Source organism: Taudactylus pleione, unplaced genomic scaffold (assembly GCF_031769625.1).
Source record: "Taudactylus pleione unplaced genomic scaffold, aTauple2 ptg001452l, whole genome shotgun sequence".
Classification (NCBI taxonomy): Eukaryota; Metazoa; Chordata; class Amphibia; order Anura; family Myobatrachidae; genus Taudactylus; species Taudactylus pleione.
This window is the reverse complement of record NW_028285850.1, coordinates 35040-107128: the sequence shown is the minus strand read 5'-3', so window position 1 is coordinate 107128 and position 72089 is coordinate 35040. Positions and strand designations below refer to the sequence as shown.

General features: G+C 51.6%; 1 protein-coding gene across 1 annotated transcript; it reads right to left on the bottom strand.

Annotated features, from left to right (window-relative positions):
• Positions 1-11916: 11916 nt before the first annotated feature.
• On the bottom strand, positions 11917-42152 carry EFNA1 (ephrin A1). Its single transcript, XM_088463792.1, has 5 exons — positions 41977-42152; positions 17010-17305; positions 16138-16203; positions 12866-12916; positions 11917-12635 (listed from the first exon to the last, which is right to left on the bottom strand). The coding sequence occupies exons 1-5, from the start codon at positions 42066-42068 to the stop codon at positions 12514-12516; spliced, it is 627 nt and encodes a 208-aa protein (XP_088319918.1). The 5' UTR covers positions 42069-42152; the 3' UTR covers positions 11917-12513.
• Between the last annotated feature and the right edge of the window lie 29937 nt (positions 42153-72089).

Here is a 72089-nt window from a genome sequence, read left to right as displayed (position 1 = left end):
GTGTCTGTGTGATCATGTACAGCTACATGCGTGTGACAGCCTCATCCTCCATGTGTGTCTGTGTGTGATCATGTACAGCTACATGCGTGTGACAGCCTCATCCTCCATGTGTGTCTGTGTGTGATCATGTACAGCTACATGTGTGTCTGTGTGATCATGTACAGCTACATGTGTGTCTGTGTGTGATCATGTATAGCTAGATGTGTGTGACAGCCTCATCCTCCATGTGTGTCTGTGTGTGATCATGTACAGCTACATGTGTGTCTGTGTGTGATCATGTACAGCTACATGTGTGTGACAGCCTCATCCTCCATGTGTGTCTGTGTGTGATCATGTACAGCTACATGTGTGTGACAGCCTCATCCTCCATATGTGTCTGTGTGTAATCATGTACAGCTACATGTGTGTCTGTGTGTGATCATGTACAGCTACATGTGTGTCTGTGTGTGATCATGTACAGCTACATGTGTGTCTGTGTGTGATCATGTACAGCTACATGTGTGTGCCAGCCTCATCCTCCATGTGTGTCTGTGTGTGATCATGTACAGCTACATGGGTGTCTGTGTGATCATGTACAGCTACATGTGTGTCTGTGTGATCATGTACAGCTACATGTGTGTGACAGCCTCATCCTCCATATGTGTCTGTGTGTGATCATGTACAGCTACATGTGTGTCTGTGTGATCATGTACAGCTACATGTGTGTGACAGCCTCATCCTCCATATGTGTCTGTGTGTGATCATGTACAGCTACATGTGTGTCTGTGTGTGATCATGTACAGCTACATGTGTGTCTGTGTGTGATCTGTACAGCTACATGTGTGTGACAGCCTCATCCTCCATATGTGTCTGTGTGTGATCATGTACAGCTACATGTGTCTGTGTGTGATCATGTACAGCTACATGCGTGTGACAGCCTCATCCTCCATGTGTGTCTGTGTGTGATCTTGTACAGCTACATGTGTGTGTGATCATGTACAGCTACATGTGTGTGACAGCCTCATCCTCCATGTGTGTCTGTGTGTGATCATGTACAGCTACGTGTGTCTGTGTGTGATCATGTACAGCTACATGTGTGTGACAGCCTCATCCTCCATGTGTGTCTGTGTGTGATCATGTACAGCTACATGCGTGTGACAGCCTCATCCTCCATGTGTGTCTGTGTGTGATCATGTACAGCTACATGCGTGTGACAGCCTCATCCTCCATGTGTGTCTGTGTGTGATCATGTACAGCTACATGCGTGTGACAGCCTCATCCTCCATGTGTGTCTGTGTGTGATCATGTACAGCTACATGCGTGTGACAGCCTCATCCTCCATGTGTGTCTGTGTGTGATCATGTACAGCTACATGCGTGTGACAGCCTCATCCTCCATGTGTCTGTGTGTGATCATGTACAGCTACATGCGTGTGACAGCCTCATCCTCCATGTGTGTCTGTGTGTGATCATGTACAGCTACATGCGTGTGACAGCCTCATCCTCCATGTGTGTCTGTGTGTGATCATGTACAGCTACATGCGTGTGACAGCCTCATCCTCCATGTGTGTCTGTGTGTGATCATGTACAGCTACATGTGTGTGTGTGTGATCATGTACAGCTACATGTGTGTGACAGCCTCATCCTCCATGTGTGTCTGTGTGTGATCATGTACAGCTACATGGTTGTGACAGCCTCATCCTCCATGTGTGTCTGTGTGTGATCATGTACAGCTACATGTGTGTGACAGCCTCATCCTCCATGTGTGTCTGTGTGTGATCATGTACAGCTACATGTGTGTCTGTGTGTGATCATGTACAGCTGCATGTGTGTCTGTGTGTGATCATGTACAGCTACATGTGTGTGACAGCCTCATCCTCCATGTGTGTCTGTGTGTGATCATGTACAGCTACATGTGTGTGACAGCCTCATCCTCCATGTGTGTCTGTGTGTGATCATGTACAGCTACATGTGTGTGCCAGCCTCATCCTCCATGTGTGTCTGTGTGTGATCATGTACAGCTACATGTGTGTCTGTGTGTGATCAAGTACAGCTACATGTGTGTCTGTGTGTGATCATGTACAGCTACATGTGTGTGACAGCCTCATCCTCCATGTGTGTCTGTGTGTGATCATGTACAGCTACATGCGTGTGACAGCCTCATCCTCCATGTGTGTCTGTGTGTGATCATGTACAGCTACATGCGTGTCTGTGTGATCATGTACAGCTACATGTGTGTCTGTGTGTGATCATGTACAGCTACATGTGTGTGACAGCCTCATCCTCCATGTGTGTCTGTGTGTGATCATGTACAGCTACATGTGTGTCTGTGTGTGATCATGTACAGCTACATGGGTGTCTGTGTGTGATCATGTACAGCTACATGCGTGTGACAGCCTCATCCTCCATGTGTGTCTGTGTGTGATCATGTACAGCTACATGCGTGTGACAGCCTCATCCTCCATGTGTCTGTGTGTGATCATGTTCAGCTACATGCGTGTGACAGCCTCATCCTCCATGTGTGTCTGTGTGTGATCATGTACAGCCTCATCCTCCATGTGTGTCTGTGTGTGATCATGTACAGCTACATGCGTGTGACAGCCTCATCCTCCATGTGTGTCTGTGTGTGATCATGTACAGCTACATGTGTGTCTGTGTGTGATCATGTACAGCTACATGTGTGTGACAGCCTCATCCTCCATGTGTGTCTGTGTGATCATGTATAGCTACATGTGTGTCTGTGTGTGATCCTGTATAGCTAGATGTGTGTGACAGCCTCACCCTCCATGTGTGTCTGTGTGTGATCATGTACAGCTACATGTGTGTCTGTGTGTGATCATGTACAGCTACATGTGTGTGACAGCCTCATCCTACATGTGTGTCTGTGTGATCATGTACAGCTACATGTGTGTCTGTGTGTGATCATGTACAGCTACATGTGTGTGCCAGCCTCATCCTCCATGTGTGTCTGTGTGTGATCATGTACAGCTACATGTGCGTTTGACAGCCTCATCCTCCATGTGTGTCTGTGTGTGATCATGTACAGCTACATGGGTGTCTGTGTGTGATCATGTACAGCTACATGTGTGTCTGATCATGTACAGCTACATGGTTGTGACAGCCTCATCCTCCATGTGTGTCTGTGTGTGATCATGTACAGCTACATGTGTGTGACAGCCTCATCCTCCATGTGTGTCTGTGTGTGATCATGTACAGCTACATGCGTGTGACAGCCTCATTCTCCATGTGTGTCTGTGTGTGATCATGTACAGCTACATGTGTGTCTGTGTGTGATCATGTACAGCTACATGCGTGTGACAGCCTCATCCTCTATGTGTGTCTGTGTGTGATCATGTACAGCTACATGTGTGTCTGTGTGATCATGTACAGCTACATGTGTGTGACAGCCTCATCCTCCATGTGTGTCTGTGTGTGATCATGTACAGCTACATGTGTGTCTGTGTGTGATCATGTACAGCTACATGTGTGTCTGTGTGTGATCATGTACAGCTACATGTGTGTGACAGCCTCATCCTCCATGTGTGTCTGTGTGTGATCATGTACAGCTACATGTGTGTGCCAGCCTCATCCTCCATGTGTGTCTGTGTGTGATCATGTACAGCTACACGTGTGTCTGTGTGTGATCATGTACAGCTACATGTGTGTCTGTGTGTGATCATGTACAGCTACATGCGTGTGACAGCCTCATCCTCCATGTGTGTCTGTGTGTGATCATGTACAGCTACATGCGTGTGACAGCCTCATCCTCCATATGTGTCTGTGTGTAATCATGTACAGCTACATGTGTCTGTGTGTGATCATGTACAGCTACATGTGTCTGTGTGTGATCATGTACAGCTACATGTGTGTCTGTGTGTGATCATGTACAGCTACATGTGTGTCTGTGTGTGATCATGTACAGCTACATGTGTGTGACAGCCTCATCCTCCATGTGTGTCTGTGTGTGATCATGTACAGCTACATGTGTGTGTGTGTGATCATGTACAGCTACATGTGTGTGACAGCCTCATCCTCCATGTGTGTCTGTGTGTGATCATGTACAGCTACATGGTTGTGACAGCCTCATCCTCCATGTGTGTCTGTGTGTGATCATGTACAGCTACATGTGTGTGACAGCCTCATCCTCCATGTGTGTCTGTGTGTGATCATGTACAGCTACATGTGTGTCTGTGTGTGATCATGTACAGCTGCATGTGTGTCTGTGTGTGATCATGTACAGCTACATGTGTGTGACAGCCTCATCCTCCATGTGTGTCTGTGTGTGATCATGTACAGCTACATGTGTGTGACAGCCTCATCCTCCATGTGTGTCTGTGTGTGATCATGTACAGCTACATGTGTGTGCCAGCCTCATCCTCCATGTGTGTCTGTGTGTGATCATGTACAGCTACATGTGTGTCTGTGTGTGATCATGTACAGCTACATGTGTGTCTGTGTGTGATCATGTACAGCTACATGTGTGTGACAGCCTCATCCTCCATGTGTGTCTGTGTGTGATCATGTACAGCTACATGCGTGTGACAGCCTCATCCTCCATGTGTGTCTGTGTGTGATCATGTACAGCTACATGCGTGTCTGTGTGATCATGTACAGCTACATGTGTGTCTGTGTGTGATCATGTACAGCTACATGTGTGTGACAGCCTCATCCTCCATGTGTGTCTGTGTGTGATCATGTACAGCTACATGTGTGTCTGTGTGTGATCATGTACAGCTACATGGGTGTCTGTGTGTGATCATGTACAGCTACATGTGTGTCTGTGTGTGATCATGTACAGCTACATGTGTGTCTGATCATGTACAGCTACATGGTTGTGACAGCCTCATCCTCCATGTGTGTCTGTGTGTGATCATGTACAGCTACATGCGTGTGACAGCCTCATTCTCCATGTGTGTCTGTGTGTGATCATGTACAGCTACATGTGTGTCTGTGTGTGATCATGTACAGCTACATGCGTGTGACAGCCTCATCCTCTATGTGTGTCTGTGTGTGATCATGTACAGCTACATGTGTGTCTGTGTGATCATGTACAGCTACATGTGTGTGACAGCCTCATCCTCCATGTGTGTCTGTGTGTGATCATGTACAGCTACATGTGTGTCTGTGTGTGATCATGTACAGCTACATGTGTGTCTGTGTGTGATCATGTACAGCTACATGTGTGTGACAGCCTCATCCTCCATGTGTGTCTGTGTGATCATGTATAGCTACATGTGTGTCTGTGTGTGATCCTGTATAGCTAGATGTGTGTGACAGCCTCACCCTCCATGTGTGTCTGTGTGTGATCATGTACAGCTACATGTGTGTCTGTGTGTGATCATGTACAGCTACATGCGTGTGACAGCCTCATCCTCCATGTGTGTCTGTGTGTGATCATGTACAGCTACATGTGTGTGACAGCCTCATCCTACATGTGTGTCTGTGTGATCATGTACAGCTACATGTGTGTCTGTGTGTGATCATGTACAGCTACATGTGTGTGACAGCCTCATCCTCCATGTGTGTCTGTGTGTGATCATGTACAGCTACATGTGTGTGCCAGCCTCATCCTCCATGTGTGTCTGTGTGATCATGTACAGCTACATGTGTGTCTGTGTGATCATGTACAGCTACATGTGTGTGACAGCCTCATCCTCCATGTGTGTCTGTGTGTGATCATGTACAGCTACATGTGTGTCTGTGTGATCATGTACAGCTACATGTGTGTCTGTGTGATCATGTACAGCTACATGTGTGTCTGTGTGTGATCATGTACAGCTACATGTGTGTGACAGCCTCATCCTCCATGTGTGTCTGTGTGTGATCATGTACAGCTACATGTGTGTCTGTGTGTGATCATGTACAGCTACATGTGTGTCTGTGTGTGATCATGTACAGCTACATGCGTGTGACAGCCTCATCCTCCATGTGTGTCTGTGTGTGATCATGTACAGCTACATGCGTGTGACAGCCTCATCCTCCATGTGTCTGTGTGTGATCATGTACAGCTACATGCGTGTGACAGCCTCATCCTCCATGTGTGTCTGTGTGTGATCATGTACAGCTACATGCGTGTGACAGCCTCATCCTCCATGTGTGTCTGTGTGTGATCATGTACAGCTACATGTGTGTGACAGCCTCATCCTCCATGTGTGTCTGTGTGATCATGTATAGCTACATGTGTGTCTGTGTGATCATGTATAGCTACATGTGTGTCTGTGTGTGATCCTGTATAGCTAGATGTGTGTGACAGCCTCATCCTCCATGTGTGTCTGTGTGTGATCATGTACAGCTACATGTGTGTCTGTGTGTGATCATGTACAGCTACATGTGTGTGACAGCCTCATCCTCCATGTGTGTCTGTGTGATCATGTATAGCTACATGTGTGTCTGTGTGTGATCATGTACAGCTACATGCGTGTGACAGCCTCATCCTCCATGTGTGTCTGTGTGTGATCATGTACAGCTACATGTGTGTGCCAGCCTCATCCTCCATGTGTGTCTGTGTGTGATCATGTACAGCTACATGTGTGTCTGTGTGTGATCATGTACAGCTACATGTGTGTGACAGCCTCATCCTCCATGTGTGTCTGTGTGTGATCATGTACAGCTACATGTGTCTGTGTGTGATCATGTACAGCTACATGTGTGTCTGATCATGTACAGCTACATGTGTGTGACAGCCTCATACTCCATGTGTGTCTGTGTGTGATCATGTACAGCTACATGTGCGTGTGACAGCCTCATCCTCCATGTGTGTCTGTGTGTGATCATGTACAGCTACATGCGTGTGACAGCCTCATCCTCCATGTGTGTCTGTGTGTGATCATGTACAGCTACATGTGTGTCTGTGTGTGATCATGTACAGCTACATGTGTGTGACAGCCTCATCCTCCATGTGTGTCTGTGTGTGATCATGTACAGCTACATGTGTGTGCCAGCCTCATCCTACATGTGTGTCTGTGTGATCATGTACAGCTACATGTGTGTCTGTGTGATCATGTACAGCTACATGTGTGTGACAGCCTCATCCTCCATGTGTGTCTGTGTGTGATCATGTACAGCTACATGTGTGTCTGTGTGATCATGTACAGCTACATGTGTGTCTGTGTGATCATGTACAGCTACATGTGTGACAGCCTCATCCTCCATGTGTCTGTGTATGATCATGTACAGCTACATGTGTGTCTGTGTGTGATCATGTACAGCTACATGTGTGTCTGTGTGTGACAGCCTCATCCTCCATATGTTTCTGTGTGTGATCATGTACAGCTACATGTGTGTGACAGCCTCATCCTCCATTGTGTCTGTGTGTGATCATGTACAGCTACATGCGTGTGACAGCCTCATCCTCCATGTGTGTCTGTGTGTGATCATGTACAGCTACATGTGTGTGACAGCCTCATCCTCCATGTGTGTCTGTGTGTGATCATGTACAGCTACATGTGTGTCTGTGTGATCATGTACAGCTACATGTGTGTCTGTGTGATCATGTACAGCTACATGTGTGACAGCCTCATCCTCCATGTGTCTGTGTATGATCATGTACAGCTACATGTGTGTGACAGCCTCATCCTCCATGTGTGTCTGTGTGTGATCATGTACAGCTACATGCGTGTGACAGCCTCATCCTCCATGTGGGTCTGTGTGTGATCATGTACAGCTACATGCGTGTGACAGCCTCATCCTCCATGTGTGTCTGTGTGTGATCTTGTACAGCTACATGTGTGTGTGATCATGTACAGCTAGATGTGTGTAACAGCCTCATCCTCCATGTGTGTCTGTGTGTGATCATGTACAGCTACATGTGTGTGACAGCCTCATCTTCCATGTGTGTCTGTGTGTGATCATGTACAGCTACATGGTTGTGACAGCCTCATCCTCCATGTGTGTGTGATCATGTACAGCTACATGGTTGTGACAGCCTCATCCTCCATGTGTGTCTGATCATGTACAGCTACATGTGTGTCTGTGTGTGATCATGTACAGCTACATGTGTGTCTGTGTGTGATCATGTACAGCTACATGTGTGTCTGTATGATCATGTACAGCTACATGTGTGTGACAGCCTCATCCTCCATGTGTGTCTGTGTATGATCATGTACAGCTACATGTGTGTGCCAGCCTCATCCTCCATGTGTGTCTGTGTGTGATCATGTACAGCTACACGTGTGTCTGTGTGATCATGTACAGCTACATGTGTGTCTGTGTGATCATGTACAGCTACATGTGTGACAGCCTCATCCTCCATGTGTCTGTGTATGATCATGTACAGCTACATGTGTGTGACAGCCTCATCCTCCATGTGTGTCTGTGTGTGATCATGTACAGCTACATGTGTGTCTGTGTGATCATGTACAGCTACATGTGTGACAGCCTCATCCTCCATGTGTCTGTGTATGATCATGTACAGCTACATGTGTGTGACAGCCTCATCCTCCATGTGTGTCTGTGTGTGATCATGTACAGCTACATGCGTGTGACAGCCTCATCCTCCATGTGTGTCTGTGTGTGATCATGTACAGCTACATGCGTGTGACAGCCTCATCCTCCATGTGTGTCTGTGTGTGATCATGTACAGCTAAATGCGTGTGACAGCCTCATCCTCCATATATGGAGAGAGCGCGTGTGAGGAAAGGAGGTAGAAGAGCGCGTGAGGAGCGCAGAGGGAGGGAGGGAAGAGAGCACGTGAGGAGCGCAGAGGGAGGGAGGGAAGAGAGCACGTGAGGAGCGCAGAGGGAGGGAGGGAAGAGAGCACGTGAGGAGCGCAGAGGGAGGGAGGGAAGAGAGCGCGTAAGGAGCGCGGAGGGAGGGAAGAGAGCGCGTAAGGAGCGCGGAGGGAGGGAAGAGAGCGCGTAAGGAGCGCGGAGGGAGGGAAGAGAGCGCGTAAGGAGCGCGGAGGGAGGGAGGGAAGAGAGCGCGTGAGGAGCGCAGAGGGAGGGAGGGAAGAGAGCGCGTGAGGAGCGCAGAGGGAGGGAAGAGAGCGCGTGAGGAGCGCAGAGGGAGGGAGGGAAGAGAGCGCGTGAGGAGCGCAGAGGGAGGGAGGGAAGAGAGCGCGTGAGGAGCGCAGAGGGAGGGAAGAGAGCGTGTGAGGAGCACAGAGGGGAGGGAGGGAAGAGAGCGTGTGAGGAGCACAGAGGGAGGGAGGAGAGCATGTGAGGAGCGCAGAGGGAGGGAGGGAAGAGCATGTGAGGAGTGCAGAGGGAGGGAGGAGAGCATGTGAGGAGCGCAGAGGGAGGGAGGGAAGAGAGCATATGAGGAGCGCAGAGGGAGGGAGGGAAGAGAGCATATGAGGAGCGCAGAGGGAGGGAGGGAAGTGAGCATATGAGGAGCGCAGAGGGAGGGAGGGAAGAGAGCGTGTGAGGAGCGCAGAGGGAGGGAAGAGAGCGTGTGAGGAGCGCAGAGGGAGGGAAGAGAGCGTGTGAGGAGCGCAGAGGGAGAGAGGGAGGGAAGAGAGCGTGTGAGGAGCGCAGAGGGAGAGAGGAGAGAGCGAGTGAGGAGCGTAGAGGGAGGGAAGAGAGCGTGTGAGGAGCGCAGAGGGAGGGAGGGGGGAGAGCGAGTGAGGAGCGCAGAGGGAGGGAGGGGAGAGAGCGAGTGAGGAGCGCAGAGGGAGGGAGGGGAGAGAGCACGTGAGGAGCGCAGAGGGAGGGAGGGAAGAGAGAGAGGGCATGTGAGGAGCGCAGAGAGCATGTGAGGAGCGCAGAGGGAGGGAGGGAAGAGAGAGCGTGAGAGGAGCACAGAGGAAGGGAGGGAAGAGAGAGCGTGAGAGGAGCACAGAGGAAGGGAGGGAAGAGAGAGCGTGAGAGGAGCACAGAGGAAGGGAGGGAAGAGAGCATGTGAGGAGTGCAGAGGGAGGGAAGAGAGCATGTGAGGAGTGCAGAGGGAGGGAAGAGCATGTGAGGAGCGCAGATGGAGGGAGGGAAGAGCATGTGAGGAGCGCAGATGGAGGGAGGAAATAGAGAGCGTGTGAGGAGCGCAGAAAGAGGGAGTGCAGAGAGCATGTGAGGAGCGCAGAGGGAGGGAAGAGAGAGCGTGAGAGGAGCACAGAGGAAGGGAGGGAAGAGAGCATGTGAGGAGCGCAGAGGGAGGGAAGAGAGCATGTGAGGAGCGCAGATGGAGGGAGGAAATAGAGAGCGTGTGAGGAGCGCAGAAGGAGGGAGCGCAGAGAGCATGTGAGGAGCGCAGAAGGAGGGGAGAGAGCATGTGAGGAGCGCAGATGGAGGGAGGAAATAGAGAGCGTGTGAGGAGCGCAGAGAGCACGTGAGGAGCGCAGAGGGAGGGAGGGAAGAGAGCACGTGAGGAGCGCAGAGGGAGGGAGGGAAGAGAGCACGTGAGGAGCGCAGAGGGAGGGAGGGAAGAGAGCACGTGAGGAGCGCAGAGGGAGGGAGGGAAGAGAGCACGTGTGGAGCGCAGAGGGAGGGAGGGAAGAGAGCGCGTGAGGAGCGCAGAGGGAGGGAGGGGAGAGAGCATGTGAGGAGCGCAGATGGAGGGGGGGGAAGAGAGCATGTGAGGAGCGCAGAGGGAGGGAAGAGAGCATGTGAGGAGCGCAGAGGGAGGAGAGCGTGAATAGAGGCAGAAATAAGAGTGGTGTCAGAATTTGCCAGCGCAGAGGACGTGTGTAGGGAAACGCCACTGGTGCTGACATGGGTTAGTTGGTGAGGATGGTGCAGGAGATGACATTATATCTTCATTTGCAGGAACGTTAGTGGATTTGCCTGTTCCTATTACACAATATAGCCGGTATGTGACAAAGATGAGCTTTTCTCATGTCATTACCCGGCTGTGTGACATCAACTCAGGGGATGAATAAGGGGTTATGTACAGGAGAAACCCCAACGCTCCTAATGAAACAAAAATGCGAGATTTCCAAATGTAGTGAATATAGGGAAATATTCCTGTGAATTTATAAAGTGAAAATCATTATCAGTAATAAGTTCTCATTTATCGTTAACGCTATAAGAGTTTATAAAGTTCCCCAGATGCCTCTGGAAGACAGACAAGTCATTGACCGCATAGCGGGTCCTCCCATTATCTCCAGAACAATGGCTGCAGCCTGTATGACTGGGTCAGTAAGGCACACACGGTGAGGTGTCAATGCCTGTAGGGCTCCAGAACAATGGCTGCAGCCTGTATGACTGGGTCAGTAAGGCACACACGGTGAGGTGTCAGTGCTTGTAGGTCTCAAGAACAATGGCTGCAGCCTGTATGACTGGGTCAGTAAGGCACACACGGTGAGGTGTCAGTGCTTGTAGGTCTCAAGAACAATGGCTGCAGCCTGTATGACTGGGTCAGTACGGCACACACAGATGTCAGTGCCTGTAGGGCTCCAGAACAATGGCTGCAGCCTGTATGACTGGGTCAGTACGGCACACACAGATGTCAGTGCCTGTAGGGCTCCAGAACAATGGCTGCAGCCTGTATGACTGGGTCAGTACGGCACACACGGTGAGATGGAAGTTACCTGAAAATGATGGTCTGCAGACTGAACTAACCTAAAGGAGATCTACTAATATAACACAGGCAAGTACTGTGCTGATAGAGCAGGATTTGCCAAACTCGCTCCTCAAGGCACCCAAGCAGGCCAGGTTTTAAAGGATATCCATGCGTCATCTGACTGACTGAGGTTCTAAGTTAGTTAGTTATCTGTGCACAAGGATGGATATCCGTGATACCTGGACTGTCGGGGTGCCTTGAGGATGGAGTTTGGGAAGGGCTGTGATAGTCTCCTATACGCAGGGCGCTATTCTCCGCCTCAGGTCTGTCTGTGACATGGGATGAGAGGTGGGTGACACCTAGCTACAATATAGAGATTATTCTTCTCTTATCACCGTTGGGCACATGACGTGCGGTCACTACAGTGGGAAAAGCCTCTGCGGACCCTCTGGCGTAAGTTCCGCTGACCCGTTATTATGTCTTCAGTCAGGGAAGTAAAGGCAAAAATATTCAAATTCAGTTTTATTAGAGAACATAAAAAATTCCAGTCCTAGAAAAGCTCCGATTCTCCCTGTACAAATATACAAGTCCCCATCAGTCCTCCCAGCGAGTCTGGTATCCGACGTGTCCTGGGGTCCATGGGTCACATATCCGTTCCAGTATTGGGGGGATAACTGAGGGGGGGGCAGTTAGTCTCTGATACAGTGAATGTATGAGGTCTCTATAAATATACTCTATAATTCTGATGTACATATATACATAAAGCTACATTACAGACCCTCCTGGTGCCGACCGCACCGGAGGGGGAAAAATACTGTCACAAGATTCGCTGCCGCAATCCCACCGCCAACATCTCATAAGAGGGGGTCAGGAGACCGATCTCGGCCGGCGAGATTCTGCCCCCCTGTGCCCACCCGTGGGCGCTGCCTCCGTGGAAAGTGCACGTTTGTCACGTTTCTTTGGCTACATAAACACTGTGTGCGTCTTCTAGACAGAGCGTGTTCTTTGGTCATCCGCCTGCGAGATCCATGGCGTGGAGGGTCCCTGTGCCGCCCTCTGTTATATACATCTCACGGGAGGTCTCGTGTCCCGGAATCGTCCATCAGAGGCCGAGGCTCAGGAGTAACGGCAGCAGAAGCACAAAGACAGCGAGAGGGGCGGATCGGCTGGCGGCGTTCTGGGCAACGCTCCTCAGGATCCCCGGGAGCGCCACTGCCGGCTCATCTAGAGAGAAGAGAGACCGTGTGAGACCCCCAATCTTTACATCATGAGACCCCTTATACTAATCCCCTCTGCAGCAGGGAGTGGACGGAGCGAAGCATCTGCTTCTCATTCCAGGAGATTACGTAGGACGGGGTGTAATAGTCTGCAGCTCTCCCAGGAGCAGTATAAGTGCAGCTGGCGGGAGCCTCATGCATCCAATTACCAGCAGGACAGGCGGGGAGGGGGCTTACCTGCTAGGACCCTGGCCCGGGGCGTGTGGACATTGGTGGCCGGCTGCTGAGCTGTGGAGAGAGAAGAGACCAGATGAGGGGACGTGCAGCCATTACATGGAGACCCCTCACCCACCCCCCAAATGGTTTATATGACGCAGCCAGCACTAGGGGGGACGTGCAGCCATTACATGGAGACCCCTCACCCACCCCCCAAATGGTTTATATGACGCAGCCAGCACTAGGGGGGATGTGCAGCCATTACATGGGGACCCCTCACCCACCCCCCAAATGGTTTATATGACGCAGCCAGCACTAGGGGGGACGTGCAGCCATTACATAGAGGACCCCTCACCCACCCCCCAAATGGTTTATATGACGCAGCCAGCACTAGGGGGGACGTGCAGCCATTACATGGAGACCCCTCACCCACCCCCCAAATGGTTTATATGACGCAGCCAGCACTAGGGGGGACGTGCAGCCATTACATGGAGACCCCTCACCCACCCCCCAAATGGTTTATATGACGCAGCCAGCACTAGGGGGGATGTGCAGCCATTACATGGGGACCCCTCACCCACCCCCCAAATTGTTTATATGACGCAGCCAGCACTAAGGGGACGTGCAGCCATTACATGGGGAACCCCTCACCCACCCCCCAAATGGTTTATATGACGCAGCCAGCACTAGGGGGGACGTGCAGCCATTACATAGAGGACCCCTCACCCACCCCCCAAATGGTTTATATGACGCAGCCAGCACTAGGGGGGATGTGCAGCCATTACATGGAGACCCCTCACCCACCCCCAAATGGTTTATATGACGCAGCCAGCACTAGGGGGGACGTGCAGCCATTACATGGAGACCCCTCACCCACCCCCCAAATGGTTTATATGACGCAGCCAGCACTAGGGGGGACGTGCAGCCATTACATGGAGACCCCTCACCCACCCCCCAAATGGTTTATATGACGCAGCCAGCACTAGGGGGGACGTGCAGCCATTACATGGAGACCCCTCACCCACCCCCCAAATGGTTTATATGACGCAGCCAGCACTAGGGGGGGATGTGCAGCCATTACATGGGGACCCCTCACCCACCCCCCAAATTGTTTATATGACGCAGCCAGCACTAAGGGGACGTGCAGCCATTACATGGGGAACCCCTCACCCACCCCCCAAATGGTTTATATGACGCAGCCAGCACTAGGGGGGACGTGCAGCCATTACATAGAGGACCCCTCACCCACCCCCCAAATGGTTTATATGACGCAGCCAGCACTAGGGGGGATGTGCAGCCATTACATGGAGACCCCTCACCCACCCCCAAATGGTTTATATGACGCAGCCAGCACTAGGGGGGACGTGCAGCCATTACATGGAGACCCCTCACCCACCCCCCAAATGGTTTATATGACGCAGCCAGCACTAGGGGGGACGTGCAGCCATTACATGGAGACCCCTCACCCACCCCCCAAATGGTTTATATGACGCAGCCAGCACTAGGGGGGACGTGCAGCCATTACATGGAGACCCCTCACCCACCCCCCAAATGGTTTATATGACGCAGCCAGCACTAGGGGGGACGTGCAGCCATTACATGGAGACCCCTCACCCACCCCCCAAATGGTTTATATGACGCAGCCAGCACTAGGGGGGACGTGCAGCCATTACATGGAGACCCCTCACCCACCCCCCAAATGGTTTATATGACGCAGCCAGCACTAGGGGGGATGTGCAGCCATTACATGGGGACCCCTCACCCACCCCCCAAATTGTTTATATGACGCAGCCAGCACTAAGGGGACGTGCAGCCATTACATGGGGAACCCCTCACCCACCCCCCAAATGGTTTATATGACGCAGCCAGCACTAGGGGGGACGTGCAGCCATTACATAGAGGACCCCTCACCCACCCCCCAAATGGTTTATATGACGCAGCCAGCACTAGGGGGGATGTGCAGCCATTACATGGAGACCCCTCACCCACCCCCAAATGGTTTATATGACGCAGCCAGCACTAGGGGGGACGTGCAGCCATTACATGGAGACCCCTCACCCACCCCCCAAATGGTTTATATGACGCAGCCAGCACTAGGGGGGACGTGCAGCCATTACATGGAGACCCCTCACCCACCCCCCAAATGGTTTATATGACGCAGCCAGCACTAGGGGGGACGTGCAGCCATTACATGGGGACCCCTCACCCACCCCCCAAATTGTTTATATGACGCAGCCAGCACTAAGGGGACGTGCAGCCATTACATGGGGAACCCCTCACCCACCCCCCAAATGGTTTATATGACGCAGCCAGCACTAGGGGGGATGTGCAGCCATTACATGGAGACCCCTCACCCACCCCCCAAATGGTTTATATGACGCAGCCAGCACTAGGGGGGACGTGCAGCCATTACATGGAGACCCCTCACCCACCCCCCAAATGGTTTATATGACGCAGCCAGCACTAGGGGGGACGTGCAGCCATTACATGGAGACCCCTCACCCACCCCCCAAATGGTTTATATGACGCAGCCAGCACTAGGGGGGACGTGCAGCCATTACATGGGGACCCCTCACCCACCCCCCAAATGGTTTATATGACGCAGCCAGCACTAGGGGGACGTGCAGCCATTACATGGGGAACCCCTCACCCACCCCCCAAATGGTTTATATGACGCAGCCAGCACTAGGGGGGATGTGCAGCCATTACATGGAGACCCCTCACCCACCCCCCAAATGGTTTATATGACGCAGCCAGAACTAGGGGGGACGTGCAGCCATTACATGGGGACCCCTCACCCACCCCCCAAATGGTTTATATGACGCAGCCAGCACTAGGGGGGACGTGCAGCCATTACATGGAGACCCCTCACCCACCCCCCAAATGGTTTATATGACGCAGCCAGCACTAGGGGGGACGTGCAGCCATTACATGGAGACCCCTCACCCACCCCCCAAATGGTTTATATGACGCAGCCAGCAATAGGGGGGACGTGCAGCCATTACATGGAGACCCCTCACCCACCCCCAAATGGTTTATATGACGCAGCCAGCACTAGGGGGGACGTGCAGCCATTACATGGAGACCCCTCACCCACCCCCAAATGGTTTATATGACGCAGCCAGCACTAGGGGGGACGTGCAGCCATTGCATGGAGACCCCTCACCCACCCCCCAAATGGTTTATATGACGCAGCCAGCACTAGCGCTAATCCTCGGCCAGCACTATAAAACGCATCACAGGGATCAGCCGATGAGCTTACGCTCTACGCTCAGAGACCCGCGGCTACTTACTGGCTTTCCCGGCCACGTGGACCTTTAGCTTCAGGCAGGACTCTCCGTGGTGGTGGATAGGTTTGGCTGTGAGGAGAAGAGGCAGATGTTAGACACCATATATCAGAAGATGGGAGTCAGCAGCCACAGATCACACAGGGGGAGGGCGACCTCCGTCCCTCAGACAATAGCCCGGCAGGAACACCTCCCCCTCCTTCCCGGAGATGTTTTTGGGAATAGTTGCTGGAGACTACTGATTGTGCGGCTTCCTGTGTACACTGCGCCTGGTGCAGAGATGGCCGCTAATGGCGATGTGCACGCAGTGCCGCTATTACCGGTGATCTGCGCATGCGCCATGTTTCATTACAGATATCGCTCACCATGAGGAATTATTCGCAGAGTGAGTGACAGGCAGGGAGCGCTTGTGCGACGGCGATGCTGAGCGCAGCGTCTCAGTTCCCGATGCCATTCTGCCATACCCGTAGGGATACTCGGGAGGCCGATTATCGACTGATCTGCAGCCAATGCTGAGACTCTGTACGCAGCCGCATGGATTTGCAAAGTCGCCCGGCGGCTGCGTACATAATCAGTGCCCATCTCTGCCTGGAGCTGACGACTGGCACCGCCATGCTGATTCCCTGATCTGACACACCTAGCTCGCTTGTAGAGACAGGCTCACCCCCTCCCCGGGGCGTCCTGCCCATACATGTGCCGTGTTCCTGCCAGCAGGGACTCGTTACTCAGTCATGTGTCTGTAACAAGGGGATTATAGACATGATCCCCCATAACACAGCTGTGTGTATACCGTCAGCTCCTGTCGCCATCTCCCTGTCCCAGTGAGCTGACAGTCTAGTGATGGTGTGACCACAGAACATGAAGGCCGTGCTGCTTACAGATATAGTAGTAGCTGTGTCCTTCCTTGAACTCCTTCCCCAGGCTGAAGGCTGTGAACTTCTGGAACTTCTCTCGGAACTTCTCTGGTCCGTGGGGGGCGAAGGGATTGTTGCACTCCCAGCGGACCTGGTTTTTGGATAGAGGTTTGCAGGTTTCGTACTCCTCGAAGTCTACCAAGAACAAGGTATATCGTTCCACCGCGTGCCCAGAAACACTGTCGTCTTCGTAATGCGGGCACACGATATCCAGGTAGTCATTCAGCCGCACTTCCACGGTGTAGTCATCCCAGAGGAACCTGCAGAGAGAGATTAGGATGCTCCGTTATCCCCATGGCTCCGGTACGTCAGGGGAATACATCCCATCAGGTCACCGATTCCTAATCACACCTCTGTGTTGATGTATTTTGCCACTTGGAGACATTTTATTGCCTAATTACCCCAAACAAACAAGCCCGGGGCTGTGAATAGCGCCTCGCTGTGTGCGATGGGCTCTGTGACCTACGTGTGACGTCATTCTGGGGAATGGGAGCAATGTTCATAACAGGAGTTCTCGTAGGGTGTTTCATGGCCCCGAGCTGCGGCTGTGACTCTGCGTGATGAGGAGTCACATGTCAGCCAGGCACACATATAGTACACGTATGAGGAGCCAATCAGGTCAGCCAAGTGTGAGCCCCACAGTCACACATACAGGACACGGCACATATATAGTACACGTATGAGGAGCCAATCATGTCAGCCAAGTGTGAGCCCCACAGTCACACATACAGGACACGGCACATATATAGTACACGTATGAGGAGCCAATCATGTCAGCCAAGTGTGAGCCCCACAGTCACACATACAGGACACGGCACATATATAGTACACGTATGAGGAGCCAATCATGTCAGCCAAGTGTGAGCCCCACAGTCACACATACAGGACACGGCACATATATAGTACACGTATGAGGAGCCAATCATGTCAGCCAAGTGTGAGCCCCACAGTCACACATACAGGACACGGCACATATATAGTACACGTATGAGGAGCCAATCATGTCAGCCAAGTGTGAGCCCCACAGTCACACATACAGGACACGGCACATATATAGTACACGTATGAGGAGCCAATCATGTCAGCCAAGTGTGAGCCCCACAGTCACTCATACAGGACACAGCACATATATAGTACACGTATGAAGGGTCAGCTGTGTCAGACAGATGGGGTGAGAGCCCCGCAGTTGGGATACATGTAACACACACACACACACACACACAGTACACTTATACAGAATATTGCAGTCAGTGATGAAACCTGTTTACATCTAGTCTCGGTGTCAGGTGGGAATATCTTGGCCTCACCCTGTACCTTGCACAATATACACAGGATGCCCAGGGTCTGTCACACTCATAGCTCTGTCAGGTGGGGGGGATGGGGGAGACCCTTCCCCTCTTACACGCAAGGTCTGGGGGGAGACCCTTCCCCTCTCACACACACACACACAGTGTCTGGGGGGAGACCCTTCCCCTCTCACACACACACACACAGTGTCTGGGGGGAGACCCTTCCCCTCTCACACACACACACAGTGTCTGGGGGGAGACCCTTCCCCTCTCACACACACACACAGTGTCTGGGGGGAGACCCTTCCCCTCTCACACACACACACAGTGTCTGGGGGGAGACCCTTCCCCTCACACACACACACACACAGTGTCTGGGGGGAGACCCTTCCCCTCTCACACACACACACAGTGTCTGGGGGGAGACCCTTCCCCTCTCACACACACACACAGTGTCTGGGGGGAGACCCTTCCCCTCTCACACACACACACACAGTGTCTGGGGGGAGACCCTTCCCCTCTCACACACACACACACAGTGTCTGGGGGGAGACCCTTCCCCTCTCACACACACACACAGTGTCTGGGGGGAGACCCTTCCCCTCTCACACACACACACAGTGTCTGGGGGGAGACCCTTCCCCTCTCACACACACACACAGTGTCTGGGGGGAGACCCTTCCCCTCTCACACACACACACAGTGTCTGGGGGGAGACCCTTCCCCTCTCACACACACACACACAGTGTCTGGGGGGAGACCCTTCCCCTCTCACACACACACACACAGTGTCTGGGGGGAGACCCTTCCCCTCTCACACACACACACACAGTGTCTGGGGGGAGACCCTTCCCCTCACACACACACACAGTGTCTGGGGGGAGACCCTTCCCCTCACACACACACACACAGTGTCTGGGGGGAGACCCTTCCCCTCTCACACACACACAGTGTCTGGGGGGAGACCCTTCCCCTCTTACACGCACACACACACAGTGTCTGGGGGGAGACCCTTCCCCTCTTACACGCACGCACAGTGTCTGGGGGGAGACCCTTCCCCTCTCACACAGCTGATTAATGCCCCCACTCTGAGCCACGTTATCCTACTTCATTACACATGCACCATTATTGCATTAGATTGCAAGCTTATCAGCTCACGGTCTGATTTTCCCTAGATTGGGACCTGTGCTTAGAGTGGAAGATTGGACCACAGTCTTCCATATACTACTAGACTGTAAGCTCTTGTGAACACTTGGTCCTATAACGTAATGGAGCGGATTACAGTGTGCCATAACCCTGCTACCACCAGCGGGCATAACCTATGGCACAGGAGCCCCAGTATTACCCGGTCTGTGCACACGGGTCTCATTATCCTGCCAGCCCCGGGTGCTAAAGATCACATCCTCATTACCCTGGGCCCCAGCAGGCAGACATCGTGTCTCCACCCCATGCTGCTAGAGTCATTAGGTCAGGCCATGAGAAGGTCCCGGCCACAGAGAGAAGGTCTCCCCTTACACCAGGAGTGATCGGTGCCTCTAGCCTGACCAGAGACTGCGCTCTCCATGGCCATTTCTTCTCATTAACACACAGTCAGGGAACTAAACCGGTTATTAGGCGCGGTGCCGGGAGCGATGGCATTAGCGCGCGCTGTGAGCACGCAATCAGCATCGCAGCATTCTGCTACAAATCCTCTAGTTGCGGTTTACAGCGCGGCCAATTGAATAGCTCCAGACACTCATTCTCAGCGCTAGTCAACATGGCGTTAAGCTAAATTCCCCCCGGTATCTTCTATTCACAGCCCAAGCGTTCAGTGAGCGCCCAGAGGGAGGGATGGCGGGGAACGGCCAATAATTGGTTCCGCCATCTCTAACGGGAGACACTGAGGAGCTTGGGGAAAGTCGGGGTGCGGAGGCCTGTCCCAGTCTCAGGGCCCTCAGCAGAGACAGGAGCGGGGCCACACGAGGAGAGGAGGAATGCGTGCAGCAGGTACCGGGGCTGGTCACACAGGGCAGGCTGCAGGGTAGGTTTAGGCTCCTCTCCCAGCAGGTACCGGGGGCTGATCACACAGGGCAGGCTGCAGGGTAGGTTTAGGCTCCTCTCCCAGCAGGTACCGGGGGCTGAGGGTAGGTTTAGGCTCCTCTCCCAGCAGGTACCGGGGGCTGATCACACAGGGCAGGCTACAGTGTAGGTTTAGGCTCCTCTCCCAGCAGGTACCGGGGGCTGATCACACAGGGCAGGCTACAGTGTAGGTTTAGGCTCCTCTCCCAGCAGGTACCGGGGCTGGTCACACAGTGCAGGCTGCAGGGTAGGTTTAAGCTCCTCTCCCAGCAGGTACCGGGGGCTGATCACACAGGGCAGGCTACAGTGTAGGTTTAGGCTCCTCTCCCAGCAGGTACCGGGGCTGGTCACACAGTGCAGGCTGCAGGGTAGGTTTAAGCTCCTCTCCCAGCAGGTACCGGGGGCTGATCACACAGGGCAGGCTACAGTGTAGGTTTAGGCTCCTCTCCCAGCAGGTACCGGGGCTGGTCACACAGTACAGGCTGCAGGGTAGGTTTAGGCTCCTCTCCCAGCAGGTACCGGGGCTGGTCACACAGTGCAGGCTGCAGGGTAGGTTTAGGCTCCTCTCCCAGCAGGTACCGGGGGCTGATCACACAGGGCAGGCTGCAGGGTAGGTTTAGGCTCCTCTCCCAGCAGGTACCGGGGCTGATCACACAGTACAGGCTGCAGGGTGGGCTTAGGCTCCTCTCCCAGCAGGTATCGGGGCTGATCACACAGGACAGGCTGCAGTGTGGGCTTAGGCTCCTCTCCCAGTTCTGTGTTTGCTGTCAGCGAGGCGGCATTGTGGCAGCTACTCCCCTGTTTACAGCCTGTATTGTCTCCAGACAGGGGGTAGGGACGGGTATGAAGTGCGCCCTTTGTTCTGGAAATTCATTTTATCCTAATGAAGCCCTATTAACAAGTACAAGTGCCACTTCATAATGTAGAAAGTGCTCGGCCTCCTCCTCTGTTGTCATTGGCGTGATATCTGACGGCTCCAGTGCGTCACGCTGCAGCCAGGGCCAACATTCCCTCCCCGTACTGTATCGTACCCCCACCCCTAATACAGCATATTACCCCCCCCTCACCATGCAGCATACACCCCCCATACTATATCGTACCCCCACCCCTAATACAGCATATTACCCCCCCTCACCATGCAGCATCCACCCCCGTACTGTATCGTACCCCCACCCCTGATTATCCGCTATACAGCATATTACCCCCTCTCAATGTGCAGCATCCACTGGAGGCCTGGCCTGAGGATACCCCCGTAATGTATCATACCCCCCACTCCTAATTATCCACTGTACAGCATCTTACCTTACCCCTCCACACTCCTTTCACCATTGCCCCAGAGGCCTGGTGCTGTCAGTATGTACAGTGTGGGGCAGGTCTGCACTGATTCCTGACATTCTGACCATGCTGCTAGGAACTGGTAATTCCACTTCTCACATCCAGTAACCTTAGCCAGCACTGATGCCTGAGATAAGTCACCCCCGTCCCAGAGACTGCCACACACACACACACACACACAATTCCAGAGACTGCCACACACACACTCCCAGAGACTGACTGCCACACACACACACACACACTCCCAGAGACTGACTGCCACACACACACACAATCCCAGAGACTGACTGCCACACACACACACAATCCCAGAGACTGACTGCCACACACACACACAATCCCAGAGACTGACTGCCACACACACACACAATCCCAGAGACTGACTGCCACACACACACACAATCCCAGAGACTGACTGACACACACACACACTCCCAGAGACTGACTGACACACACACACACTCCCAGAGACTGACTGACACACACACACACACACTCCCAGAGACTGACTGACACACACACACACACACTCCCAGAGACTGACTGACTGACACACACTCCCAGAGACTGACTGACTGACACACACTCCCAGAGACTGACTGACTGACACACACTCCCAGAGACTGACTGACTGACACACACTCCCAGAGACTGACTGACACACACTCCCAGAGACTGACTGACACACACTCCCAGAGACTGACTGACACACACACACACACTCCCAGAGACTGACTGACACACACACACACACTCCCAGAGACTGACTGACACACACACACACACACTCCCAGAGACTGACTGACTGACACACACTCCCAGAGACTGACTGACTGACACACACTCCCAGAGACTGACTGACTGACACACACTCCCAGAGACTGACTGACTGACACACACTCCCAGAGACTGACTGACTGACACACACTCCCAGAGACTGACTGACACACACTCCCAGAGACTGACTGACACACACTCCCAGAGACTGACTGACACACACACACACACTCCCAGAGACTGACTGACACACACACACACACTCCCAGAGACTGACTGACACACACACACACACTCCCAGAGACTGACTGACACACACACACACTCCCAGAGACTGACTGACACACACACTCCCAGAGACTGACTGACACACACACTCCCAGAGACTGACTGACACACACACTCCCAGAGACTGACTGACACACACACACTCCCAGAGACTGACTGACACACACACACTCCCAGAGACTGACTGACACACACACACACCCAGAGACAGACTGACACAAACACACACAGGGAGTCATTCAGACCTGCTCGCGAGCGCAGGACGCTCGCAAGCGGGTCGATGTTGCCCCACTGTGCATGCGCACGACGGAGGCATCTCCGTCGTGCGCATGCGCGAGACCCGGATAGCGACGGGCTCTCCGTCCCTCCGGGTCTCGCACCAAAAGTGGGCGTGCTGTCGATGTTGATTGACAGCACGCCCCCTTTGGTGAGCGTGCCGGGGGCATGGCTGCCAGACGGAGGCGTTCCCATGGGAACGCCTACCGTCTGAAGCCGGCACCCTGACATCACTAGTGATGTCAGTGGGAGTGATTTTGGCTCTGATAGAGCCAAAATCACTCCAGGGCTTGCAGCAGCGAGACCCTACCGCAGGGTCTCCGTCGCAAGCCCGATGGTCTTGACCATCATCATGGACGCTCGCATAAGCTGTGGGTGGTCACCCACAGCTATGCGAGCGTCCAGGAGGACGCTCCATTTTCATGGAGGAGGGCCCTGATTCAGAGCGAGCGCTCTGGTCAGAGCGTTCGGCTCTAATTCAGGCCCACAATCCCAGAGACTGACTGACTGACACACACAAAGACACACACACACACACACACACACACACACACAGAGACTGACACACACACACTCCCAGAGACTGACACACAGGATTCACTTTTGTGTTTGTGGAGAATTAAAATTCCCAACTAACCACATTTTCTGCTCAAGCCAAAAACATAACAGCCTAGAAGCTGGAGCCTAGTAGATTGCAAGCTCCTGGGAGTAGCTGGGAGCGGCAGCGTTCCTCTTGGCAGGCCTACCTGTCAGCTGACTCAGTTGTTCTATGTGAGACTGATGGATCTAGTTCTGTCTGTGCGGCTCCAGCACCACAGTGACAAGTGCAGGAATGTTACATGGCCGAGTGCTTGTACATCAGGGTGTACAAGGCTCTCAGGAGCTGGCCTCATGCCCGGGAATGGGGGGAGAGGAGGCTTCCTGACCAACCTTCCGTAAGGGAAAACACAGTCCCCGTCACTGCACTAATACTATGTACTGCCCAGGCACTGCCCTGATACTATGTACTGCCCTGATACTATGTACTGCCCTGATACTATGTACTGCCCTGATACTATGTACTGCCCAGGCACTGCCCTAATACTATGCCGCAGAGTACCCGGACACTGCACTAATACTATGTACTGCCCAGACACTGCACTAATACTATGTACTGCCCTAATACTATGTACTGCACTAATACTATGTACTGCCCAGGCACTGCACTAATACTATGTACTGCACTAATACTATGTACTGCCCAGACACTGCCCTAATACTATGTACTGCACTAATACTATGTACTGCCCAGACACTGCCCTAATACTATGTACTACCCAGGCACTGCCCTAATACTATGTACTGCACTAATACTATGTACTGCACTAATACTATGTACTGCCCAGACACTGCCCTAATACTATGTACTACCCAGGCACTGCAATAATACTATGTACTGCACTAATACTATGTACTGCCCTAATACTATGTACTGCCCAGGCACTGCACTAATACTATGCCGCAGAGTACCCGGACACTGCACTAATACTATGTACTGCCCAGACACTGCCCTGATACTATGTACTGCACTAATACTATGTACTGCCCAGACACTGCCCTAATACTATGTACTGCCCTAATACTATGTACTGCACTAATACTATGTACTGCCCAGGCACTGCACTAATACTATGTACTACCCAGGCACTGCACTAATACTATGTACTGCACTAATACTATGTACTGCCCAGGCACTGCACTAATACTATGTACTGCACTAATACTATGTACTGCACTAATACTATGTACTGCACTAATACTATGTACTGCACTAATACTATGTACTACCCAGGCACTGCACTAATACTATGTACTGCACTAATACTATGTACTGCCCAGACACTACCCTAATACTATGTACTGCACTAATACTATGTACTGCACTAATACTATGTACTGCCCTAATACTATGTACTGCACTAATACTATGTACTGCACTAATACTATGTACTGCACTAATACTATGTACTGCCCAGACACTGCACTAATACTATGTACTGCACTAATACTATGTACTGCCCAGACACTGCCCTAATACTATGTGCTGCACTAATACTATGTACTGCACTAATACTATGTACTACCCAGGCACTGCACTAATACTATATACACTGCACTAACACTATATACTGCACTAATACTATGTACTACCCAGGCACTGCACTAATACTATATACTGCACTAACACTATGTACTGCCCTAATACTATGTACTACCCAGGCACTGCACTAATACTATATACTGCACTAACACTATGTACTGCCCTAATACTATGTACTACCCAGGCACTGCACTAATACTATATACTGCACTAACACTATGTACTGCCCTAATACTATGTACTACCCAGGCACTGCACTAATACTATGTACTGCACTAATACTATGTACTGCCCTAATACTATGTACTACCCAGGCACTGCACTAATACTATGTACTGCCCAGACACTGCCCTAATACTATGTACTGCACTAATACTATGTACTACCCAGGCACTGCACTAATACTATGTACTACCCAGGCACTGCACTAATACTATATACTGCACTAACACTATGTACTGCCCTAATACTATGTACTACCCAGGCACTGCACTAATACTATGTACTGCACTAATACTATGTACTGCCCAGACACTGCCCTAATACTATGTACTGCACTAATACTATGTACTGCCCAGACACTGCCCTAATACTATGTACTGCCCTAATACTATGTACTGCCCTAATACTATGTACTGCCCTAATACTATGTACTGCCCTAATACTATGTACTGCCCAGACACTGCCCTAATACTATGTACTGCACTAATACTATGTACTACCCAGGCACTGCACTAATACTATATACTGCACTAACTATGTACTGCCCTAATACTATGTACTACCCAGGCACTGCCCTAATACTATGTACTGCCCTAATACTATGTACTGCCCTAATACTATGGCGCAGACTACCCAGGCACTGCACTAATACTATGTACTGCACTAATACTATGTACTGCCCAGACACTGCCCTAATACTATGTACTGCACTAATACTATGTACTGCCCAGACACTGCCCTAATACTATGTACTGCCCAGGCACTGCCCTAATACTATGGCGCAGACTACCCAGGCACTGCACTAATACTATCTAGCTACTATAATACTATGCCGCAGAGTACCCAGTTACTATACTAATTATATCCTGCTAAACAGCAGAGTATTAATATAGAGTAATACTACACAGAGCTCCCCATTACTATGAAGCAAATAATACAACACTACATAGTATGCACCTCCAGTAACACAGAGTAACGTCAGCCTGGGAACCCTGGTAATAGTACAGTACATAGTATGCACCTCCAGTAACATCAGCCTGGGAACCCTGGTAATAGTACAGTACATAGTATGCACCTCCAGTAACACAGAGTAACGTCAGCCTGGGAACCCTGGTAATAGTACAGTACATAGTATGCACCTCCAGTAACACAGAGTAACGTCAGCCTGGGAACCCTGGTAATAGTACAGTACATAGTATGCACCTCCAGTAACAGAGTAACGTCAGCCTGGGAACCCTGGTAATAGTACAGTACATAGTATGCACCTCCAGTAACACAGAGTAACGTCAGCCTGGGACCCTGGTAATAGTACAGTACATAGTATGCACCTCCAGTAACAGAGTAACGTCAGCCTGGGACCCTGGTAATAGTACAGTACGCACACAGAGTAACGTCAGCCTGGGACCCTGGTAATAGTACAGTACGCACACAGAGTAACGTCAGCCTGGGACCCTGGTAATAGTACAGTACGCACACAGAGAGCTTGTGAGTTGGGTGCAGTTTTGGGCTGGGCGTGAGAGAATGTGTGGAGCTGTATTATGGAGTCATGTCATCACAGGGGAGACTGACAGCAATGCCCGAGCCCCCATCCCCACTACTAATCCCCCTGTGGTGAGGCCATTATTACAGCTACAGCTGGCCGCCCTGCAATGTAGCTTTCCCCAAACAGACTTACTGGACAATACCCCCTCCCCCCTCGCCTCTCCCCCCTCCCCCTCCTCTGCCCATTAACCTCCAGGAGTTACACTCTGAGATAACAACACTCCAACCCCCATTACCAGCCATGTATTCCCTACAGTGATACCATGTTACTCCCACAGGTAGTGACATTATAGCTCACACTGGGGTCTACGTACTAAGCCTTGCATGGAGATAAAGTCCCAACCAAACAGCTCCTAACTGCCATGTTACTGGCTGTGTTTGAAAAATGACAGGAGCTGGTTGGTTTAGGATTTTATCTCTGTATCTTATTCCAAGGCTTAGTAAATAGACCCCAAAATCTATACGTCCGTCCAGTAGGTTCTATACATTGTATATACACTATATAGATCCTTAGAACACCTGATACATTGTATATATACTGTATAGAGCCTATAAAATACACAATGCATGGTATATGTACTGTATAACACAGTGTACAGAGTAGTACGTGGCTGGAGATTACAGTAAGTGACGGTGGTATATGTACTGTATAACACACACAGTGTACAGAGTAGTACGTGGCTGGAGATTACAGTAAGTGACGGTGGTATATGTACTGTATAACACAGTGTACAGAGTAGTACGTGGCTGGAGATTACACTAAGTGACGGTGGTATATGTACTGTATAACACAGTGTACAGAGTAGTACGTGGCTGGAGATTACACTAAGTGACGGTGGTATATGTACTGTATAACACACACACAGTGTACAGAGTAGTACATGGCTGGAGATTACAGTAAGTGACGGTGGTATATGTACTGTATAACACACAGTGTACAGAGTAGTACGTGGCTGGAGATTACACTAAGTGACGGTGGTATATGTACTGTATAACACACAGTGTACAGAGTAGTACGTGGCTGGAGATTACAGTAAGTGACGGTGGTATATGTACTGTATAACACACACACAGTGTACAGAGTAGTATGTGGCTGGAGATTACAGTAAGTGACGGTGGTATATGTACTGTATAACACATTGTACAGAGTAGTACGTGGCTGGAGATTACAGTAAGCGACGGTGGTATATGTACTGTATAACACACACAGTGTACAGAGTAGTACGTGGCTGGAGATTACAGTGACGGTGGTATATGTACTGTATAACAGTGTACAGAGTAGTACATGGCTGGAGATTACAGTAAGTGACGGTGGTATATGTACTGTATAACACTAGTGTACAGAGTAGTACGTGGCTGGAGATTACACTAAGTGACGGTGGTATATTTACTGTATAACACACACAGTGTACAGAGTAGTACGTGCCTGGAGATTACAGTAAGTGACGGTGGTATATGTACTGTATAACACACACACAGTGTACAGAGTAGTATGTGGCTGGAGATTACAGTAAGTGACGGTGGTATATGTACTGTATAACACATTGTACAGAGTAGTACGTGGCTGGAGATTACAGTAAGCGACGGTGGTATATGTACTGTATAACACACACAGTGTACAGAGTAGTACGTGGCTGGAGATTACAGTAAGTGACGGTGGTATATGTACTGTATAACACACACACAGTGTACAGAGTAGTACGTGGCTGGAGATTACAGTAAGTGACGGTGGTATATGTACTGTATAACAGTGTACAGAGTAGTACGTGGCTGGAGATTACAGTAAGTGACGGTGGTATATGTACTGTATAACACAGTGTACAGAGTAGTATGTGGCTGGAGATTACAGTAAGTGACGGTGGTATATGTACTGTATAACACACAGTGTACAGAGTAGTACGTGGCTGGAGATTACAGTGACGGTGGTATATGTACTGTATAACAGTGTACAGAGTAGTACGTGGCTGGAGATTACAGTAAGTGACGGTGGTATATGTACTGTATAACACAGTGTACAGAGTAGTACGTGGCTGGAGATTACACTAAGTGACGGTGGTATATGTACTGTATAACACAGTGTACAGAGTAGTACGTGGCTGGAGATTACACTAAGTGACGGTGGTATATGTACTGTATAACACACACAGTGTACAGAGTAGTACATGGCTGGAGATTACAGTAAGTGACGGTGGTATATGTACTGTATAACACAGTGTACAGAGTAGTACCTGGCTGGAGATTACACTAAGTGACGGTGGTATATGTACTGTATAACACAGTGTACAGAGTAGTACGTGGCTGGAGATTACACTAAGTGACGGTGGTATATGTACTGTATAACACACACAGTGTACAGAGTAGTACGTGCCTGGAGATTACAGTAAGTGACGGTGGTATATGTACTGTATAACAGTGTACAGAGTAGTACGTGGCTGGAGATTACACTAAGTGACGGTGGTATATGTACTGTATAACACACACAGTGTACAGAGTAGTACATGGCTGGAGATTACAGTAAGTGACGGTGGTATATGTACTGTATAACACAGTGTACAGAGTAGTACGTGGCTAAAGATTACACTAAGTGACGGTGGTATATGTACTGTATAACACAGTGTACAGAGTAGTACGTGGCTGGAGATTACACTAAGTGACGGTGGTATATGTACTGTATAACACACACACAGTGTACAGAGTAGTACGTGGCTGGAGATTACAGTAAGTGACGGTGGTATATGTACTGCATAACACACAGTGTACAGAGTAGTACGTGGCTGGAGATTACAGTAAGTGACGGTGGTATATGTACTGCATAACACAGTGTACAGAGTAGTACGTGGCTGGAGATTACAGTAAGTGACGGTGGTATATGTACTGTATAACAGTGTACAGAGTAGTACGTGGCTGGAGATTACCGTAAGTGACGGTGGTATATGTACTGTATAACACAGTGTACAGAGTAGTACGTGGCTGGAGATTACAGTAAGTGACGGTGGTATATGTACTGTATAACACACACAGTGTACAGAGTAGTACGTGGCTGGAGATTACAGTAAGTGACGGTGGTATATGTACTGTATAACACAGTGTACAGAGTAGTACGTGGCTGGAGATTACACTAAGTGACGGTGGTATATGTACTGTATAACACAGTGTACAGAGTAGTACGTGGCTGGAGATTACACTAAGTGACGGTGGTATATGTACTGTATAACACACACAGTGTACAGAGTAGTACATGGCTGGAGATTACAGTAAGTGACGGTGGTATATGTACTGTATAACACAGTGTACAGAGTAGTACCTGGCTGGAGATTACACTAAGTGACGGTGGTATATGTACTGTATAACACAGTGTACAGAGTAGTACGTGGCTGGAGATTACACTAAGTGACGGTGGTATATGTACTGTATAACACACAGTGTACAGAGTAGTACGTGGCTGGAGATTACAGTAAGTGACGGTGGTATATGTACTGTATAACACACAGTGTACAGAGTAGTACGTGGCTGGAGATTACAGTAAGTGACGGTGGTATATGTACTGTATAACACAGTGTACAGAGTAGTACGTGGCTGGAGATTACACTAAGTGACGGTGGTATATGTACTGTATAACACAGTGTACAGAGTAGTACGTGGCTGGAGATTACACTAAGTGACGGTGGTATATGTACTGTATAACACACACACAGTGTACAGAGTAGTACATGGCTGGAGATTACAGTAAGTGACGGTGGTATATGTACTGTATAACACACAGTGTACAGAGTAGTACGTGGCTGGAGATTACACTAAGTGACGGTGGTATATGTACTGTATAACACACAGTGTACAGAGTAGTACGTGGCTGGAGATTACAGTAAGTGACGGTGGTATATGTACTGTATAACACACACACAGTGTACAGAGTAGTATGTGGCTGGAGATTACAGTAAGTGACGGTGGTATATGTACTGTATAACACAGTGTACAGAGTAGTACGTGGCTGGAGATTACAGTAAGCGACGGTGGTATATGTACTGTATAACACACACAGTGTACAGAGTAGTACGTGGCTGGAGATTACAGTAAGTGACGGTGGTATATGTACTGTATAACACACACACAGTGTACAGAGTAGTACGTGGCTGGAGATTACAGTAAGTGACGGTGGTATATGTACTGTATAACACAGTGTACAGAGTAGTATGTGGCTGGAGATTACAGTAAGTGACGGTGGTATATGTACTGTATAACACACACAGTGTACAGAGTAGTACGTGGCTGGAGATTACAGTGACGGTGGTATATGTACTGTATGACAGTGTACAGAGTAGTACGTGGCTGGAGATTACAGTAAGTGACGGTGGTATATGTACTGCATAACACACAGTGTACAGAGTAGTACATGGCTGGAGATTACAGTAAGTGACGGTGGTATATGTACTGTATAACACTAGTGTACAGAGTAGTACGTGGCTGGAGATTACACTAAGTGACGGTGGTATATTTACTGTATAACACACACAGTGTACAGAGTAGTACGTGCCTGGAGATTACAGTAAGTGACGGTGGTATATGTACTGTATAACAGTGTACAGAGTAGTACGTGGCTGGAGATTACACTAAGTGACGGTGGTATATGTACTGTATAACACACACAGTGTACAGAGTAGTACATGGCTGGAGATTACAGTAAGTGACGGTGGTATATGTACTGTATAACACAGTGTACAGAGTAGTACGTGGCTAAAGATTACACTAAGTGACGGTGGTATATGTACTGTATAACACAGTGTACAGAGTAGTACGTGGCTGGAGATTACACTAAGTGACGGTGGTATATGTACTGTATAACACACACACAGTGTACAGAGTAGTACGTGGCTGGAGATTACAGTAAGTGACGGTGGTATATGTACTGCATAACACACAGTGTACAGAGTAGTACGTGGCTGGAGATTACAGTAAGTGACGGTGGTATATGTACTGCATAACACAGTGTACAGAGTAGTACGTGGCTGGAGATTACAGTAAGTGACGGTGGTATATGTACTGTATAACACAGTGTACAGAGTAGTACGTGGCTGGAGATTACAGTAAGTGACGGTGGTATATGTACTGTATAACAGTGTACAGAGTAGTACGTGGCTGGAGATTACAGTAAGTGACGGTGGTATATGTACTGTATAACAGTGTACAGAGTAGTACGTGGCTGGAGATTACAGTAAGTGACGGTGGTATATGTACTGTATAACACACACACAGTGTACAGAGTAGTACGTGGCTGGAGATTACAGTAAGTGACGGTGGTATATGTACTGTATAACAGTGTACAGAGTAGTACATGGCTGGAGATTACAGTAAGTGACGGTGGTATATGTACTGTATAACAGTGTACAGAGTAGTACGTGGCTGGAGATTACAGTAAGTGACGGTGGTATATGTACTGTATAACAGTGTACAGAGTAGTACATGGCTGGAGATTACAGTAAGTGACGGTGGTATATGTACTGTATAACACACACACAGTGTACAGAGTAGTACGTGGCTGGAGATTACAGTAAGTGACGGTGGTATATGTACTGTATAACAGTGTACAGAGTAGTACATGGCTGGAGATTACAGTAAGTGACGGTGGTATATGTACTGTATAACACACACACAGTGTACAGAGTAGTATGTGGCTGGAGATTACAGTAAGTGACGGTGGTATATGTACTGTATAACACACACAGTGTACAGAGTAGTACGTGGCTGGAGATTACAGTGACGGTGGTATATGTACTGTATAACAGTGTACAGAGTAGTACATGGCTGGAGATTACAGTAAGTGACGGTGGTATATGTACTGTATAACACACACACAGTGTACAGAGTAGTACGTGGCTGGAGATTACAGTAAGTGACGGTGGTATATGTACTGTATAACAGTGTACAGAGTAGTACGTGGCTGGAGATTACAGTAAGTGACGGTGGTATATGTACTGTATAACACACACACAGTGTACAGAGTAGTACATGGCTGGAGATTACAGTAAGTGACGGTGTGAGTGAATATTTCCCAGCACCTGCCCTGGAATTGAGCAATGGTGAGTCAGACCCCATGGGGGAGATAAAGGGGGTAGAACACTAATGTATGATGCATGTGTCACCGACTGGGAAACTACACTGTCCTGCAGAACATCACACCAAGGGTACACTGTACACAGCACCACATGTAATGCAGAACATCACACCAAGGGTACACTGCGCCACATGTAATGCAGAACACTGAGCTAACACAATCATGCATTACAACACACAGTGCAGAACATTGAAATCATAACAGAATATTGCACTTACCACTGCAGAACGTGAGAGCCGTACAGCACTAAGTATTACAGGACATCATAGGACACCAAGCACACTGCCCATCATATGTATTACAGGACACCAAGCACACTGCCCATCATATGTATTACAGGACACCAAGCACACTGCCCATCATATGTATTACAGGACACCAAGCACACTGCCCATCAGATGTATTACAGGACACCAAGCACACTGCCCATCATATGTATTGCAGGACACCAAGCACACTGCACATCAGATGTATTACAGGACACCAAGCACACTGCCCATCAGATGTATTACAGGACATCATAGGACACCAAGCACACTGCCCATCATATGTATTACAGGACATCATAGGACAGACACCAAGCACACTGCCCATCATATGTATTACAGGACATCATAGGACAGACACCAAGCACACTGCCCATCAGATGTATTACAGGACACCAAGCACACTGCCCATCAGATGTATTACAGGACACCAAGCACACTGCCCATCAGATGTATTACAGGACACCAAGCACACTGCCCATCAGATGTATTACAGGACACCAAGCACACTGCCCATCAGATGTATTACAGGACATCATAGGACAGACACCAAGCACACTGCCCATCAGATGTATTACAGGACACCAAGCACACTGCCCATCAGATGTATTACAGGACACCAAGCACACTGCCCATCAGATGTATTACAGGACACCAAGCACACTGCCCATCAGATGTATTACAGGACACCAAGCACACTGCCCATCAGATGTATTACAGGACACCAAGCACACTGCCCATCAGATGTATTACAGGACATCATAGGACACCAAGCACACTGCCAATCAGATGTATTACAGGACATCATAGGACAGACACCAAGCACACTGCACATCAGATGTATTACAGGACACCAAGCACACTGCACATCAGATGTATTACAGGACACCAAGCACACTGCACATCAGATGTATTACAGGACACCAAGCACACTGCACATCAGATGTATTACAGGACACCAAGCACACTGCCCATCAGATGTATTACAGGACATCATAGGACAGACACCAAGCACACTGCACATCAGATGTATTACAGGACATCATAGGACAGACACCAAGCACACTGCACATCAGATGTATTACAGGACATCATAGGACAGACACCAAGCACACTGCCCATCAGATGTATTACAGGACATCATAGGACAGACACCAAGCACACTGCACATCAGATGTATTACAGGACATCATAGGACAGACACCAAGCACACTGCCCATCAGATGTATTACAGGACATCATAGGACAGACACCAAGCACACTGCACATCAGATGTATTACAGGACATCATAGGACACCAAGCACACTGCACATCAGATGTATTACAGGACATCATAGGACACCAAGCACACTGCACATCAGATGTATTACAGGACATCATAGGACAGACACCAAGCACACTGCCCATCATATGTATTACAGGACATCATAGGACAGACACCAAGCACACTGCACATCAGATGTATTACAGGACACCAAGCACACTGCACATCAGATGTATTACAGGACACCAAGCACACTGCACATCAGATGTATTACAGGACATCATAGGACACCAAGCACACTGCACATCAGATGTATTACAGGACATCATAGGACAGACACCAAGCACACTGCCCATCAGATGTATTACAGGACATCATAGGACAGACACCAAGCACACTGCCCATCAGATGTATTACAGGACACCAAGCACACTGCACATCATATGTATTACAGGACATCATAGGACAGACACCAAGCACACTGCACATCATAGGATAGACACCAAGCACACTGCCCATCAGATGTATTACAGGACATCATAGGACAGACACTAAGCACACTGCCCATCATATGTATTACAGGACATCATAGGACAGACACCAAGCACACTGCCCATCAGATGTATTACAGGACATCATAGGACACCAAGCACACTGCCCATCATATGTATTACAGGACATCATAGGACAGACACCAAGCACACTGCCCATCATATGTATTACAGGACATCATAGGACAGACACCAAGCACACTGCCCATCATATGTATTACAGGACATCATAGGACACCAAGCACACTGCCCATCATATGTATTACAGGACATCATAGGACAGACACCAAGCACACTGCCCATCAGATGTATTACAGGACACCAAGCACACTGCCCATCAGATGTATTACAGGACACCAAGCACACTGCCCATCAGATGTATTACAGGACATCATAGGACAGACACCAAGCACACTGCCCATCAGATGTATTACAGGACATCATAGGACAGACACCAAGCACACTGCACATCAGATGTATTACAGGACACCAAGCACACTGCACATCAGATGTATTACAGGACATCATAGGACAGACACCAAGCACACTGCCCATCAGATGTATTACAGGACATCATAGGACAGACACCAAGCACACTGCACATCAGATGTATTACAGGACATCATAGGACAGACACCAAGCACACTGCCCATCAGATGTATTACAGGACACCAAGCACACTGCCCATCAGATGTATTACAGGACACCAAGCACACTGCCCATCATATGTATTACAGGACATCATAGGACAGACACCAAGCACACTGCCCATCAGATGCATTACAGGACATCATAGGACACCAAGCACACTGCCCATCATATGTATTACAGGACATCATAGGACAGACACCAAGCACACTGCCCATCAGATGTATTACAGGACATCATAGGACACCAAGCACACTGCCCATCATATGTATTACAGGACATCATAGGACAGACACCAAGCACACTGCACATCATATGTATTACAGGACATCATAGGACACCAAGCACACTGCCCATCATATGTATTACAGGACATCATAGGACAAACAACAAGCACACTGCCCATCAGATGTATTACAGGACACCAAGCACACTGCCCATCAGATGTATTACAGGACACCAAGCACACTGCCCATCAGATGTATTACAGGACACCAAGCACACTGCCCATCAGATGTATTACAGGACATCATAGGACAGACACCAAGCACACTGCCCATCATATGTATTACAGGACATCATAGGACAGACACCAAGCACACTGCCCATCAGATGTATTACAGGACACCAAGCACACTGCCCATCAGATGTATTACAGGACACCAAGCACACTGCCCATCAGATGTATTACAGGACATCATAGGACACCAAGCACACTGCCCATCAGAGTATTACAGGACATCATAGGACAGACACCAAGCACACTGCCCATCAGATGTATTACAGGACATCATAGGACACCAAGCACACTGCCCATCATATGTATTACAGGACATCATAGGACAGACACCAAGCACACTGCACATCAGATGTATTACAGGACATCATAGGAACCAAGCACACTGCCCATCAGATGTATTACAGGACATCATAGGACAGACACCAAGCACACTGCACATCAGATGTATTACAGGACACCAAGCACACTGCACATCAGATGTATTACAGGACACCAAGCACACTGCACATCAGATGTATTACAGGACACCAAGCACACTGCACATCATATGTATTACAGGACATCATAGGACAGACACCAAGCACACTGCCCATCAGATGTATTACAGGACATCATAGGACACCAAGCACACTGCCCATCAGATGTATTACAGGACATCATAGGACAGACACCAAGCACACTGCCCATCAGATGTATTACAGGACATCATAGGACAGACACCAAGCACACTGCCCATCAGATGTATTACAGGACATCATAGGACAGACACCAAGCACACTGCCCATCAGATGTATTACAGGACACCAAGCACACTGCCCATCAGATGTATTACAGGACACCAAGCACACTGCCCATCAGATGTATTACAGGACACCAAGCACACTGCCCATCATATGTATTACAGGACATCATAGGACAGACACCAAGCACACTGCACATCAGATGTATTACAGGACATCATAGGACAGACACCAAGCACACTGCACATCAGATGTATTACAGGACATCATAGGACAGACACCAAGCACACTGCACATCAGATGTATTACAGGACATCATAGGACAGACACCAAGCACACTGCACATCAGAGTATTACAGGACATCATAGGACAGACACTAAGCACACTGCCCATCATATGTATTACAGGACATCATAGGACACCAAGCACACTGCCCATCATATGTATTACAGGACATCATAGGACAGACACCAAGCACACTGCCCATCAGATGTATTACAGGACATCATAGGACACCAAGCACACTGCCCATCATAGGACAGACACCAAGCACACTGCCCATCAGATGTATTACAGGACACCAAGCACACTGCCCATCAGATGTATTACAGGACACCAAGCACACTGCCCATCAGAGTATTACAGGACATCATAGGACACCAAGCACACTGCACATCAGAGTATTACAGGACACCAAGCACACTGCACATCAGATGTATCACAGGACATCATAGGACAGACACCAAGCACACTGCCCATCAGATGTATTACAGGACACCAAGCACACTGTCCATCAGATGTATTACAGGACATCATAGGACAGACACCAAGCACACTGCACATCAGATGTATTACAGGACATCATAGGACAGACACCAAGCACACTGCACATCAGATGTATTACAGGACACCAAGCACACTGCACATCAGATGTATTACAGGACATCATAGGACACCAAGCACACTGCCCATCAGATGTATTACAGGACATCATAGGACAGACACCAAGCACACTGCCCATCAGATGTATTACAGGACATCATAGGACAGACACCAAGCACACTGCCCATCAGATGTATTACAGGACATCATAGGACAGACACCAAGCACACTGCCCATCAGATGTATTACAGGACACCAAGCACACTGCCCATCAGATGTATTACAGGTCATCATAGGACACCAAGCACACTGCCCATCAGATGTATTACAGGACACCAAGCACACTGCCCATCAGATGTATTACAGGACACCAAGCACACTGCCCATCAGATGTATTACAGGACATCATAGGACAGACACCAAGCACACTGCACATCAGATGTATTACAGGACATCATAAGACAGACACCAAGCACACTGCCCATCAGAGTATTACAGGACACCAAGCACACTGCACATCAGATGTATTACAGGACACCAAGCACACTGCACATCAGATGTATTACAGGACACCAAGCACACTGCCCATCAGATGTATTACAGGACATCATAGGACAGACACCAAGCACACTGCCCATCAGATGTATTACAGGACATCATAGGACAGACACCAAGCACACTGCCCATCAGATGTATTACAGGACATCATAGGACACCAAGCACACTGCCCATCAGATGTATTACAGGACACCAAGCACACTGCCATCAGATGTATTACAGGACACCAAGCACACTGCCCATCAGATGTATTACAGGACACCAAGCACACTGCCCATCAGATGTATTACAGGACATTACTGTGAGACATAGGAATTACTGCAGGAGATTTGCACTGATCCCAAAATATAAAGTCTTACTGTACAGCACACTGCTGCCAGGAGTACAGCAACACAAGTATCACTGCAGGTCATCACTCCCAAGGCTACAAGACATCACAGATTGCAGTATAATATAGCACTGATCCCATCAAGAAGTTAATCCTGGGACTGCAGAACATCGCACTCACACTAGTATGACTGCAGGTCATTACTCCCAGGGCTGCAAGACATTGTACTCACACCAGTATAGCTGCAGGTCATTACTCCCAGGGCTGCAGGACATTGCACTGACACCAGTATAGCTGCAGGTCATTACTCCCAGGGCTGCAGAACATTGCACTCACACCAGTATAGCTGCAGGACATTACTCCCAGGGCTGCAGGACATTGCACTGACACCAGTATAGCTGCAGGTCATTACTCCCAGGGCTGCAGGACATTGCACTGACACCAGTATAGCTGCAGGTCATTACTCCCAGGGCTGCAGGACATTGCACTCACACCAGTATAGCTGCAGGACATTACTCCCAGGGCTGCAGAACATTGCACTCACACCAGTATAGCTGCAGGACATTACTCCCAGGGCTGCAGGACATTGCACTCACACCAGTATAGCTGCAGGACATTACTCCCAGGGCTGCAGAACATTGCACTCACACCAGTATAGCTGCAGGACATTACTCCCAGGGCTGCAGGACATTGCACTCACTCCAGTATAGCTGCAGGTCATTACTCCCAGGGCTGCAGGACATTGCACTGACACCAGTATAGCTGCAGGTCATTACTCCCAGGGCTGCAGAACATTGCACTCACACCAGGATAGTTGCAGGACATTACTCCCAGGGCTGCAGAACATTGCACTCACACCAGTATAGCTGCAGGACATTACTCCCAGGGCTGCAGGACATTGCACTCACACCAGTATAGCTGCAGGACATTATTCCCAGGGCCGCAGAACATTGCACTCACCAGTATAGCTGCAGGTCATTACTCCCAGGGCTGCAGGACATTGCACTCACACCAGTATAGCTGCAGGTCATTACTCCCAGGGCTGCAGGACATTGCACTCACACCAGTATAGCTGCAGGACACTACTCCCAGGGCTGCAGAACATTGCACTGACACCAGTATAGCTGCAGGACATTACTCCCAGGGCTGCAGAACATTGCACTGACACCAGTATAGCTGCAGGACATTACTCCCAGGGCTGCAGGACATTGCACTGACACCAGTATAGCTGCAGGTCATTACTCCCAGGGCTGCAGAACATTGCACTCACACCAGGATAGTTGCAGGACATTACTCCCAGGGCTGCAGAACATTGCACTCACACCAGTATAGCTGCAGGACATTACTCCCAGGGCTGCAGGACATTGCACTCACACCAGTATAGCTGCAGGACATTATTCCCAGGGCCGCAGAACATTGCCCTCACCAGTATAGCTGCAGGTCATTACTCCCAGGGCTGCAGGACATTGCACTCACACCAGTATAGCTGCAGGTCATTACTCCCAGGGCTGCAGGACATTGCACTCACACCAGTATAGCTGCAGGACACTACTCCCAGGGCTGCAGAACATTGCACTGACACCAGTATAGCTGCAGGACATTACTCCCAGGGCTGCAGAACATTGCACTAACACCAGTATAGCTGCAGGACATTACTCCCAGGGCTGCAGGACATTGCACTGACACCAGTATAGCTGCAGGACATTACTCCCAGGGCTGCAGAACATTGCACTCACACCAGTATAGCTGCAGGACATTACTCCCAGGGCTGCAGGACATTGCACTCACACCAGTATAGCTGCAGGACACTACTCCCAGGGCTGCAGGACATTGCACTCACACCAGTATAGCTGCAGGACACTACTCCCAGGGCTGCAGAACATTGCACTGACACCAGTATAGCTGCAGGACATTACTCCCAGGGCTGCAGGACATTGCACTCACACCAGTATAGCTGCAGGACATTACTCCCAGGGCTGCAGGACATTGCACTCACACCAGTATAGCTGCAGGACACTACTCCCAGGGCTGCAGAACATTGCACTGACACCAGTATAGCTGCAGGACATTACTCCCAGGGCTGCAGGACATTGCACTCACACCAGTATAGCTGCAGGACATTACTCCCAGGGCTGCAGGACATTGCACTCACACCAGTATAGCTGCAGGACATTATTCCCAGGGCCGCAGAACATTGCCCTCACCAGTATAGCTGCAGGTCATTACTCCCAGGGCTGCAGGACATTGCACTCACACCAGTATAGCTGCAGGTCATTACTCCCAGGGCTGCAGGACATTGCACTCACACCAGTATAGCTGCAGGACACTACTCCCAGGGCTGCAGAACATTGCACTGACACCAGTATAGCTGCAGGACATTACTCCCAGGGCTGCAGAACATTGCACTCACACCAGTATAGCTGCAGGACATTACTCCCAGGGCTGCAGGACATTGCACTCACACCAGTATAGCTGCAGGACATTATTCCCAGGGCCGCAGAACATTGCCCTCACCAGTATAGCTGCAGGTCATTACTCCCAGGGCTGCAGGACATTGCACTCACACCAGTATAGCTGCAGGTCATTACTCCCAGGGCTGCAGGACATTGCACTCACACCAGTATAGCTGCAGGACACTACTCCCAGGGCTGCAGAACATTGCACTGACACCAGTATAGCTGCAGGACATTACTCCCAGGGCTGCAGAACATTGCACTAACACCAGTATAGCTGCAGGACATTACTCCCAGGGCTGCAGGACATTGCACTGACACCAGTATAGCTGCAGGACATTACTCCCAGGGCTGCAGAACATTGCACTCACACCAGTATAGCTGCAGGACATTACTCCCAGGGCTGCAGGACATTGCACTCACACCAGTATAGCTGCAGGACACTACTCCCAGGGCTGCAGGACATTGCACTCACACCAGTATAGCTGCAGGACACTACTCCCAGGGCTGCAGAACATTGCACTGACACCAGTATAGCTGCAGGACATTACTCCCAGGGCTGCAGGACATTGCACTCACACCAGTATAGCTGCAGGACATTACTCCCAGGGCTGCAGGACATTGCACTCACACCAGTATAGCTGCAGGTCATTACTCCCAGGGCTGCAGGACATTGCACTCACCCCTTGTTGGAGCTGTTCCAGAACACAGTGTGGGTCTCCGCAGACACCACCCAGCCGCAGAGAAGCAGCACCCAGCAGCCGCACAGCTCCATCTCTCCCCGGGCAGCTCAGTGACTCGTCTATGCAGGAGGAGGGAGCTCTCAGGCTTTTCTATGGCCCCCTCCCTCCGCCTGCTCCATAGTAATGAGGGGCGGGGTCCGACCCCTCCCTACACCAGGCTGCTATCTACACTGTCTGATTGGTGTGAGCTAGAGAATGTCTAGTGGGGGGTGGTCTCTCCCTGGTGCCTGTCTAACAGTACTGTGCAGGGAGGACTGTCTGATGGGGGTGGTAATCCCACAGTACTGTGCAGGGAGGACTGTCTGATGGGGGTGGTAATCCCATAGTACTGTGCAGGGAGGACTGTCTGATGGGGGTAGTAATCCCATAGTACTGTGCAGGGAGGACTGTCTGATGGGGGTGGTAATCCCACAGTACTGTGCAGGGAGGACTGTCTGATGGGGGTGGTAATCCCATAGTACTGTGCAGGGAGGACTGTCTGATGGGGGTAGTAATCCCACAGTACTGTGCAGGGAGGACTGTCTGATGGGGGTGGTAATCCCACAGTACTGTGCAGGGAGGACTGTCTGATGGGGGTGGTAATCCCATAGTACTGTGCAGGGAGGACTGTCTGATGGGGGTAGTAATCCCATAGTACTGTGCAGGGAGGACTGTCTGATGGGGGTGGTAATCCCATAGTACTGTGCAGGGAGGACTGTCTGATGGGGGTAGTAATCCCACAGTACTGTGCAGGGAGCACTGTCTGATGGGGGTAGTAATCCCATAGTACTGTGCAGGGAGGACTGTCTGATGGGGGTGGTAATCCCATAGTACTGTGCAGGGAGGACTGTCTGATGGGGGTGGTAATCCCACAGTACTGTGCAGGGAGGACTGTCTGATGGGGGTGGTAATCCCACAGTACTGTGCAGGGAGGACTGTCTGATGGGGTGGTAATCCCATAGTACTGTGCAGGGAGGACTGTCTGATGGGGGTAGTAATCCCATAGTACTGTGCAGGGAGGACTGTCTGATGGGGGTGGTAATCCCATAGTACTGTGCAGGGAGGACTGTCTGATGGGGGTAGTAATCCCACAGTACTGTGCAGGGAGCACTGTCTGATGGGGGTAGTAATCCCATAGTACTGTGCAGGGAGGACTGTCTGATGGGGGTAGTAATCCCACAGTACTGTGCAGGGAGCACTGTCTGATGGGGGTGGTAATCCCACAGTACTGTGCAGGGAGGACTGTCTGATGGGGGTGGTAATCCCACAGTACTGTGCAGGGAGGACTGTCTGATGGGGGTGGTAATCCCACAGTACTGTGCAGGGAGGACTGTCTGATGGGGGTGGTAATCTCACAGTACTATGCAGGGAGGACTGTCTGATGGGGGTGGTAATCCCACAGTACTGTGCAGGGAGGACTGTCTGATGGGGGTAGTAATCTCACAGTACTGTGCAGGGAGGACTGTCTGATGGGGGTAGTAATCCCACAGTACTGTGCAGGGAGCACTGTCTGATGGGGGTGGTAATCCCACAGCACTGTGCAGGGAGGACTGTCTGATGGGGGTGGTAATCCCACAGTACTGTGCAGGGAGGACTGTCTGATGGGGGTGGTAATCCCACAGTACTGTGCAGGGAGGACTGTCTGATGGGGGTGGTAATCCCACAGTACTGTGCAGGGAGGACTGTCTGATGGGGGTGGTAATCCCACAGTACTGTGCAGGGAGGGCTGTCTGATGGGGGTGGTAATACCACAGCCCTGTGCAGGGAGCACTGTCTGATGGGGGTGGTAATCCCACAGTACTGTGCAGGGAGGACTGTCTGATGGGGGTAGTAATCCCACAGTACTGTGCAGGGAGGACTGTCTGATGGGGGTGGTAATCCCACAGCACTGTGCAGGGAGGACTGTCTGATGGGGGTGGTAATCCCACAGCACTGTGCAGGGAGGACTGTCTGATGGGGGTAGTAATCCCACAGCACTGTGCAGGGAGGACTGTCTGATGGGGGTAGTAATCCCACAGTACTGTGCAGGGAGGACTGTCTGATGGGGGTAGTAATCCCACAGTACTGTGCAGGGAGGACTGTCTGATGGGGGTGGTAATCCCACAGTACTGTGCAGGGAGGACTGTCTGATGGGGGTGGTAATCCCACAGTACTGTGCAGGGAGGACTGTCTGATGGGGTTAGTAATCCCACAGTACTGTGCAGGGAGGACTGTCTGATGGGGGTAGTAGTCCCACAGTACTGTGCAGGGAGGACTGTGATGGGGGTAGTAATCTCACAGTACTGTGCAGGGAGGACTGTCTGATGGGGGTAGTAATACCACAGCCCTGTGCAGGGAGCACTGTCTGATGGGGGTGGTAATCCCACAGTACTGTGCAGGGAGGACTGTCTGATGGGGGTGGTAATCCCACAGTACTGTGCAGGGAGGACTGTCTGATGGGGGTAGTAATCCCACAGCACTGTGCAGGGAGGACTGTCTGATGGGGGTGGTAATCCCACAGCACTGTGCAGGGAGGACTGTCTGATGGGGGTAGTAATCCCACGGCACTGTGCAGGGAGGACTGTCTGATGGGGGTGGTAATCCCACAGTACTGTGCAGGGAGGACTGTCTGATGGGGGTGGTAATCCCACAGCACTGTGCAGGGAGGACTGTCTGATGGGGGTAGTAATCCCACAGTACTGTGCAGGGAGGACTGTCTGATGGGGGTGGTAATCCCACAGTACTGTGCAGGGAGGACTGTCTGATGGGGGTAGTAATACCACAGCCCTGTGCAGGGAGGACTGTCTGATGGGGGTGGTAATCCCACAGTACTGTGCAGGGAGGGCTGTCTGATGGGGGTGGTAATCCCACAGTACTGTGCAGGGAGGACTGTCTGATGGGGGTGGTAATCCCACAGTACTGTGCAGGGAGGACTGTCTGATGGGGGTAGTAATCTCACAGTACTGTGCAGGGAGGACTGTCTGATGGGGGTAGTAGTCCCACAGTACTGTGCAGGGAGGACTGTCTGATGGGGGTAGTAGTCCCACAGTACTGTGCAGGGAGGACTATGATGGGGGTAGTAATCTCACAGTACTGTGCAGGGAGGACTGTCTGATGGGGTGGTAATCCCACAGTACTGTGCAGGGAGGACTGTCTGATGGGGGTGGTAATCCCACAGTACTGTGCAGGGAGGACCGCCTGATGGGGGTAGTAATCTCACAGTACTGTGCAGGGAGGACTGTCTGATGGGGGTAGTAGCCCCTCAGCACTGTGCAGGGAGGACTGTCTGATGGGGGTAGTAATCCCACAGCCCTGTGCAGGGAGCACTGTCTGATGGGGGTAGTAATCCCACAGTACTGTGCAGGGAGGACCGTCTGATGGGGGTAGTAATCTCACAGTACTGTGCAGGGAGGACTGTCTGATGGGGGTAGTAATCTCACAGTACTGTGCAGGGAGGACTGTCTGATGGGGGTGGTAATCCCACAGTACTGTGCAGGGAGGACTGTCTGATGGGGGTAGTAATCCCACAGTACTGTGCAGGGAGGACTGTCTGATGGGGGTGGTAATCCCACAGTACTGTGCAGGGAGGACTGTCTGATGGGGGTGGTAATCCCACAGTACTGTGCAGGGAGGACTGTCTGATGGGGGTGGTAATACCACAGCCCTGTGCAGGGAGCACTGTCTGATGGGGGTGGTAATCCCACAGTACTGTGCAGGGAGGACTGTCTGATGGGGGTAGTAATCCCACAGTACTGTGCAGGGAGGACTGTCTGATGGGGGTGGTAATCCCACAGCACTGTGCAGGGAGGACTGTCTGATGGGGGTGGTAATCCCACAGCACTGTGCAGGGAGGACTGTCTGATGGGGGTAGTAATCCCACAGCACTGTGCAGGGAGGACTGTCTGATGGGGGTAGTAATCCCACAGTACTGTGCAGGGAGGACTGTCTGATGGGGGTAGTAATCCCACAGTACTGTGCAGGGAGGACTGTCTGATGGGGGTGGTAATCCCACAGTACTGTGCAGGGAGGACTGTCTGATGGGGGTGGTAATCCCACAGTACTGTGCAGGGAGGACTGTCTGATGGGGTTAGTAATCCCACAGTACTGTGCAGGGAGGACTGTCTGATGGGGGTAGTAGTCCCACAGTACTGTGCAGGGAGGACTGTGATGGGGGTAGTAATCTCACAGTACTGTGCAGGGAGGACTGTCTGATGGGGGTAGTAATACCACAGCCCTGTGCAGGGAGCACTGTCTGATGGGGGTGGTAATCCCACAGTACTGTGCAGGGAGGACTGTCTGATGGGGGTGGTAATCCCACAGTACTGTGCAGGGAGGACTGTCTGATGGGGGTAGTAATCCCACAGCACTGTGCAGGGAGGACTGTCTGATGGGGGTGGTAATCCCACAGCACTGTGCAGGGAGGACTGTCTGATGGGGGTAGTAATCCCACGGCACTGTGCAGGGAGGACTGTCTGATGGGGGTGGTAATCCCACAGTACTGTGCAGGGAGGACTGTCTGATGGGGGTGGTAATCCCACAGCACTGTGCAGGGAGGACTGTCTGATGGGGGTAGTAATCCCACAGTACTGTGCAGGGAGGACTGTCTGATGGGGGTGGTAATCCCACAGTACTGTGCAGGGAGGACTGTCTGATGGGGGTAGTAATACCACAGCCCTGTGCAGGGAGGACTGTCTGATGGGGGTGGTAATCCCACAGTACTGTGCAGGGAGGGCTGTCTGATGGGGGTGGTAATCCCACAGTACTGTGCAGGGAGGACTGTCTGATGGGGGTGGTAATCCCACAGTACTGTGCAGGGAGGACTGTCTGATGGGGGTAGTAATCTCACAGTACTGTGCAGGGAGGACTGTCTGATGGGGGTAGTAGTCCCACAGTACTGTGCAGGGAGGACTGTCTGATGGGGGTAGTAGTCCCACAGTACTGTGCAGGGAGGACTATGATGGGGGTAGTAATCTCACAGTACTGTGCAGGGAGGACTGTCTGATGGGGTGGTAATCCCACAGTACTGTGCAGGGAGGACTGTCTGATGGGGGTGGTAATCCCACAGTACTGTGCAGGGAGGACCGCCTGATGGGGGTAGTAATCTCACAGTACTGTGCAGGGAGGACTGTCTGATGGGGGTAGTAGCCCCTCAGCACTGTGCAGGGAGGACTGTCTGATGGGGGTAGTAATCCCACAGCCCTGTGCAGGGAGCACTGTCTGATGGGGGTAGTAATCCCACAGTACTGTGCAGGGAGGACCGTCTGATGGGGGTAGTAATCTCACAGTACTGTGCAGGGAGGACTGTCTGATGGGGGTAGTAATCTCACAGTACTGTGCAGGGAGGACTGTCTGATGGGGGTAGTAATCCCACAGTACTGTGCAAGGAGGACTGTTTGATGGGGGTAGTAATCCCACAGCACTGTGCAGGGAGGACTGTCTGATGGGGGTAGTAATCCCACAGTACTGTGCAGGGAGGACTGTCTGATGGGGGTAGTAATCCCACAGTACTGTGCAGGGAGGACTGTCTGATGGGGTAGTAGTCTCACAGTACTGTGCAGGAAGGACTGTCTGATTGGGGTAGTAGTCTCACAGTACTGTGCAGGGAGGACTGTCTGATGGGGTAGTAGTCTCACAGTACTGTGCAGGGAGGACTGTCTGATGGGGGTAGTAGTCCCACAGTACTGTGCAGGGAGGACTGTGATGGGGGTAGTAATCTCACAGTACTGTGCAGGGAGGACTGTCTGATGGGGTAGTAGTCTCACAGTACTGTGCAGGGAGGACTGTCTGATGGGGGTAGTAATCTCACAGTACTGTGCAGGGAGGACTGTCTGATGGGGGTAGTAATCTCACAGTACTGTGCAGGGAGGACTGTGATGGGGTAGTAGTCCCACAGTACTGTGCAGGGAGGACCGTCTGATGGGGGTAGTAATCCCAGCTGTATGTCTCGCAGTACTGTGCCAGGGAGACAGTCTGATGGGGGTGGTGGTCTCTCCCTGGTGCCTGTCTCTCAGTACTGTGCTGGGGGTCTGTCTTCTGGAAGTGGTGGTCTCTCCTTGGTGTGTCTCACAGTGCTGTGTCAGGAAGACTGCCTGATGGGGGTGGTGGTCTCTCCTTGGTGCCTGTCTCTCAGTACTGTGCTGGGGGTCTGTCTTTTTGGAGTGGTGGTCTCTCCTTGGTGCCTGTCTCACAGTACTGTGTCAGGGAGACTGATGGGGGTGGTGGTCACTCCCTTGTCTCTGTCTGACTAGGTTGGTGACTGTCAGCCTTGGGGTTTATCCATAGAGATAAGATTGGTGGAGACTGCTGGTGCAGATCCCTAGATTACACTGAGCTACTGTCCCTAATGGTCAGACGTCCTGGCTCTGAGTAATTACACATCTCCCAATATTTATACAGGTTCTGCCTCCCACAATGGATGGGGAGCTCATTACCAGGCCTTAATTAACTAAAGCAGCTTGGTGGGCTGAAGAGCTAACAATCTAACATCACTTAGATTGGAATATAAATAGTATTTCATATCACAAGTCATTGTCTATATGCTTGGGTTGAAGAGCTTGCAGTCTATCCCTTACTTGTGGGCCCACCAGTGTAACCATTACACCGAGCTGTGGCCCTGTCACGGTAATCACAGACGTTTACCGTACCAGAGACCCCAGTGCGGTCGGCTTGTTCTGGAGAAAGTAAAGATTAGCAGAGGTTACTATTACCATTTATTTATATATTACGCCACAAATCTCCAGACAGCGGGTATAACAAACCATACATATAACACATTATACATACACATACAAATCCTACACAGAGGCAGAACATACATGTAGCAATACATACACAAATCACACATAAAATCAACATACATATAACATGTCATACCTAAAAGCAACATACATATAACAATTCATGCAGCACATGCATGTAACACGTCATGCATGTAACAGTATACATAGAAAAACAGAACATGCATTATATCTTAAAGCAACATATATACTATAACAACTCATACATAAATCATGCAGAACATACATAAAAACACAACATACCTGTAACACATCATTCATGTAACAAATCATATAAAAAACCTGAACATACACATAACATGTCATACCTAAATGCAACATACATATACCAATTCATACATAAATCATACAGCACATGCATGTTACACAGCATACATGTAATAAAGTAAACATAGAAAAAAACATGACCGAACATACATATCTAAAAGCAGCATACATATAACAAATACATTTAACATTTCATAAACATACCATACAGAACATGTAACACATACATGTATGTTGTGTTTTTATGTATGTTGTGTTTTATGTAACACATCATACATACAAACACATCATGCATGTAGCACAACATACATGTAACACATCATACATACAAACACATCATGTATGTAGCACAACATACATGTAACACATCATGCATGTAGCACAACATACATGTAACACATCATACATAAAACCAGAACATATGAGTATGGTGAAGAATGTATGTAAAGATGGGATGGTATGAGATGACTGCCCACCACTGACTATACGGACCGGGAGACCCCTGGCCCCGGTGGGGGTCCTGTGTGACTGTCGCAGTACGGTGCGTGGTTTGGTGGAGTCGGCTGTTATTTTAAGAGAGGTATTTTCCCTCCCAGACACAAAAATAACAAAAATCCAGAATAACCGGAGCTTGCGTGCGGCCCAGGTGAGGACAGGTATACACAGAAGGGACCCGCAGCGTCACATACCAGCCTGTGACGTGTACAGTGTTCTTTTCTTCCCCTCTGTGTAAATGTCAGCATTACCTGGAGAAACAGGTGTGTGGGGTTTAGGGTTAATGAAGATTAAATCCCAGCCCTCCGCTGCCGAGGGTGCAGGTTCCCTGTCTGACTTGTCCCGTACAATGTGCAGGGTCACGGCTGAGAGGTTTCTGGGACAGCGGTGGTACACTTGTCGCGGGCCCACGACCCCATGCTGCCCCCCATATTTGTATCCGCTAATGCTGCTCGCTTGTCCCGGTTCTCCAGCTCTCTGTAGGTGTTAGTAACGTATGTGACACTGACAAGCAGGGGGCTTTTCCCTTGTGCCCCCCAGAGCGCCGGCCTCTCCCCGCCTTGTGCTCCTCATCTCCCCTCACTCAGCAGTTCTGTGCTAAACGCTGAAATCTCACTTCTATTTCATGAGCTAATCTATTGATTTGGGGGGAGGCCGGCCGCCCCGGGCCGCAGCCAGACTCTCTGGTTACAGTTACATAGACTTTCTCCTGTAACCCAAAACTGTGCGAGTCTGAACGCTGCTCCCTCCTGCCCCGCGCGCTGCAACACGATCCGTCAGGGGCACAACTGGAGGGTACCTGTCACTACGTCTGAGGCTGAGCCGCTCTGTCCGGGCCTGGAAACTCCAGCGTGCAGCTGTGTCCTGTCAGCCCGGGGTCTGGGCCTCTCAGCTAACGGCCGCGCTGTGCTTGTAAAGTCAAGTGCGTCCCCTGCAAAATCTCATATGGCCATGTGCTGGGTAAAACGATCCCAGGAGCTTACAATCTACCGCTGTTCAGTGCCCCGGGGACCTATTGGTGTAGCCCTAAGCGAGATGCTGATAATTTGGGCCCCTCTGTCATTAAAGACAGAGAAAGAAACACACAACTAGCAGCAATGTAAGAGGATAAAAGTGGGTGATGGTACTCTGTGCCCGCCGGGCCTGCGAGGTGGGGCGCACGTGCTGCTGGTCACACCTGGCAGCGATAGTGAGGACTATGAGCTCAGTGTTACAGGAGAGGTGAGATATGTGTATTATTACCCAGGGTGCCTCCGTACAATCACTGGGCTGTTTATGAGAAGCTCTGTACAGACCTTTATCCCCGTGGCCTTGAGGACACAGCTGTTTACCTGCAGCCATGTGACACACGTGTCCTCACACACAGCACGTCGCCCAGGGCATTACCCGCCTCTGCTCTTACTGATGTTATGGAGAGTCTTACACCCCCAGCGCAGGGGGAGGGTCACTAGGGGGCATATTTACTACAGTGCGGGAGCAACCAATCAGATTCTGCTTATCATTTACCTGGCACCTTCTAGAAGATAATAGCGAGGATCTGACTGGTTACTATGGGCAACATCTACACTTCTAATAACTCTCTCTTTAGTAAATATACCCCTAATAGTCTAATACTCACCTGATGTGGATGGAGTCGGCCTCTATACCAGGCTAGGCGGCTGTGGCAGTCACCCAGTGGCCCCAACACACAGCTACATCGCCAGCATGGGGGCACTGTGGCATATGGGAGCTGGGGGCAATATAGTGCGCTGCTGGGAGGTTTTACACATTGTGGGGTCTAGTTACTAAGCTGTGTTAGGAGATACAGTGAACAGAGATAAAGCACCAGCCAATCAGCTCCTAACTGCCATCTCACAAGCTGTGTTTGTAAAATGGCAGTTAGGAGCTGATTGGCTGGTACCTTATCACTTTATCTCCTAACACAGCTTAGTAAATAGACCCCTGTACTTTTTAACAACATCACCAGTGTATAATGTTGACAATTGTATTGGTAGGAGCCCCACAAGTTAGTTGCCCAGGGGCTCCCACAAACCTTACTCCGGCCCTGGTACCAGGCTATGCCTGCAGATATGTACCCTGAAGTACATTGCTGATACCTGATGCCAATTGCTTGGCCACAGAGCTCACTCTTTAACCAGTCACATTCAATTTGCCTACTCTGTAACCAGTCTTTTCTGAGCCTCCCACATCTGGGTGATGAAGGGTAGGGGTGATGGAGGCTCTGAGCCTCCCACATCTGGGTAAGGAAGAGTAGGGGTGATGGAGGCTCCGAGCCTCCCACATCTGGGTGAGGAAGGGTAGGGGTGATGGAGGCTCTGAGCCTCCGACATCTGGGTGAGGAAGGGTAGGGGTGATGGAGGCTCCGAGCCTCCCACATCTGGGTGAGGAAGGGTAGGGGTGATGGAGGCTCTGAGCCTCCCACATCTGGGTAAGGAAGAGTAGGGGTGATGGAGGCTCCGAGCCTCCCACATCTGGGTGTTGAAGGGTAGGGGTGATGGAGGCTCTGAGCCTCCCACATCTGGGTAAGGAAGAGTAGGGGTGATGGAGGCTCCGAGCCTCCCACATCTGGGTGAGGAAGGGTAGGGGTGATGGAGGCTCTGAGCCTCCCACATCTGGGTGATGAAGGGTAGGGGTGATGGAGGCTCCGAGCCTCCCACATCTGGGTGAGGAAGGGGTGATGGAGGCTCTGAGCCTCCCACATCTGGGTGAGGAAGGGTAGGTGTGATAGAGGCTCCGAGCCTCCCACATCTGGGTGAGGAAGGGTAGGTGTGATAGAGGCTCCGAGCCTCCCACATCTGGGTGAGGAAGGGTAGGGGTGATGGAGGCTCTGAGCCTCCCACATCTGGGTGATGAAGGGTAGGGGTGATGGAGGCTCTGAGCCTCCCACATCTGGGTGATGAAGGGTAGGGGTGATGGAGGCTCCGAGTCTCCCACATCTGGGTGAGGAAGGGTAGGTGTGATGGAGGCTCCGAGCCTTCCACATCTGGGTGATGGAGGCTCAGAGCCTCCCACATCTGGGTGAGGAAGAGTAGGGGTGATGGAGGCTCTGAGCCTCCCACATTTGGAGGAGACACCCACTGTTGGGGCAGGTGGTGCGCCATCTGTCTCCTTGCACAGAACCAGTGAGGTATATTGGGCTAGTTGCCCTGTACTGTTGGTTGTGGTTAAGGATAGAGAATTCTAGGAATTGTAGTATGCTCCTGGCTGTAGGACTACAAGCTCCAGAATTCTGTGGCAGATGTTTTCAGTTACTGGGATCCATCTATATAAATCCCTTCTCATTGGGTTCTCCATATGCTGGACTCCTGCTGTTGGTATTCCATTTTATGGGAGTCCCCATTTCTGAGACCCTGACAATCTTTCAGTACCTGTATTTTCTAACATTATCCCTGTCCTACACTGATTCCAGCAATGGCTGAGTGACGTAGACAGATGTCCCCAGGTTATACGCATAATGTATGGATCTCACCCTCTATTCCTATAGACTGGAGACCCTGCTTTACATCCTAATTAGCATCCTCTGGGCAGTGTCAAATCTAATCAGACATTAATTAGGAGGATGTCCTGAGTGGGGGAGGAGGTGCAGGGATGTGATTAATACAATTAGCTGTGCTGCTCTGTCCACTGGGACTTCATCAAAGTAATAATCCTAGTGCTGACTCCATTAGTGTCACTTCTTCTGTGCCGCCCCTGACTCATTGTACTCCAATACACAATTCATTGTCTACTAATTGTCCAACCACAATCATCTCCTCATCCAATCACCATGCTATATAACTATACTATAATGTCATATAACTGCCATCTCCTCACTCTATATCACCTGAGATGTCCTGATCTCATCACCCCACGTCCACCAATACCCTATCATCTCCTCATCCAATCACCATGCTATATAACTATACTATAATGTCATATAACTGCAATCTCCTCACCCCATATCACCTGAGATGTCCTGATCTCATCACCCCACGTCCACCAATACCCTATCATCTCCTCATCCAATCACCATGATATATAACTATACTATAATGTCACATAACTGCCATCTCCTCACTCTATATCACCTGAGATGTCCTGATCTCCTCACCCCGTGTCCCCAATACCCTATCATCTCCTCATCCAATCACCATGCTATATAACTATACTATAATGTCATATAACTCCCATCTCCTCACCCCATATCATCTGAGGTATCTTCTCATCACCCCACGTCCACCAATACCCTATCATCTCCTCATTCAATCACCATGCCCCACCATAACGTCATGTAACTAGACACCCCATATCACCTGACATGTCCTGATCTCATCACCCCATGTCCACCAATACCCTATCATCTCCTCATCCAATCACCATGATATATAACTATACTATAATGTCACATAACTGCCATCTCCTCACTCTATATCACCTGAGATGTCCTGATCTCCTCACCCCGTGTCCCCAATACCCTATCATCTCCTCATCCAATCACCATGCTATATAACTATACTATAATGTCATATAACTGCAATCTCCTCACCCCATATCACCTGAGATGTCCTGATCTCATCACCCCACGTCCACCAATACCCTATCATCTCCTCATTCAATCACCATGCCTCACCATAACGTCATATAACTAGTCACCCCATATCACCTGAGATGTCCTGATCTCATCACCCCACGTCCACCAATACCCTATCATCTCCTCATCCAATCGCCATGCTATATAACTATACTATAATGTAATATAACTCCCATCTCCTCACCCCATATAATCTGAGATGTCCTGATCTCATCACCCCACGTCCACCAATACCCTATCATCTCCTCATCCAATCACCATGCTATATAACTATACTATAATGTCATATAACTGCCATCTCCTCACCCTATATCACCTGAGATGACCTGATCTCATCACCCCACGTCCACCAATACCCTATCATCTCCTCATTCAATCACCATGCCCCACCATAACGTCATATAACTAGTCACCCCATATCACCTAGGTGTCCTGATCTCCTCACCCCGTGTCCCCAATACCCTATCATCTCCTCATCCAATCACCATGCTATATAACTATACTATAATGTCACATAACTGCCATCTTCTCACCCCATATCACCTGAGATGTCCTGATCCTCACCCCCCACCATTATTGTGTCACCCCAGATACCTCATTGTCACCCCAGATACCTCTACCCCTCACCCCCCCATTATTGTCACCCCAGATACCTCTACCCCTCACCACCCAACATTGTCACCCCAGATACCTCTACCCCTCACCCCCCAACATTGTCACCCCAGATACCTCTACCCCTCACCCCCCATTATTGTCATCCCAGATACCTCTAGCCCTCACCCCCCACCATTATTGTCTCCCCAGATACCTCTACCCCTCACCCCCCACCATTATTGTGTCACCCCAGATACATCTACCCCTCACCCCCCACCATTATTGTCACCCCAGATACCTCTATCCCTCACACTCCACCATTATTGTGTCACCCCAGATACCTCTACCCCTCACCCCCCATTATTGTCACCCCAGATACCTCTACCCCTCACCCCCCACCATTATTGTCACCCCAGATACCTCTACCCCTCACCTCCCCCATTATTGTGTCACCCCAGATACCTCTACCCCTCACTCCCCCATTATTGTGTCACCCCAGGTACCTCCCTCTACCCCTCACCCCCCATTATTGTGTCACCCCAGATACCTCTACCCCTCACCCCCTCCATTATTGTGTCACCCCAGATACCTCTACCCCTCACCCCCCATTATTGTCACCCCAGATACCTCTACCCCTCACCCTCCACCATTATTGTCACCCCAGATACCTCTACCCCTTACCCCCCCATTATTGTGTCACCCCAGATACCTCTACTCCTCACCCCCCCACAATTATTGTGACCCCCAGATACCTCTACCCCTCATCCCCCCCATTATTGTGTCACCCCAGATACCTCTACCCCTCATCCCCCCCATTATTGTCACCCCAGATACCTCTACCCCTCACCCCCCCATTATTGTGTCACCCCAGATACCTCTACCCCTCACCCCCCATTATTGTCACCCCAGATACCTCTACCCCTCACCCACTGCCATTATTGTCACCCCATATACCTCTACCCCCCACCCCCCACCATTGTTGTGACCCCAGATACCTCTACCCCTCACCCCCCACCATTATTGTCACCCCAGATACCTCTACCCCTCATCCCCCACCATTGTTGTGACACCCCAGATACCTCTACCCCTCTCCCCCCACCATTGTCACCCCAGACACCTCTACCCCTCTCCCCCCTCCATTGTTGTGACCCCCAGATACCTCTACCCCTCACCCTCCACCATTATTGTCACCCCAGATACCTCTACCCCTCACCCCCCACCATTATTGTCACCCCAGATACCTCTCCCCCCACCATTATTGTCACCCCAGATACCTCTACCCCTCACCCCCTACCATTATTGTCACCCCAGCTACTCTACCCCTCACCCCCCACCATTATTGTGTCACCCCAGATACCTCTACCCCTCACCATTATTGTGTCACCCCAGATACCTCTACCCCTCACCCCCCCATTAATGTGTCACCCCAGATATCTCTACCCCTCACCCCCCACCATTATTGTGTCACCCCAGATACCTCTACCCCTCACCGCCACATTATTGTGTCACCCCAGATACCTCTACCCCTCACCCCCCGCCATTATTGTGTCACCCCAGATACCTCTACCCCTCACCCCCCCATTATTGTGTCACCCCAGATACCTCTAGCCCTCACCCCCCACCATTATTGTCACCCCAGATACCTCTAACACTCACCCCTCCATTATTGTGTCACCCCAGATACCTCTAGCCCTCACCCCCCACCATTATTGTCACCCCAGATACCTCTACCCCTCACCCCCCCATTATTTTGTCACCCCAGATACCTCTACCCCTCACCCCCCCATTATTGTGTCACCCCAGATACCTCTACCCCTCACCCCCCACCATTGTGTCACCCCAGATACCTCTACCCCTCACCCCCCCCATTATTGTCACCCCAGATACCTCTACCCCTTACCCCCCCATTATTGTGTCACCCCAGATACCTCTACCCCTCACCCCCCACCATTGTGTCACCCCAGATACCTCTGCCCTCACCCCCCCATTATTGTGTCACCCCAGAAACCTCTGCCCTCACCCCCCCCATTATTGTGTCACCCCAGATACCTCTACCCCTTACCCCCCCATTATTGTCACCCCAGATACCTCTACCCCTCACCCCCCACCATTATTGTCACCCCAGATACCTCTACCCCTTACCCCCCATTATTGTCACCCCAGATACCTCTACTCCTCACCCCCCACCATTATTGTCACCCCAGATACCTCTACTCCTCACCCTCCCCATTATTGTCACCCCAGATACCTCTACCCCTCACCCCCCACCATTGTGACTTCCCAGATACCATTATCCTTGTCACCATCACCCGGTTTAGGGCAGAGGAAAATCTGATGGGCATTACTCCCCTGTGGAGAAGGCGTGGGTGTGTGGGGGGCAGGGGTTGCCCTCTGTATGAAGGGCTCGGGGCCAGCCCTCTGTCTGTGTCCTGGGTGTAAATGACAGGTCTTTTTGGGATGCTAAAGATGAAAGGTTAGTGATGGTGTCGGGGGAGGGTCTCACATCAAAGGTCAGGCTCCAGCCATCTCTGCAGACAGCTGCTGGTGTCCCCAGCCCGGCCTGGGTGTCATCCGTCTGCGTTCCCCCATGTCCTGCTTACTGACTGCATCTGTATCTCACACCCAATATCTGTATCTCACACATCTGCCTATAATCCACACTCTTCAAGGCAGAAACGTAACTGCACCATTGGGGCTTACAATCTAAGGGCTTGATTCAGAGATCAACGCTAATGCATTCGCCTGCATTCGCCTCTCTGTGACGGGCCCGCGGCACTCCCATAACACACACATAAGGTGCAATATCACCCCCTGAGTACCCCCCTCTCTGTGACTGATCAGTGAAAGGCCCCCGGCACTCCCATAAAACACACACATAAGGTGCTATATCACCTCCTGAGTACCCCCCTCTCTGTGACTGATCAGTGACGGGCCCGCGGCACTCCCATAACACACACATAAGGTGCTATATCACCGCCTGAGTACCCCCCTCTCTGTGACTGATCAGTGACGGGCCCGCGGCACTCCCATAGCACACACATAAGGTGCTATATCACCGCCTAAGTACCCCCCTCTCTGTGACTGATCAGTGACGAGCCCGCGGCACTCCCATAACACACACATAAGGTGCTATATCACTGCCTGAGTACCCCCTCTCTGTGACTGATCAGTGACGGGCCCGAGGCACTCCCATAACACACACATAAGGTGCTATATCACCGCCTGAGTACCCCCCTCTCTGTGACTGATCAGTGACGGGCCCGCGGCACTCCCATAACAAACACATAAGGTGCTATATCAACCCCTGAGTACCCCCCTCTCTGTGACTGATCAGTGACGGGCCCGCGGCACTCGCATAACACACACATAAGGTGCTATATCACCCCCTGAGTACCCCCTCTCTGTGACTGATCAGTGACGGGCCCGCGGCACTCCCATAACACACACATAAGGTGCTATATCACCGGCTGAGTACCCCCCTCTCTGTGACGGGCCCGCGGCACTCGCATAACACACACATAAGGTGCTATATCACCCCCTGAGTACCCCCCTCTCTGTGACTGATCAGTGACGGGCCCGCGGCACTCCCATAACACACACATAAGGTGCTATATCACCCCCTGACTACCCCCTCTCTGTGACTGATCAGGGACGGGCCCGTGGCACTCCCATAACACACACATAAGGTGCTATATCACCCCCTGAGTACCCCCCTCTCTGTGACTGATCAGGGACGGGCCCGTGGCACTCCCATAACACACACATAAGGTGCTATATCACCCCGAGTACCCCCCTCTCTGTGACTGATCAGTGACTGGCCAGCGGCACTCCCATAACACACACATAAGGTGCTATATCATTCCCTGAGTACCCCCCTCTCTGTGACTGATCAGAGACAGGCCCGCGGCACTCCCATAATACACACATAAGGTGCTAAATCACCGCCTGAGTACACCCCTCTCTGTGACTGATCAGTGACAGGCCCGCGGCACTCCAATAACACACATAAGGTGCTATATCACCGGCTGAGTACCCCCTCGCTGTGACTGATCAGTGACGGATCCGCGACACTCCAATAACACACACATAAGGTGCTATATCACCTCCTGAGTACCCCCTCTCTGTGACTGATCAGTGACGGGCCCGCGGTACTCCCATAACACACACATAAGGTGCTATATATCACGCCCTGAGTACCCCCCTCTCTGTGACTGATCAGTGACGGGCCGGCGGCACTCCGATAACACACACATAAGGTGCAACATCACCGCCTGAGTACCCCCCTCTCTGTGACTGATCAGTGACGGGTCCGCGGCACTCCCATAACACACACATAAGGTGCTATATCACCGCCTGAGTACCCCCCTCTCTGTGACTGATCAGTGACAGGCCCGCGGCACTCCCATAACACACACATAAGGTGCTATATCACCCCGAGTACCCCCCTCTCTGTGACTGATCAGTGACAGGCCCGCGGCACTCCCATAACACACACATAAGGTGCTATATCACCGCCTAAGTGCCCCCCTCTCTGTGACTGATAAGTGACGGGCCCGCAGCACTCCCATAACACACACATAAGGTGCTATATCACCCCCTGAGTACCCCCCTCTCTGTGACTGGTCAGTGACAGGCCCGCGGCACTCCCATAAAACACACATAAGGTGCTATATCACCGGCTGAGTACCCCCTCTCTGTGACTGATCAGTGATGGGTCCGCGGCACTCCCATAACACACACATAAGGTGCTATATCACCGCCTGAGTACCCCCCTCTCTGTGACTGCTCAGTGACAGGCCCGCAGTACTCCCATAACACACACATAAGGTGATATATCACCGCCTGAGTACCCCCCTCTCTGTGACTGATCAGTGATGGGCCCGCGGCACTCCCATAACACACACACATAAGGTGCTATATCACCCCCTGAGTTACCACCCTCACTGTGACTGATCAGTGACGGGCCCGCGGCACTCGCATAACACACACATAAGGTGCTATATCACCCCCTGAGTACCCCCTCTCTGTGACTGATCAGTGACGGGCCCGCGGCACTCCCATAACACACACATAAGGTGCTATATCACCGGCTGAGTACCCCCCTCTCTGTGACGGGCCCGCGGCACTCCCATAACACACACATAAGGTGCTATATCACCGCCTGAGTACCCCCCTCTCTGTGACTGACCAGTGACGGGCCCGCGGCACTCTTATAACACACACATAAGGTGCTACATCACCGCCTGAGTACCCCCCTCTCTGTGACAGGCGCGCGGCACTCCCATAACACACACATAAGGTGCTATATCACCCCCTGAGTACCCCCTCTCTGTGACTGATCAGTGACGGGTCCGCGGCACTCCCATAACACACATAAGGTGCTATATCACCGCCTGAGCACCCCCCTTTCTGTTACTGATCAGTGACAGGCCCGCGGCACTCCTATAACACACATAAGGTGCTATATCACCCCCTGAGTACCCCCTCTCTGTGACTGATCAGTGACAGGCCCGCGGCACTCCCATAACACACACATAAGGTGCTATATCACCGCCTGAGTACCCCCATCTCTGTGACTGATAAGTGACGGGCCCGCGGCACTCCCATAACACACATACAAGGTGCTATATCACCGCCTGAGTACCCCCCTCTCTGTGACTGATCAGTGACAGGCCCGCGGCACTCCCATAACACACACATAAGGTGCTATATCACCTCGAGTACCCCCCTCTCTGTGACTGATCAGTGACAGGCCCGCGACACTCCCATAACACACACATAAGGTGCTATATCACCGCCTAAGTACCCCCCTCTCTGTGACTGATAAGTGACGGGCCCGCGGCACTCCCATAACACACACATAAGGTGCTATGTCACCCCCTGAGTAACCCCCTCTCTGTGACTGATCAGTGACAGGCCCGCGGCACTCCCATAAAACACACATAAGGTGCTATATCACCGGCTGAGTACCCCCCTCTCTGTGACTGATCAGTGATGGGCCCGCGGCACTCCCATAACATACACACATAAGGTGCTATATCAACCCCTGAGTACTCCCCTCTCTGTGACTGATCAGTGACGGGCCCGCGGCACTCGCATAACACACACATAAGGTGCTATATCACCCCCTGAGTACCCCCCTCTCTGTGACTGATCAGTGACGGGCTCGCGGCACTCCCATAACACACACATAAGGTGCTATATCACCGGCTGAGTACCCCCCTCTCTGTGACGGGCCCGCGGCACTCCCATAACACACACATAAGGTGCTATATCACCGCCTGAGTACCCCCTCTCTGTGACTGATCAGTGACGGGTCCGCGGCACTCCCATAACACACATAAGGTGCTATATCACCCCCTGAGTACCCCCCTCTCTGTGACTGCTCAGTGACAGGCCCGCGGCACTCCCATAACACACACAAAAAGTGCTATATCACCGCCTGAGTACCCCCCTCTCTGTGACTGATCAGTGACGGGCCCGCGGCACTCCCATAACACACACATAAGGTGCTATATCACCGCCAGAGTACCCCCCTCTCTGTGACTGATCAGTGACGGGCCCGCGGCACTCCCATAACACACACATAAGTTGCTATATCACCGCCTGAGTACCCCCCTCTCTGTGACTGATCAGTGACAGGCCCGAGGCACTCCCTTAACACACACATAAGGTGCTATATCACCCCCTGAGTACCCCCCTCTCTGTGACTGATCACTGACGGCCCGAGGCACTCCAATAACACACACATAAGTTGCTATATCACCACCTGAGTAACCCCCTCTCTGTGACTGATCAGTGACGGGCCCGCGGCACTCCCATAAAACACACATAAGGTGCTATATCACGCCCTGAGTACCCCCTCTCTGTGACTGATCAGTGACATGCCCGCGGCACTCCCATAACACACACATAAGGTGCTATATCACCCCCTGAGTACCCCCCTCTCTGTGACTGATCAGTGACGGGCCCGCGGCACTCCCATAAAACACACATAAGGTGCTATATCACGCCCTGCGTACCCCCCTCTCTGTGACTGATCAGTGACAGGCCGAGGCACTCCCATAACACACACATAAGATGCTATATCACCCCCTGAGTACCCCCCTCTCTGTTACTGATCAGTGACAGGCCCGCGGCACTCCTATAACACACATAAGGTGCTATATCACCCCCTGAGTACCCCCTCTCTGTGACTGAACAGTGACATGCCCGCGGCACTCCCATAACACACACATAAGGTGCTATATCACCGGCTGAGTACCCCCTCTCTGTGACTGATCAGTGACGGGTCCGCGGCACTCCCATAACACACACATAAGGTGCTATATCACCGCCTGAGTACCCCCCTCTCTATGACTGATCAGTGACAGGCCCGCGGCACTCCCATAACACACACATAAGGTGCTATATCACCGGCTGAGTACCCCCTCTCTGTGACTGATCAGTGACGGGCCCGCAGTACTGCCATAACACACACATAAGGTGCTATATCACCGCCTGAGTACCCCCCTCTCTGTGACTGCTCAGTGACGGGCCCGCGGCACTCCCATAACACACACATAAGGTGCTATGTCACCCCCTGAGTACCCCCCTCTCTGTGACTGATCAGTGACAGGCCCGCGGCACTCCCATAAAACACACATAAGGTGCTATATCACCGCCTGAGTACCCCCCTCTCTATGACTGATCAGTGACAGGCCCGCGGCACTCCCATAACACACACATAAGGTGCTATATCACCGGCTGAGTACCCCCCTCTCTGTGACTGATCAGTGACGGGCCCGCGGTACTGCCATAACACACACATAAGGAGCTATATCACCGCCTGAGTACCCCCCTCTCTGTGACTGATCAGTGACGGGCCCGCGGCACTCCCATAACACACACATAAGGTGCTATATCACCCCGAGTACCCCCCTCTCTGTGACTGATCAGTGACGGGCCCGCGGCACTCCCATAACACACACATAAGGTGCTATATCACCGGCTGAGTACCCCCTCTCTGTGACTGATCAGTGACGGGCCCGCAGTACTGCCATAACACACACATAAGGTGCTATATCACCGCCTAAGTACCCCCCTCTCTGTGACTGATAAGTGACGGGCCCGCGGCACTCCCATAACACACACATAAGGTGCTATGTCACCCCTTGAGTACCCCCCTCTCTGTGACTGATCAGTGACAGGCCCGCGGCACTCCCATAAAACACACATAAGGTGCTATATCACCGGCTGAGTACCCCCCTCTCTGTGACTGATCAGTGACGGGTCCGCGGCACTCCCATATCACACATAAGGTGCTATATCACCCCCTGAGTACCCCCCTCTCTGTGACTGCTCAGTGACAGGCCCGCGGCACTCCCATAACACACACAAAAAGTGCTATATCACCGCCTGAGTACCCCCCTCTCTGTGACTGCTCAGTGACGGGCCCGCAGTACTCCCATAACACACACATAAGGTGCTATATCACCGCCTGAGTACCCCCCTCTCTGTGACTGATCAGTGACGGGCCCGCGGCACTCCCATAACACACACATAAGGTGCTATATCACCGCCTGAGTACCCCCCTCTCTGTGACTGATCAGTGACGGGCCAGCGGCACTCCCATAACACACACGTAAGTTGCTATATCACCGCCTGAGTACCCCCCTCTCTGTGACTGATCAGTGACGGGCCCGCGGCACTCCCATAACACATACATAAGGTGCTATATCACCGGCTGAGTACCCCCCTCTCTGTGAGGGGCCCGCGGCACTCCCATAACACACACATAAGGTGCTATATCACCGCCTGACTACCCCCTCTCTGTGACTGATCAGTGACGGGTCCGCGGCACTCCCATAACACACATAAGGTGCTATATCACCCCGAGTACCCCCCTCTCTGTGACTGATCAGTGACGGGCCCGCGGCACTCCCATAACACACACATAAGGTGCTATATCACCGGCTGAGTACCCCCCTCTCTGTGACTGATCAGTGACGGGCCCGCGGTACTGCCATAACACACACATAAGGAGCTATATCCCCGCCTGAGTACCCCCCTCTCTGTGACTGATCAGTGACGGGCCCGCGGCACTCCCATAACACACACATAAGGTGCTATATCACCCCGAGTACCCCCCTCTCTGTGACTGATCAGTGACGGGCCCGCGGCACTCCCATAACACACACATAAGGTGCTATATCACCGGCTGAGTACCCCCTCTCTGTGACTGATCAGTGACGGGCCCGCAGTACTGCCATAACACACACATAAGGTGCTATATCACCGCCTGAGTACCCCGCTCTCTGTGACTGCTCAGTGACGGGCCCGCGGCACTCCCATAACACACACATAAGGTGCTATATCACCGCCTGAGTACCCCCCTCTCTGTGACTGACCAGTGACGGGCCCGCGGCACTCCTATAACACACACATAAGGTGCTACATCACCGCCTGAGTACCCCCCTCTCTGTGACAGGCGCGCGGCACTCCCATAACACACACATAAGGTGCTATATCACCCCCTGAGTACCCCCTCTCTGTGACTGATCAGTGACGGGTCCGCGGCACTCCCATAACACACATAAGGTGCTATATCACCCCCTGAGTACCCCCCTCTCTGTGACTGCTCAGTGACAGGCCCGCGGCACTCCCATAACACACATAAAGTGCTATATCACCCCCTGAGTACCCCCCTCTCTGTGACTGCTCAGTGACAGGCCCGCGGCACTCCCATAACACACACATAAGATGCTATATCACCCCCTGAGTACCCCCATCTATGTGACTGATCAGTGACGGGCCCGCGGCACTCCCATAACACACACATAAGGTGCTATATCACCGCCTGAGTACCCCTCTCTCTATGACTGATCAGTGATGGGCCCGCGGCACTCCCATAACACACATACAAGGTGCTATATCACCGCCTGAGTACCCCCCTCTCTGTGACTGATCAGTGACAGGCCCGCGGCACTCCCATAACATACACATAAGGTGCTATATCACCCCGAGTACCCCCCTCTCTGTGACTGATCAGTGACAGGCCCGCGGCACTCCCATAACACACACATAAGGTGCTATATCACCGCCTAAGTACCCCCCTCTCTGTGACTGATAAGTGACGGGCCCGTGGCACTCCCATAACACACACATAAGGTGCTATGTCACCCCCTGAGTACCCCCCTCTCTGTGACTGATCAGTGACAGGCCCGCGGCACTCCCATAACACACACATAAGGTGCTATATCACAGCCTGAGTACCCCCCTCTCTGTGACTGATCAGTGACATGCCCGCGGCACTCCCATAACACACACATAAGGTGCTATATCACCCCCTGAGTACCCCCCTCTCTGTGACTGATCAGTGACGGGCCCGCGGCACTCCCATAAAACACACATAAGGTGCTATATCACGCCCTGCGTACCCCCCTCTCTGTGACAGATCAGTGACAGGCCCGAGGCACTCCCATAACACACACATAAGATGCTATATCACCCCCTGAGTACCCCCATCTCTGTGACTGATCAGTGACGGGCCCGCGGCACTCCCATAACACACACATAAGGTGCTATATCACCGCCTGAGTACCCCCCTCTCTGTTACTGATCAGTGACAGGCCCGCGGCACTCCTATAACACACATAAGGTGCTATATCACCCCCTGAGTACCCCCTCTCTGTGACTGATTAGTGACATGCCCGCGGCACTCCCATAACACACACATAAGGTGCTATATCACCCCCTGAGTACCCCCCTCTCTGAGACTGATCAGTGACAAGCCCGCGGCACTCCCATAACACACACATAAGGTGCTATATCACCGGCTGAGTACCCCCTCTCTGTGACTGATCAGTGACGGGTCCGCGGCACTCCCATAACACACACATAAGGTGCTATATCACCGCCTGAGTACCCCCCTCTCTATGACTGATCAGTGACGGGCCCGCGGCACTCCCATAACACACACATAAGGTGGAATATCACCCCCTGAGTACCCCCTCTCTGTGACTGATCAGTGACGGGCCCGCGGTACTGCCATAACACACACATAAGGTGCTATATCACCGCCGAGTACCCCCCTCTCTGTGACTGATCAGTGACGGGCCCGCGGCACTCCCATAACACACACATAAGTTGCTATATCACCCCGAGTACCCCCTCTCTGTGACGGGCCCGCGGCACTCCGATAACCCACACATAAGGTGCTATATCACTGCCTGAGTACCCCCCTCTCTGTGACAGATCAGTGACAGGCCCGCGGCACTCCTATAACATACACATAAGGTGCTACATCACCGCCTGAGTACCCCCCTCTCTGTGACAGGCGCGTGGCACTCCCATAACACACACATAAGGTGCTATATCACCCCCTGAGTACCCCCTCTCTGTGACGGGCCCGCGGCACTCCTATAACACACACATAAGGTGCTGCATCACCCCATGAGTACCCCCTCTCTGTGACGGGCCTGCGGCACTCCCATAACACACACATAAGGTGCTATATCACCGCCTGAGTACCCCCTCTCTGTGACTGATAAGTGACGGGCCCGAGGCACTCCCATAACACACACATAAGGTGCTATATCACCCCCTGAGTACCCCCCTCTCTGTGACTGATCAGTGACAGGCCCGCGGCACTCCTATAACACACATAAGGTGCTATATCACCCCGAGTACCCCCCTCACTGTGACTGATCAGTGACGGGCCCGCGGCACTCCCATAACACACACATAAGGTGCTATATCACCGCCTGAGGACCCCCCCTCTCTGTGACTGATCAGTGACGGGCCCGCGGCACTCCCATAGCACACACATAAGGTGCTATATCACCTCCTGAGCACCCCCCTTTCTGTGACTGATCAGTGACGGGCCCGCGGCACTCCCATACCACACACATAAGGTGCTATATCACCGCCTGCGTACCCCACTCTCTGTGACTGATAAGTGACGGGCCCGAGGCACTCCCATAAGACACACATAAGGTGCTATATCACCTCCTGAGTACCCCCCTCTCTGTGACTGATCAGTGACAGGCCCGCGGCACTCCTATAACACACATAAGGTGCTATATCACCCCGAGTACCCCCCTCACTGTGACTGATCAGTGACGGGCCCGCGGCACTCCCATAACACACACATAAGGTGCTATATCACCGCCTGAGGACCCCCTCTCTCTGTGACTGATCAGTGACGGGCCCGCGGCACTCCCATAGCACACGCATAAGGTGCTATATCACCCCCTGAGTACCCCCCTTTCTGTGACTGATCAGTGACGGGCCCGCGGCACTCCCATAACACACACATAAGGTGCTATATCACCGCCTGCGTACCCCCCTCTCTGTGACTGATCAGTGACGGGCCCGCGGCACTCCCATAGCACACACATAAGGTGCTATATCACCGCCTAAGTACCCCCCTCTCTGTGACTGATCAGTGACGGGCCGGCGGCACTCCCATAACACACACATAAGGTGCTATATCACCGCCTGATTACCCCCCTCTCTGTGACTGATCAGTGACGGGCCTGCGGCACTCCCATAACACACACATAAGCTGCTATATCACTGCCTGAGTACCCTCATCTCTGTGACTGATCAGTGACAGGCCCGCGGCACTCTCATAACACACACATAAGGTGCTATATCACCCCGAGTACCCCCTCTCTGTGACAGATCAGTGACGGGCCCGCGGCACTCCCATAACACACACATAAGGTGCTATATCACCTCAAGTACCCCCTCTGTGACTGATCAGTGACGGGCCCGCGGCACTCCCGTAACACACACATAAGGTGCTATATCACCCCCTGAGTACCCCCCTCTCTGTGACTGATCAGTGACGGGCCCGCGGCACTCCCATAACACACACATAAGGTGCTATATCACCCCAAGTACCCCTTCTCTGTGACTGATCAGTGACGGGCCCGCGGCACTCCCATAACACACATAAGGTGCTATATCACCCCCTGAGTACCCCCCTCTCTGTGACTGATCAGTGACAGGCCCGCGGCACTCCCATAACACACACATAAGGTGCTATATCACTGCCTGAGTACCCCCATCTCTGTGACTGATCAGGGACGGCCCGTGGCACTCCCATAACACACACATAAGGTGCTATATCACCGCCTGAGGACCCCCCTCTCTGTGGCTGATCAGTGACGGGCCTGCGGCACTCCCATAACACACACATAAGGTGCTATATCACCGCCTGAGTACCCCCCTCTCTGTGACTGATCAGTGACAGGCCCGAGGCACTCCCATAACACACACATAAGGTGCTATATCACCCCCTGAGTACCCCCCTCTCTGTGACTGATCACTGACAGGCCCGAGGCACTCCCATAACACACACATAAGTTGCTATATCACCCCCTGAGTACCCCCTCTGTGACTGATCAGTGACATGCCCGCGGCACTCCCATAACACACACATAAGGTGCTATATCACCCCCTGAGTACCCCCCTCTCTGTGACTGATCAGTGACGGGCCCGCGGCACTCCTATAACACACATAAGGTGCTATATCACCCCCTGAGTACCCCCTCTCTGTGACTGAACAGTGACATGCCCGCGGCACTCCCATAACACACACATAAGGTGCTATATCACCGGCTGAGTACCCCCTCTCTGTGACTGATCAGTGACGGGTCCGCGGCACTCTCATAACACACACATAAGGTGCTATATCACCGCCTGAGTACCCCCCTCTCTATGACTGATCAGTGACAGGCCCGCGGCACTCCCATAACACACACATAAGGTGCTATATCACCGGCTGAGTACCCCCCTCTCTGTGACTGATCAGTGACGGGCCCGCGGTACTGCCATAACACACACATAAGGAGCTATATCCCCGCCTGAGTACCCCCCTCTCTGTGACTGATCACTGACAGGCCCGAGGCACTCCCATAACACACACATAAGTTGCTATATCACCCCCTGAGTACCCCCTCTCTGTGACTGATCAGTGACATGCCCGCGGCACTCCCATAACACACACATAAGGTGCTATATCACCCCCTGAGTACCCCCCTCTCTGTGACTGATCAGTGACGGGCCCGCGGCACTCCCATAAAACACACATAAGGTGCTATATCACGCCCTGCGTACCCCCCTCTCTGTGACTGATCAGTGACAGGCCCGAGGCACTCCCATAACACACACATAAGATGCTATATCACCCCCTGAGTACCCCCCTCTCTGTTACTGATCAGTGACAGGCCCGCGGCACTCCTATAACACACATAAGGTGCTATATCACCCCCTGAGTACCCCCTCTCTGTGACTGAACAGTGACATGCCCGCGGCACTCCCATAACACACACATAAGGTGCTATATCACCGGCTGAGTACCCCCTCTCTGTGACTGATCAGTGACAGGTCCGCGGCACTCCCATAACACACACATAAGGTGCTATATCACCGCCTGAGTACCCCCCTCTCTATGACTGATCAGTGACAGGCCCGCGGCACTCCCATAACACACACATAAGGTGCTATATCACCGGCTGAGTACCCCCCTCTCTGTGACTGATCAGTGACGGGCCCGCGGTACTGCCATAACACACACATAAGGAGCTATATCCCCGCCTGAGTACCCCCCTCTCTGTGACTGATCAGTGACGGGCCCGCGGCACTCCCATAACACACACATAAGGTGCTATATCACCCCGAGTACCCCCCTCTCTGTGACTGATCAGTGACGGGCCCGCGGCACTCCCATAACACACACATAAGGTGCTATATCACCGGCTGAGTACCCCCTCTCTGTGACTGATCAGTGACGGGCCCGCAGTACTGCCATAACACACACATAAGGTGCTATATCACCGCCTGAGTACCCCGCTCTCTGTGACTGCTCAGTGACGGGCCCGCAGCACTCCCATAACACACACATAAGGTGCTATATCACCGCCTGAGTACCCCCCTCTCTGTGACTGACCAGTGACGGGCCCGCGGCACTCCTATAACACACACATAAGGTGCTACATCACCGCCTGAGTACCCCCCTCTCTGTGACAGGCGCGCGGCACTCCCATAACACACACATAAGGTGCTATATCACCCCCTGAGTACCCCCTCTCTGTGACTGATCAGTGACGGGTCCGCGGCACTCCCATAACACACATAAGGTGCTATATCACCCCCTGAGTACCCCCCTCTCTGTGACTGCTCAGTGACAGGCCCGCGGCACTCCCATAACACACATAAAGTGCTATATCACCCCCTGAGTACCCCCCTCTCTGTGACTGCTCAGTGACAGGCCCGCGGCACTCCCATAACACACACATAAGATGCTATATCACCCCCTGAGTACCCCCATCTATGTGACTGATCAGTGACGGGCCCGCGGCACTCCCATAACACACACATAAGGTGCTATATCACCGCCTGAGTACCCCTCTCTCTATGACTGATCAGTGATGGGCCCGCGGCACTCCCATAACACACATACAAGGTGCTATATCACCGCCTGAGTACCCCCCTCTCTGTGACTGATCAGTGACAGGCCCGCGGCACTCCCATAACATACACATAAGGTGCTATATCACCCCGAGTACCCCCCTCTCTGTGACTGATCAGTGACAGGCCCGCGGCACTCCCATAACACACACATAAGGTGCTATATCACCGCCTAAGTACCCCCCTCTCTGTGACTGATAAGTGACGGGCCCGCGGCACTCCCATAACACACACATAAGGTGCTATGTCACCCCCTGAGTACCCCCCTCTCTGTGACTGATCAGTGACAGGCCCGCGGCACTCCCATAACACACACATAAGGTGCTATATCACAGCCTGAGTACCCCCCTCTCTGTGACTGATCAGTGACATGCCCGCGGCACTCCCATAACACACACATAAGGTGCTATATCACCCCCTGAGTACCCCCCTCTCTGTGACTGATCAGTGACGGGCCCGCGGCACTCCCATAAAACACACATAAGGTGCTATATCACGCCCTGCGTACCCCCCTCTCTGTGACAGATCAGTGACAGGCCCGAGGCACTCCCATAACACACACATAAGATGCTATATCACCCCCTGAGTACCCCCATCTCTGTGACTGATCAGTGACGGGCCCGCGGCACTCCCATAACACACACATAAGGTGCTATATCACCGCCTGAGTACCCCCCTCTCTGTTACTGATCAGTGACAGGCCCGCGGCACTCCTATAACACACATAAGGTGCTATATCACCCCCTGAGTACCCCCTCTCTGTGACTGATTAGTGACATGCCCGCGGCACTCCCATAACACACACATAAGGTGCTATATCACCCCCTGAGTACCCCCCTCTCTGAGACTGATCAGTGACAAGCCCGCGGCACTCCCATAACACACACATAAGGTGCTATATCACCGGCTGAGTACCCCCTCTCTGTGACTGATCAGTGACGGGTCCGCGGCACTCCCATAACACACACATAAGGTGCTATATCACCGCCTGAGTACCCCCCTCTCTATGACTGATCAGTGACGGGCCCGCGGCACTCCCATAACACACACATAAGGTGGAATATCACCCCCTGAGTACCCCCTCTCTGTGACTGATCAGTGACGGGCCCGCGGTACTGCCATAACACACACATAAGGTGCTATATCACCGCCGAGTACCCCCCTCTCTGTGACTGATCAGTGACGGGCCCGCGGCACTCCCATAACACACACATAAGTTGCTATATCACCCCGAGTACCCCCTCTCTGTGACGGGCCCGCGGCACTCCGATAACCCACACATAAGGTGCTATATCACTGCCTGAGTACCCCCCTCTCTGTGACAGATCAGTGACAGGCCCGCGGCACTCCTATAACATACACATAAGGTGCTACATCACCGCCTGAGTACCCCCCTCTCTGTGACAGGCGCGTGGCACTCCCATAACACACACATAAGGTGCTATATCACCCCCTGAGTACCCCCTCTCTGTGACGGGCCCGCGGCACTCCTATAACACACACATAAGGTGCTGCATCACCCCATGAGTACCCCCTCTCTGTGACGGGCCTGCGGCACTCCCATAACACACACATAAGGTGCTATATCACCGCCTGAGTACCCCCTCTCTGTGACTGATAAGTGACGGGCCCGAGGCACTCCCATAACACACACATAAGGTGCTATATCACCCCCTGAGTACCCCCCTCTCTGTGACTGATCAGTGACAGGCCCGCGGCACTCCTATAACACACATAAGGTGCTATATCACCCCGAGTACCCCCCTCACTGTGACTGATCAGTGACGGGCCCGCGGCACTCCCATAACACACACATAAGGTGCTATATCACCGCCTGAGGACCCCCCCTCTCTGTGACTGATCAGTGACGGGCCCGCGGCACTCCCATAGCACACACATAAGGTGCTATATCA

What these genes read in the sequence shown, in the direction of transcription:
- EFNA1 (XM_088463792.1), bottom strand. Translation starts at nt 42,068, where the DNA reads ATGGAGCTGTGCGGCTGCTGGGTGCTGCTTCTCTGCGGCTGGGTGGTG. An exon ending in ACACAGCTACTACTATATCT is followed by an intron (nt 16,204 to 17,009) that starts GTAAGCAGCACG and finishes TTCTCCTCACAG; the next exon opens with CCAAACCTATCCACCACCAC. An exon ending in CCGGGCCAGGGTCCTAGCAG is followed by an intron (nt 12,636 to 12,865) that starts GTAAGCCCCCTC and finishes TCTTCTCTCTAG; the next exon opens with ATGAGCCGGCAGTGGCGCTC.